General features: G+C 37.8%; 3 protein-coding genes across 3 annotated transcripts; 1 reads left to right on the forward strand and 2 right to left on the reverse strand.

The window, feature by feature from the left end:
• Positions 1-760: 760 nt before the first annotated feature.
• LOC107788384 (kinesin-like protein KIN-10A) lies at positions 761-5,236 on the reverse strand. The gene is made up of 5 exons (XM_016610066.2): positions 4,317-5,236; positions 2,811-2,966; positions 2,591-2,698; positions 2,362-2,472; positions 761-2,261 (listed from the first exon to the last, which is right to left on the reverse strand). The coding sequence occupies exons 1-5, from the start codon at positions 4,950-4,952 to the stop codon at positions 831-833; spliced, it is 2,442 nt and encodes an 813-aa protein (XP_016465552.1). The 5' UTR covers positions 4,953-5,236; the 3' UTR covers positions 761-830.
• Positions 5,237-31,419: 26,183 nt separating this feature from the next.
• Positions 31,420-33,121, forward strand: LOC107829779 (kinesin-like protein KIN-5B). The gene is made up of 7 exons (XM_075218317.1): positions 31,420-31,451; positions 31,545-31,674; positions 31,779-31,934; positions 32,022-32,359; positions 32,434-32,460; positions 32,921-33,014; positions 33,059-33,121. The coding sequence occupies exons 1-7, from the start codon at positions 31,420-31,422 to the stop codon at positions 33,119-33,121; spliced, it is 840 nt and encodes a 279-aa protein (XP_075074418.1).
• Positions 33,122-50,748: 17,627 nt separating this feature from the next.
• LOC107762961 (probable plastid-lipid-associated protein 6, chloroplastic) lies at positions 50,749-56,823 on the reverse strand. The gene is given in 4 exon segments (NM_001324778.1): positions 50,749-51,131; positions 51,245-51,371; positions 53,076-53,312; positions 56,527-56,823. Coding segments are annotated over 4 exon segments (831 nt in total). The 5' UTR covers positions 56,779-56,823; the 3' UTR covers positions 50,749-50,916.
• Between the last annotated feature and the right edge of the window lie 15,266 nt (positions 56,824-72,089).

Raw genomic sequence — 72,089 nt, forward strand, 5'->3', positions numbered from 1 at the left:
AAGTTGTTGGGTTCGGCCGAACCTGCTTCCGGAATTCTAGCTCTGCCCCTGCTTAACCCTTATCCGCTTAAAAACTATGTGATTAAACTATCTATAAATTAATATTCCTCACGAGCCTAATGCCATTTTCATGAGTTGGAATTGATTCTTGTAAACATGATTAGTTTGCTTACACTTTATCCGGGATGGTTGCTGTTGATTAAGACAACTTGAGCATCACAAAGTCTTCTGTTACCGTTTCATTAAGTCTCAGTTGTTAGTCGTTTGATCAAGTTGTGAAGTTCCATTGCTGCACGTTCAAGTATCCGCATCAAGTTTAGAACGACATATCATGCATCACTAAACTCATTTTGCTCTCTTGTTTCTCAATCTTTTTTTATTGTTTGTGTGTGCTTGTGCCTGTGCGTGTGTGAAGGGGAGCCTTGGAGCAATGACAGAGTTGTCTCCGTGTGACCTATAGGTCATGGGTCCGAACCACGGAATCAGCCACTAGGCTGTCTACATCACACGCCTTAGGGTGCAGCCATTCTCCAGCACCTACGTGAACATGAAATGCCTTGTGCACCTGGCAGTTCGGAGGGCCACAGATGCAAACTAAGCGTAAGGTCAACATTTGTTTGTTGCACCAAACAGGCAGCTGAGAGTAGGTGAAGACTGAGCAGAATTTTGACTGTAAAGATGATCGAGAAGCCAAAACTAGTTAATCAAACTCAAGTCTGAATCACTAAGTTAAACCCATACGAGTACATATGCAATGTACTTAAGAGCAAAATATCAGTGTAACGTGAGATTACATACATGATTCACACAAAATCAAACATACATATCAACTAAGAGTTATTGACATATCTTTTCACCGTTACAAACGGCGTTCTACTTAGATGTTCTCCTACTTTGGGAGAAAGTCCAATACCTACTTCTTTGATAACTGACTGTGGAGTTAATAGACCAGTAGGGTTGAAGTTCTCCTTTGAATCATAAGAGCTCTTAAACGTTTTTGTCTGATTTACTGATGACTTTTTTATAGTCTCGGGATAAACTGATGGCGAATGATCCTTGGAGAAACCTACTGATGGAGTATGAAAATCTTTTACAGCTCCGATTGTCTTATCCGTAGGTGATGAGAAATCAGTATCTTTAACATTCTTCTCTGCAGGTTTCGCTGGAATTATACTATGATGAGAAAGCTCTCTATAATTTCCACAGAGTGTGAATATGTTCTCAATAAGCACTTTTCTAGAAGGCGCTGCACCCATACAAACATCGGTGTCCTTTGATAAATCACTGAAATCATCAGGAGCTGGTCTCAAACAACTCGTACCATGATTTAGCAGACCCGAACATATTCTTTTTTCCTCAATGACCTCCTTCTGCACCTCCAATTCACCATCACCTTCTTCGTCCTCTTCAAATACAGTGCTCAGGCTAGCTTTATTGGCGAAATGTGGCAACCCAAGATTGACAGCAGGATCTTCAACTTCTCCTGAATTGCTTATGTTGGGATAGCCCAAGATTGCTTGAAAAGTGTTACCACCTTCAGGTTTATATACCAGTATATCACGTTTTCCGTTGTCCATATCAATTGATCTGTCCAAATCCATAGATTTTACCATTCCTGCAGCATCTTCAGAGTAAATATCCTGCAACCTTTTTGCGAAAGTATTTTCCTCCACTTGTACTGATGATCCACTTTCAGCCCTAGAGCGGCGAAGCTCAGCTTCCATCTCCTCCAAGCGCCTCCGTAGCATTTCAAATTCTTGTTGCTGCTGCAACACTCTTTCTTCCATCTTCCTCCTTTCCATTTCAACAATTTCATTTGCCATTTTCTGACATTCTTGTATCCTCATTTCCAACTCACTCTTCAACGTCTGAGTTCGCTCATTCACTTTAACATTGATCTCCTCAGTTATCTCTGTTCCCTTTCCTTGTACTAACTCAAGTTTGGTCCTTAGTGTAGCAATTTCCTCTTCTTTCCTCATAAGCGCTTTCTGAGCTTCGTTACGCTCTTTCTCTTTCAGCTTGTTCTCCATCTGAAGCTTGTAGATAAACTGGTCCATAACGGCAATCCTTGATCCCAAAATAACTGCCGATGAGGAAGAATCTTCTGCACCTTTCTCTTTCAATGGCGTATGAGGGCCACGGACAATACATTTCGCTTTGGCTCCATACTCTAGAGTAGAGATCGTCTTGTGTAGTTCTTTAGGATCCGGGCTCGCACACAGTATCATGAGAATTTTGGACTTGTCGTCCTCAAAAGAATCCTACATCAAATATAGTTGAATCAACGTCAGCAAGTCTATGAACAAATTCTAAAAGCAATCTGCCCATACTATATATAAATGGTATATACACAAAATCTACCTGTAGGAGCATTGTTAACTTGCTATCTCTAAACGGAACATGAGAATCGCCATTTGCAATTGATTCAACAACCCTCTTCAATGCAATGTTTCCCTGGTTTATTTTCGCAGTCTGCAATATTTAATACCAGTAAGACAGCAAATATATCAACGAGATGGTCATATATTTTGAGGTACTTTAAAAGGAAAATCAGATAATAAGCAAGCTAAAGAGAATCCAGAACTCTTACCTGCATTTTTGCTTCCAAACCAGTTTGACCAGCTTGTTCAATATTCTCAGAACCAGCCATGTCCACAAGCATCAGTCGCCCTCCCACTGTTGGAACGTCAAGGATTATCTGTACAATGACATTTTAGCCGCCTTTAGTGAAATTGAAGACGAATATGCATAGCTGAAACTAGAAATAAAACGAACTTGTTTCCATGAAAATGTGATTAAACATATACTACCATGCAGTGGCTCCGAGAGCTCCTCTCATTACACAGGGTGCTCTTTACGGTTCTTCTCTTTTCCACTTTCTGGATCTCTTTCGATATCTTTATAGCTTCAGTCCCCGAGATAAAAGTTGCATTTTTTGGTTTTTTGCAAATAACTTCCAGCTTCACCTGCAAAGGTAAAGGACAGGACCAACATTGTATAGACATAAAAATCAGAAAGCAAAATCATACCTCCTTTCTCATTTTTAAAAGTTTCACATGATAGCGAACTTAAGTTACTAACTTCTGAGTATAAACGTCTGTTAGTCATAGATCAACAATGAAAACGACACCTCATTCTCATTGACATTTTCTGTATAGGTGTTATTCTTCCATGCATGATGTTATGGATTGAGGGAAATGTATGTCGAGCGAGCTTAGGTAAAGCACTAGAAAGTTACTGACATTTCGGAATTTAACAAGACCACTACTATCCCAAGTCAGGTCGGGGGAATACTAAGTGAGGGAACATAAAGGGGATTCATGTTTTATGTGAGATAAAAATACTAAACTACATTGAGCAAATGTCACTTAAATAGCAACCAGCACATCTGTATATCACAAATTATAGAAAGTCGACTGGAATTCATATTAACATGAAAACTTAAACAATAAAAAACCTTAATAATGGCTGCTACAAGTTCAAGTACATCAGCCAGCGCATATTAAATATAAATAAACACAGCTATCATGTGAATAAATTAGCAAAACTTTTCTCAAACCACAATTATAATGCTAAGGTTCAGCAGTTCAGTAGCAGAATCAACAATACAGGACTAAACATGTTGTACTAAAAACTCAAGAAACATATAAATACAAAAACAAGCTACAGTCAAAAATATCAGATAAGATACTACTAGTCTGTGGCTACATATATCCACAACGGTGCATCAACTGTCAAAACATTGCTAGTAGAAATTCTATTTTTACCTTAGAAGCACTAACCTTGGACTAACCAAAACCAAATCTTCCACCACTATTAGTCGTCGATAACAAATCATAAATTTCCTTAGCATTTCGGTTTTTAACAAGACCGCTACTATCCCAGTCAGGTAGGGGAAATACTAAGGAGGAAACAACAAGTGGAATTATGTGAGAGAAAATATATTGAACTACATTGAGCAAATGTCACTTAAATAACAACCAGCGCATCTATTTAACACAAACTACAGAAAGCCAACTGGATTTTCTATTGACAAGAAAACTTAAACAATAACCTAATAATGGTTGCTATAAATTCAAGTATATCAGCTAGCACATTTAGAAACTGGAGCATTATAAGCATTTTCCTTGATACAAATAAACACAGCTTGCATGTGAATTTACTAGCATAACTTTTCTCAAACTCAAGAAACATATTGATAGAAAAACATGATACAGAAAAAAAAATATCAGATAAGATACTACAAGTCTATGCTACATATATCCACAACAGTGCATCAACTATCAAAAATTGCCAGAAGAAAAATCTATTTTTACCTTAGAAGCACTGGCTTTAGACCAACCAAAACCAAATCCACCACCACTATTAGTCGACGATAACAAATCATAAATTTCCTCATTATATATCTCCAAAACAGTAACCTGAACAAATGTGCCAACACCAATTTTGTCACTATTCTCATCATTCTCATCACCCAATATATTCCTCAATGACTTATACACAATACCAGGCTGCTTAACACTCCCAAACATTGTATGACTTTTACCAGCACCAGTTGGTCCATACATCATTATTGTACATTTATCACCTAATTTCACACCATCAATTCTTGACTCCACAAATTTCTTATAAAACTCATCAAGATCCTCTTCTTCAGACAATGAAACGCCATCAAGGGTAAAATCTCTATACCCTATGTCAGTCCTAACGCGTAAGGACCGATGATCTGAGTTTACTTGTAACTCTGATAAAGATTTGTCCTTTTTATTATCAGAGTAATCGCGAATACGACCTATAACCTCAACGGGATGCTCTGGTGGTGGCCCTTCTTTTACTGTTGTAGTGAAGTTTAAACGATGTTTTGATTGTGGGGTTCTTGAATTAACCACATGGGGTTGATTCAATTTTGATAATGGAGATGGGGTTATCTGATTCTTTGGTGTAGGAGCCATTGAAGAAGTAAAAGAGGAGAATAAACCCCAGAATTCAAGAAAAGATTCAAACTTTGAAATAGGGTTTCTTTTGATTACTGATTGGATTCAAATTCAGATATTTTTTGGGAGAGATAGAAGAGCTAAAAATGGAAAAATGGTTTGAAAGTTCAAATGCTTATGCTCTAAATCTGCAACCGGGTAGAGTAACGGCTAGTTTCAATTTTTTACTGGGCTTGGATCGGTATTTACCTAATTGGGCCAGCCCGAGTCGAGTACTACCATTTACCTCTCTTTTCCCTTCTAACCTTTTTTTCTTTGCAGCTTGATAAATATAGTAATTAAACAGCCTGATTCTAATATTCTTAAGGGGTATCCCCCCCCCCCCCACACACACGCATCAGAAACTATTTACATCTGGTAGCCGAAAAAGTGTATAAAACTTGTATAATTTTTGTATATAACATACATAATGTATATATATACAAATTTTATATATTTTTTCGGCTATTATTTTTACAGCGGCTATATAGTGTTATTTTTCCTACTCTTCTAAATTTTTTAGGAATTTTTACGGCGATTTGCAGCCGTACCCTATATTTATGTCACCTTTTAACGTATACCCTATTTTTAAAAACTATTGATTTCGTAACCAACTAACAAAAAATCCGTAATAATATGACCATTATACCCCTTCTAACATATAAAAGATACATCAAGCATACCAGATTCAAATTCCAGATCGTCTCCGTCTCTCTTCAGATCGCCTCTCGCAAACCAGATTTGAACTAGATTCAAATTACAAAATATATTGTAAGTATTCAAATTCATCTTCAGAATTCAAAATAGTTTTTGAATTATATGTTTTTTGATTGATTGATTGATTGAAGTTGCTTAACGAACTTCACTGATATGCTAAATTTTGCATTCTAAATCTGTTTGACTTTGAATTCTAACATTCTAATCCGACAAATATGCTGAAGTTTTCCACTGCATAATATGCTGAAATTTTTGGTTTATTTGCTAAACAAGCTGACTTTTTACATATGTTGAAGTACATGTCTTGTTTATTTGCTAAACAAGCTGAAGTTATTTAGTTTATATTTAAAAAATTCAGCAAAACGAGCTGGCAAATAACACAATGAAGAAAAAATTATATTAAAAAATATAATATTGTGAGAATGAATCACGGGAAAGATTATATGAGTGTTATCATTGTTTATTTGCTAAACAAGCTGAAGTTATTTAGTTCATATTTAAAAAATTCAGCAAAACAAAACGAAGTTTTCCTCCTACACTAGGTAAAAAATAAAACATAAATTAAAATTTAATATTGCACAAAAACTTAAGCATTAGGTGCTGAAGTTTTTTAGTTAATCTTTAAAAACTTCAACAATACGAGCAAAAGTTTTCCTCCTACACTGGGTAAAAAAAATAAAACATAAATTAAAATTTAATATTGCACAAAAAACTTCAGCAGGACGAGCTGAAGTTTTCTCCTACACTTGGTAAAAAATAAAACATAAATTAAAATTACATATTGCACAAAAAACTTCAGTATAGGTGCTGAAGTTTTTTAGTTAAACTTTAAAAACTTCAGCAAGAAGAGTTGAAGTTTTCCTCCTACACTGGGTAAAAAATAAAACATAAATTAAAATTTAATATTGCACAAAAGGTGCTGAAGTTTTTTATTTAATATATAAAAACTTCAGCAAATGGAGCTGAAGTTTTCCTCCTTCACTATGTATTTTATTATCATTTTTTGAAAAAACTTCATACCAAAAAATGCTTATGTTTTCAGGAATATGTAAAACATTTTTCATATAATTTTTTGTATGCTGAAGTTTTTTTAGTTCATCTGCTAAAAATGCTTAATATTTTGTCCTGTAATATGTAATTTTCGGATAAGTTTTTGTTAATTGCTCTGTTATTTTCTAAGTTAAAAAAAATTAGTTCATGCTTGAAAACTCACCAAAGGGAGCTGAAATTTTCATTCTGCACTGTGTATTTTATTATGATTTTTTAGAAAAACTTCATACCAAAAAATGCTTAATTTTCGTATTAGTTTTTGTTAATTCCTGCTGAAGTTATTTAGTTCATTTCCTCTGTTATTTTTCGAGTTTGAATAGAATTAATATTTAAAAAAACACACAAAAAACTTAAAACAAAAACTGAATATTTCATTAAACATTAAAAAAGATAAATTAAATTATATAAATAAAAAAATAACATTATAATCCTTTAACTAAAAGGATTATAGATAAAAAGAAAAACTAATCGTTCATATCATCATCGTCGTCATCGTCGTCACTACCAGATGGACGAGCATCTTCATCACCAAAACTATCAAATTTCACCAGCATCTCAATCCTATCAAGCTTGTTGTTGATTTCTTCCAGCTCCATGTCGTACTTGTCTATGAGCTCATCCAGTTTCAGCTCAAAAGCCTCTATAATGTCTTGCTTGATTTCGTCAACTATTTGTCTGATGACAGCATCTATTTTTCTCCGTTTTATATTTTATGTATGCTAAAATATATGTGTTTGAGTGAATAAACTCACATGGTATAGCGTGCTTATATAGGCAAAAAAAATTCTGCATGGTATATGAAAAGGCAAAGAGGAATTTTAAATGTTGTCTAATGAAAAGCATGCATGAATATGATAGGAATGTAATTATTACACTAACACTTACCCCCAACGCAATATAATTACTACTTTAATTGTGTTTGCTATGGTTACTCCTGTATACTATGCAATTAATGTTGAAACATGCTCAAGTTTGTTGAATTCATTTGCTAAAACTTCAGCCCAATGTGTTGAAGTTATTTAGTTCGTTTCTAAGGCTTCAGCACTTAATGAGCTGAAGTTTTTTTCCTGGATTCATGAATCCTGTCATACAACTTTTTCAAAAAAACTTCAGCCAATATGCTGGAGTTATTTAGTTTATTTTTAAAAACTTCAGTGCAGGATTCATTAATTATGTCATACATCTTTTTTCAAAAAACTTCAGCAGAAGATGCTTAAGTGATTTAGTTCATTTTTAAAAACTTCACCACAAACAACCTAAAATCCTTTTGTTCACTTTCCTAATACTTGCCACTAAACATGAATCTGCAGGATGAGTTCGATTTGCATTTTTATAACTTTTAATGGGAGGTGGACTCCTGATTTCAAATACTTGAATCATGATACAAAACTTGTTCTGCTTAATAAGCACATATCATTCAATACTTTCCTGAAGAAAATTAGTGAAGTTGCAAATATTGATTCAACCAGATATTCACTAAAAGTATGGTTTGATATCAAACTAAATACAAGCAAAGGAATGCTTGTAACTTTAAATGATGAACTCAGTACCTGTATACATTTGCTTACAACTGATTCAGCCTACAAGAATTGCCATTTCGTCATCGAAAAAATACAACCTTCCGAATCTGCAGCATTCAAACAATCTCTTGCATATGCGATAGATTCACAACCTTTTGTTGATTATCAACATGAAGTAGGACAGCCAATAATGGAAGTAGACAGCGAGCAACAACCTTCTAACATTACAGCTGCTTCAGAATATATAATGCTGCAACAATTACCCGCTCCTCCAATAAATTCATACCAGTTTGTCGATGACCAAGAAGAAGAAGGACAGCTAATAATGCAAATTGACAACCAACACACAATCCAACAATGTTTTTTGTTACCTTCTTCAATGATAAGCAACAACGAAGATGAAGTAAACATGGAGCTTTTACCGATAACATCAGATAGAATTGAAGAAATTGCTGAAACTTTTAGTGCTTCTCAGAAATCAAGAAAAAGAGTGAGGAGAAAGCTAAAAGAATCTCCACTATGTAAAATACTTAGGCATGATGCGTTGCCTGAGGAAGTAAGAGTCGGATCAATTTTTGAGAACAAATAAAACATGACTAAATTTTTCTGCAACTTGGAGATAAACCAGAAAGTTGAATTCACTGTTGTTAGATCATGTTCAAAGAGATACGAGCTGAAATGCATCGTGGACAAATGTGGTTAGAATGTCTGTGCTACCAGAATAAAAAATTCCACATTATTCAGGGTGATAAAATATGATAACAACCATGAATGCTCGATTGATGCAAGAAAATCAGGTCAGAAGCATGCTACATCAAATTTTATAAGTGAACAAATTATAGAACATGTTCGAGACAAAAAGATAGAGGTTACACAAGCTTTTGTAGAAAACGAAATGAAAAAGAAATTTGGGATTGACGTTGGTTATCACAAGGCATGGCGCGCTATTCAAAAAGTTGTTGCTTACATAAGGGAACACCTGAAGAGAACTACCAGATTCTTCCTTTATACCTATACATGATGGTGCGCAAAAACCCAGGAACGTACACAAGCATAAAAAAAGATGGGTAGAATAGGTAAGCAAAACAATACTAACCATCAGCATGAAGTTTCAAATGTTCCTATTTGAAAAACTTCACACCTTATGATTTATTTTTTTGTGTTTCATTGTACAGATTTTCTTACATATTCTTTGCTCCTGCTGCATCACTAGCTGGTTGGCCCTACTGTAGACCCGTTATTGCAGTAGATGCAATGTTTTTAAAGTCAAAATATCGTGGTGCTCTATTTGTTGTTGTATCAAAGGATGCAAACAATCAAATCTTTCCTCTATGTTTTGGTGTAGCAGATTCAGAAAATAATAAGGCATATATTTGGTTCTTCAGGGAAATGAGAAATGCAATTCAAGTCCGTCATGAATTGGTTTTCTTGTCAGATAGAAACCAATCAATCACAAATGGGATTAGAAAAGTTTTTCCTGAAGCTCACCATGGTATCTGCCTCTATCACTTTGAGAAAAATTTAAAGCAAAGACATGCAAAAGCCACGGTAATAAATCTTTTTCAAAGTGTTGCAAGGTCATACAAACGTGAAAATTTTAATCAGTTAATGTCCCAACTCAAAAGTGTTGACAAGAAAACATACAATTACATAATGGAAGAGCCTCCAGAGAGATTGTCACGACCCGAATTTTCCACCCTCGGGAGTCGTGATGGCGCCTACTAGTGAAAGCTACGCAAGCCAACTAACTGAACTATCTACCTTATTTCCATTTTTAATCCGATAACAGTTAAGAGCCAACAATTAGATAACAACAGAATTGAATAAGCGGAAGACTGCATTGTAGAGATTTAATAATACTGCTAATACCAAACCATAACAAATCTACCCAAGACTGGTGTCACAACTTCACAGACTGTCTAGGAGTACTACAAATAAAGGTCTGAAAGAAATAAATACAATACTGTCTCTGGAAATACATGAAAGAAACAGGAATAGTAGATAGAAGGAGACGCGCCAAGGCCTGCGGACGCCTGCAGGACTACCTCGGATCGCCTGATGAACAAGAAAACAGCAATCTCACTGCGGTCCGAAGTCTACAACACTGGGATCTGCACAAAAGAGTGCAGAGTGTAGTATCAGCACAACCGACCCCATGTGCTGGTAAGTGCCTAGCCTAACCTCGGCGAAGTAGTGACGAGGCTAGGACCAGACTACCAAATAAACCTGTGCAATATAGTGTACAAAAATAATAGGAAGCAGATAACAATGATGGCAACAATGACCAACTAGTGATGTAAATAGCAGGCCACAAGAACACCATAAATGTTTCTCAACAAATAATAGATACAAGTGCAATCAATTCATCAAGTCCTTCAAATATAAATCTTTCGCCTATAAACCCTTCAAGTAATAATCTCCAAGATAATATGCTTTTCAATGAATATATATCGAATATATTTCCTTTAAATAAAATATCTTTCAAATAAGCATCTTTCGAATATAATTCTTTCGAGTAAATGTCACCTTGTGACGCCTCATTCACTTAACATAAAGTAGAGTACAACTTCCAACCCAATTAGGAAATCAATAAGAAAATATGAAGTTATTTTTAGAAACCATTTGATAAAGAAGATACCCTTTTCAATTAAAGTACAATATCGAATGAATCCTTCACCTTTAATACGAGAAATCAATAAATCAGAACATAGTAGAAATTATTTTATTTTTTTTGTAAAGTACAACCTCAAACGGTTTAAGGAAAATTTAGTTGAGAAATCAATTGAGTTAAAAAAAATGTAACAATTGTTGAAATTTGGAGTATTGAACATATATAAAAAAAAAGTAAAAATAGAATATCAAGAGAATTATAAAGGAATCAAAATCCAATCATTAACAAGAATAAGGGAAACAAAAGCATATTTCACTTTCTTTTCACATCTTGTTGCAGGCGTGCAACCCGATCCCATTTCATGTATCTCATGGCAGGCGTGCCACCCGCTCCCGTTTCATGTATTTCGTGGTAGGCGTACCACCCGCTCCCATTTCATTATGTCTTGTGGTAGGCGTACCACCCGCTCCCATTTCATTATATCTTGTGGTAGGCGTATCACCCGCTCCCATTTCATTATATCTTGTGGTAGGCGTACCACCCGCTCCCATTTCATTATATCTTGTGGTAGGCGTACCACCCGCTCCCATTTCATTATATATCTTGTGGTAGGCGTACCACCCGCTCCCATTTCATTATATATCTTGTGGTAGGCGTACCACCCGCTCCCAGTTACAAGCCAACAATAATCACAAGGAATCCCGGCAAGGGAACAAGAGCAATATAACAACTTTCCGGCAAGGGAACAATAATATTTCAATAACATCCCGGTAAGGGAACAATACTATCAAAACAAACATCCTGGAAAGGCAACAATAATATCAAACAAACATCCTGGCAAGGCAACAATAATATCAAACAAACATCCTGGCAAGGCAACAATAATATCAAACAAACATCCTGGCAAGGCAACAATGGTGATAATAACATATGAAGCGCAATAAACTACAATGGAGTCATAACAATTATAATACAAGACTCACGGACATGCTTGACACCAACGTATAGATACTCGTCACCATGCCTATACGTCGTACTCTACAATTAACATGTAGCAATTAAGACACAACTCCTAATCCCTCAAGCTAAGGTTAGACCAAACACTTACCTCTCTTTGCAACCAATTCAAAATTCCAACAAGCCTTTGCCTCGCGAATTCGTTTGATGCTTCAAATCTGGTCATAATAATTCAATATACTCAATATAAATCGTACGAATTAATTCCATATGGAAATACTAATTTTCCAACAAAATCCGAAATTTAACTCAAAATTGCTCGTGGGGCCCATGTCTCGAATTCTGACGAAACTTACAAAATTCGATAAATCATTCAACCACGAGTTCACCCATACAAATTTTATCAAATTCCGATAACAACTCGACCTCCAAATCTAAAATTTTTATTTTTGGAAGATTTTGCAAAAATCTTGATTTCTTCCATTTAAATCCGAATTAAACGATGAGAATAACCATGGATTTATGTAATATAAACACTTTCGAGTATAGGATACTTACTTGAGTTGAAATCGTGAAGAACACCTCAAAATCGCCCAAAATCCGAGTTTGAAACTCAAAAAAATGAAAAAAAAACGTGTTGTTCATCCTTTAACTGCCCAGAATTTTCGGGGGCACTATTCATGCGTTTTTACTGTTCACGGGGTATTATTCACTGGGTACTGTTCATTGGCACTGTTCACGGGGTACTATTTCTGCAAATTTTCTGCTATTTTCGCAAGTCCGAAATTACTCCGAGACACCTCCGAAACACTCCCGAGCCCTCGGGGCTCCTAACCAAACACATGCACTAACTCAACAACATCCTACAAACTTAACCGTGCGATCAAATCGCCAAACTAACATCATATACCACGAATTAAGCTTTAAAATCCAAGAATTCTTTCAAATTTCATAAAACATCAAATTTTCCATTTTGAGTCCGAAACACGTCAAACGACGTCCGTTTTCAACCAAACTTTACAGCTTAAACCATATATAAGACCTGTACCGGACACTGGAACCAAAATACGGGCCTGATACCATCACTTTCTAATCAAATTTCATTTCCATTTTCCTTAAATATTTTCAGAAAATAATTTTACTCAAAAATTCATTTATCGGGCCTGAGACCTCGGAATTCGATTCCGGGCATACTCCCAAGTCCCATATTTTCCTACGGACCACCTGGGACTATCAAATCTTGGATCTGGGTTCGTTTGCTCAAAATATTGACCGAAGTCAACTCAGTTGAGTTTTAGAGCTCTAATTCATAATTTAATCCATTTTTCATACAAAAACCTTCCAGAAAATTATACGGACTGCGCACGCAAGTTGAGGAATTATTGATAGCTCTTTTCAAGTTCTTAAAACACTGAGATGATTATTTAGTTTAAAGATGACATTTTGGGTCATCACAGAGATGGGCTCGATCGTGGTTCCCACGTCGACGTTATGATATACTAATAACAAACATGGTAGAATCAATGAATTCCTTTTTACTAAAAGGGAGAGAAATGCCTATTTTAAAAATGTTAGATTTCATCCAAGAAAAGTTGGAAGAGTGGTTTTACGAACGGAGAAAAAAGGCAAATAAAACTTTTCACAGAATATCAATATGGGCAGAAGAAGAGATGACTAAGAAGATGGACTTGGCTTGCAAAATATTTGTGAGTTTATTTATTAACTTCAACTTTTTATATCTGTCGCAGTGATTTACTGCTTACATTTAAAAAACTTCATACTATTTCTTTTTGAAGCAACAATACACTAATATAGTTTATCTTAATTTTTTATTCCTTGTTAGGTGTTCAACCTTGATTCAATATTGTTTAGAATAAATAGTGAAGGAATTGAATTTATTGTGGACTTAAAGAAGAGAACTTGTGACTGCTTGGATTTCCAACTTAATGAATTGCCCTGTCAACATGAAATTGCTGCCATTATAAGAGATATTTGCATAAATCTGACTACTGCTCAAATTGGTATTCAAAGGAAACATGGTTGAAAACATATGAAGGACATGTGAATACCGTGGGAGATCAAAAATCATGGGATATACCACAAAATATACAATCTGAGATCACAAAACCTCCCGATGTAGAGATTTTACAAGGAAGAAGACAAAAGAAGAGGCATATCCCTGCGACTGAATCAGTATCATTGAAGTCTACCAAATGCAGTTGATGTAAACAAGTTGGGCATAATAGAACAACCTGCTTGTCTTCTCCAGCACCTCATCCATATTCCAAGAAACACACTGAAAAATACTCCAACCTTCAATAATCCTTGGTCTGAATTTAGACTTTCATTATTGTATGACATATTTGAAATGTGATTTTTTTCATAGGAATAAAAACAAATAAGCTCTTGGACTATTTTATATACTGCTAAAGTACAAATCACTCATTTTTGTTCCGCAGGCTTACAGGTTTGGTTGCATTTTAAAAAAGTACGCAATGATTTCAGTGAGAAAAAACTTCAGGTTACAGTATGTGAAATACATATCCTTAACAAATGCGCGCGCACACACACACACACACATACGTGTACAACACATAAAAGAAACGCATGTACAAACAAAAGCTTTAGCATCTATTGGCTGAAATTATAGAAAATGAACTTAATAACTTCAGCATATTCTCTAATGGATATGCTGAAGTAAACAAAAAAATATAGCATAAAAACATAAAAAAAGGATTACAAAAACTAAACATAAAAACCAGCTAATTGCATTAACTTCACCAAATACCAACAATAACAAGGATAATGCAACATAAAGCTAAGAAGAAAGAGGATGAGAATTACATTGATACAGAAAGAGATGAGGACAACAAACAAAGTACAAACAATAACTTCAACGCCTCTGGGCTGAAGTTATACAAAATGAACCTAATAACTTCAGCATATTCTCTAATGAATATGCTGAAGTAAACAAAAAAGCATAGCATTAAAACATAAAAAAAGGATTACAAACACTAAGCATCATTACCATCATCCTCATCATCATCATAGTACTCCTCAATTTCTCTAAATATCTCATCATCATCAGTATCGGAGATAACTATAGGGTACTCAGGCAAAAGACCACAAAGTCCAACGAGATCATTCTTCAACTTGTTGAATTCATCACACAGCTGACTTTGTTCAACGATTACTCTGTCCATAAGAGAAAGAAGAGTCTTCAGGTTGTTTTGCATCTTTGAATAGTCATCCCCGATGGGAAACTTAAAACTATCAAACTGCTGCACAACCTTATCAAACGAGGTTGAATAACCTCCACAGCTACGTTCCAGGTTAAGCCTGTTCTGGAATGATTGATTGGCAAAAAACTGTGGTCTGATTCTCTCCCAATCAGCCTTTATTCGATCCCACAAAAGCATAAGATTAGACATCGGTTTGTTATTGTACCACTCACACTTCAAAGTCTCCCACTTCTGCATAATTTCATCCATATTAGGCTTCCTACTTCCGCTTGCACCAGACATTCTTTCTTTAACAAAAGCTAAAACAACTAAGGATGAATATAAATTTAACGAAATATGATGGAAGTCTATGAATGACTATGAAATTTTCAAGTGAAGAGATTGTTAATATAGACAAAGAGTTCACCTAATCAATCTAATATCTATAAATGTAAAGGTAACTTTTCACGTGTTTTTACTGTTTTACGTTTAGAGAAATTGAATGAAACAAGATAAGTTGGTGTAAAACAAGTATGTGGTAAATGCAAAAAGAAATGTAACTTCAGTCCTAATAAGCCTACATTTTTCTATAGTAAAAAATAACTTCAGCCTGAAAAGTAACTTTTTGGATCATTTACTATATGGTCAAACAAATTTAAATGAAAGCTGAAGTAGGTGACAAAAGACAAATAGTAGCTAGTAAATACAAAAAAAAAATGTATCAAGTTAAAAAAAATACCAAAACATGCTGAAGTTTTTGTCATAAGCTTTTTTAAAAATTTCAGCCCAATGTGCTGAAGTTATTTAGTTCATTTATAAAAACTTCAGCACATCATAAGCTGAACTTTTTCGTCATGGATTCAATAGTTTTGTCGTAAAGCTTTTTCAAAAACTTCAGTCCAATGTGCTGAAGTTATTTAGTTCATTTCTAAAAACTTCAGCACTTGATAAGCTGAAGTTTTTGTCCCAGATTCAATAGTTTTTGTCGTAAAGCTTTTTCAAAAACTTCAGCCCAATGTGCTGAAGTTATTTTAGTACATTTGTAAAAACTCAGCACTTTATAAGCTGAAGTTTTTGTCCTGGATTTAATAGTTTTTCTCGTAAAGCTTATTCAAATAAGTTAGTAGAAACTGCTGAAGTTATTTAGTATATTTCTAAAAATTTCAGGTACTCTATAGTTTGGTGGACTCATATAAACTAACAAATTATTACATAGTAAATTAAAGTTTTATATCTCAAATCTTATTAGTTTTCACACATTCAGAAAGATATAGAAAAACATGAACACTGGAAAAGGAAAAAATTGTTGATATATAGCAAGCTAAATTAGGATATATAAAATTATCTAAATCAACATGATGAAGTTATTTAGTGTATTTCTAAAAACTTCAGCACATTATGAGCTAAAATTTTTGTCCTACAGTCGACACTTTTGTTATGACTTTTAACCAAAACTTCAGCTTAAAAAGTAGAAGTTATTTACGTAAAATTCATGAAAAAAGACACAAACATATTTGAATCAATCCAAGTCAACTAAAAAACTAACTAATGTGAATCGAACAAAAATTTAAAAGACATCACATAATTCACACAAAATAATGTATATTCACAAAATTTCAATTTTGTTTTCACTTACATCCTTGAAAAAAAAATTAGTTCTTCGTTTACAAGTTATTCTCTATTCGAAAAATTCACAGATTGTCTTCATATTCTCCATAGTCATGTCCTAGTTGCTCTTCTTGGGTTTCTTAACCACATTCCATGAGTCCAAAGATTTGCAGCCAATTCTCTGTTGAATACCAATGCATGCCTTTTGTTATAGAATTCTAAAATTCTCTTCCAACTAAACTTTACTACTATGATTTTTTTTTAGGAACTCCCGTCTTCTTTCATAACAACTTTACTACTATGATTTCATGCTTACAGATGAGACCTAGACACTAGCAAATCTCAGTGTCAAACTTAAGAGATATGCCCATGCTGAAGAGCTCCTGGCATAATAACTTTGCACCATATACACATCAACCTTCACTATGTCTTCAACTGATTCACAGAAGCGGCAATACGAGCCCCTTACTTTACAACCTTGTACGGACCTCTGAATTACATTTTCCATATTCTTGCACTTCCCACATATGTGCATGAGTGTGAAAAGGTGTTCATGCAAATTCATTGCAGCACCATGAGCTATAAGACAGTCACACTCCATTTCACCAAATTTAATTCCACCAAAGCGTTTTCTGTCAGACACAGGTTGACGAAGTTTACTACTATAATTTTTTAGCAACTCTCATCTTCTTTCATAAGAAAAAAACAAGAAAATATTAGCAAAGACATGTTTATTGGTGTGCAACTGGGAATTCGTGGGAAGCAAAGATAATGAAGGAGAAGTCCAAATTATTTCATATGTGACGGAGAGTGGCCACATCAAAAACTCGAGCTCCAGGAAATTTGCTCTTTTTTCTAAAAGTTAGATTTATCAACTAGTAAAAAGAGTAAATTGTCTTGGAGCTCGAGTTTTTGATCTGGCCACTCTCCTTCACATATGAAGTATTTCGACTTTTTCTTCATTATCTTAGCTTCCCATGAACTCCCTTCTACACCCAATAAGCATGTCTTTGCCAACATTTTCTTGTTTTTCTTTGAATATAAATTTAAAGAAATATGATAGAAGTCTATGGATGACTATGAAATTTTCAAGTGAAGAGATTGTTAATATAGCCAAAGAGTGCACCTAATCAATTTAATATCTATAAATGTAAAAGATATCAATTTAATATCTATAAATGCTGAAAAGATTGTTAACTATTTTTTGTTCAGAGAAATTGAATGTAACAAGATAAGTAAGTGGTAAAATAAGTAAGTGGTAAATGTAATAAAAAATAGTAAAAATACGGTCACAGTTTTTCTATAGTAAAAAAATAATTTCATTTACTATATGGTTAGAGAAATTTAAATGAAAGATGAAGTAGGTGATAAATGACAAAAAGTAGCTAGTAAATGCAAAAAAAAAAGTATCAAGTTAAAAAAATACCAAAACATGCTGAAGTTTTTGTCGTAAACAGCCCAATGTGCTGAAGTGTTTTAGTGTATTTCTAAAAACTTCAGCACTTGATAAGCTGAAGTTTTTGTCCTGGATTCAATAGTTTTGTCGTAAAGCTTTTTCGAAAAACTTCAGCCCAATGTGCTAAAGTTTTTTAGTGTATTTCTCTAAAAATGTTAGCACTTGATAAGCTGAAGTTTTTGTCCTGGATTCAATAGTGTTTTTCGTAGAGCTTTTTCAAAAAACTTTAGCACAAACTCCTGAAGTTTTTTAGTGTATTTCTCTAAACTTTAGCAATGATAAAGCTGAAGTTTTTGTCCTACAATCGACATTTTTGTTATGATTTTTAACCAAAACTTCAGCTTAAAAAGCAGAAGTCATTTACTTCATGCTTAAGTTTTTGTCCTGTATTCAATAGTTTTGTCGTAAAGCTTTTTCAAAAAACTTCAGCCCAATGTGCTGAAGTTTTTTAGTGTATTTCTAAAAACTTCAGCACTTGATAAGCTGAAGTTTTTGTCCTGGATTCACTAGTGTTTTTCGTAGAGCTTTTTCAAAAAACTTCAGCACAAACTGCTGAAGTTGTTTAGTGTATTTCTAAAAACTTCAGCACTTGATAAAGCTGAAGTTTTTGTCCTACGATCGACACTTTTGTTGTGACTTTTAACCAAAACTTCAGCTTAAAAAGTAGAAGTCATTTACTTCATGCTTAAGTTTTTTCAACAAAAATGTACTTAAAATTTATGATAAAAGACACAAACATATTTGTCTGAACAAAAATCAACTAAAAAAATAATTATTGTATATTCACAAAGTCCAAATTTTGTGCACCCAATCCTTTAATCAAAAAATTCACACACAGTCTCTTCAAAATCTCCATAATCATGTCCTTGTTGTTTTTTTGGAGTTTCATAGCAGCTATCTTGTTTTCACTTTCCATGAGCCCAAAGATTGGCAGCCAATTCTCTCATGAATGTCAATGTCTGACTTTGATCGAACTTGAAGACATCTTCTTTCTTCAACCACATATCCATGAACTTAAGAGCAAATACACCACAATCAACACTACAAAAAGAACATGAAAAAGAAATTGAAGAATAGTTAACACAATGGCAAAAAATAATAAACATAAGATGCATGGTAAAACATATGTGAAACACGTACTTGTTATCCTGCAATGGTGTCTCCATCCACTTAATTAGAAATTTTTTCACATGTCTTTTCCCATAAAATTTATTGTGTGCCCCAAATTCCAAGCATTTGAGACAGTGTGGGATCAACCGGACATAATTTCTGATATGTTCAAGCGCACGATCATATGTTACACTACTCATGGAATCATACACATATATAATTTTATCTTTAAAGTCCAGAATTCCAAAAAAGTAGTGTGTAGATCTCTGGCCCGTCCTTGGCTTAAGTCGAAATGGAAAGAATACTTTTCTGGAAGATGCCCATGAGATACCATAGGAAAGGTCGACGCCTTTTACGTAGTTGGCCACCTTTTCATTCGTTGATTCTTCCTCAAACCAACTAAAGTCCGTAAGTGGCTGAATAACCGCTTCTTCTTCTTCTTCAGCATGTTATTTGGATATCCTCTTTCTCTTTGATTTGCTCTTTTTTTATCCTCCATTCTCTTTTCTTTCCTTTTTCTAATTTTCTCCATCTGTTCTTCTGAAGGATGAATACCATCCAGCTTAGTCATACACTGATCAAAAATTAAATTTGTTACTGCACATCTTGATTTTGGATAACCTGGAAGGTGATAGCAATATTTTTTGCGCAAGTAATATATGCTCACATCCATATGCTTCAAATGAACAACAACAAATGATAACATGTGAAATAAAAATTTCAGCACGCATAACTATGAAGTTTAGAAAAAATGCATTACAAAACTACAAACAGCATGACAAAAACTTAAGCATATTCAGTTTGAAGTGTTAGAAAATAATCTAAAAAACTTCAGCATATTTGATTTAAAAGTTTTGAAAAAAACTAGAGAATGCATGTCAAAAACTTCAGCACGGTTAGGCTAAAGCAAATAAGCTAAAAAACTTCAGCAGTTTACTATGAATAAAGCTGAAGTTTTCCAAATTACAGTACAAAAACTTTACTATAAAAAATAAGCTGAAGTTTTTGGAAATACAGTTGAAAACCAATTCAAAAAACAAACTTAATAACTTACTTCATCCGCAAGATCACAGTTAAGATCCATAAGCTCGGTAAAGAATGATTTTGCAATATCAACTCCAGCTAATCTGAATGGATTGGAATCATATTCACTGGCATCCATCTCCAACCACTCTGTAAATCTTTGCATCAATCCACTATCGTGATTAACATAATGGAAGGGACACCTTCATGTATTCTTTCCTATTTTCCAATTTTGTCCCCATTGATTTTGTTTAGGAATAATGTAAGGAGATCTCAACCAAATACTCTCCATACGAATCATTTTTCCTTTTTTATCTGGTTTTCCTTTTGCTTGCTCTTCCTGGTGTTCTGTCACAACTAACTGTTGTTGTTCAGCAGCAAGGAGAAAAACCACAGCCATCATGGTAGATACTTGACCAACTCCCTGTTGTTCATGACGTTCTTGTCTCTCTTCACGAACAACAACAGCAACAGAATTACCTTCTCAATCAGTCCTTTATGTACTACCAAGTGAAAATGAACATAGATTGAAATTGGGGATATCACTGGTGTCACACATAGGAGAACTGGAAATCTTCCTTATCTTAGGATTTGGAAGAAGTTACGATGCATCAGATGAGATCTGCAAAAGCAAGGAAAATATAAACATAAATAAAACTGATACAAAAACACATTAGGCAAAAATATAGCTCGTAATCGAATTGCAGAAAATAACTACCTAGTCTAAGTGTTTGTCTTCTGTTGTGGTTTCCCCAGGTTGCATGCCTTTGTCGATATCAGCAGTTCCAGCTTCATTCAATTATGCACCAACGTCAAGGACCATTAGAGTATTCTCTGGAAGGTTTTTCTCAACACTACCTTCATTCAATTCAGCATCATCAGAGAGTTTTTGAGTATGTCAATTGAAGCACAACTAGTTTCAACTTCCACTGCATATTCATAAATAGGGGGAATAGATCAACTAGTTTTTCTATATATATAACATAGAAAAAATTTATACCTGTACTGAAAATTTCACTACAGGATATTATCAAATAAATCAGTTAAAACTTCAACTCTAATAAGGCTGAAGTTCGCCACTCACAAACAAAAACTTCAGCTCTAGAGCTGAAGTTCAACAGTTACAAAACAAAATCTTCAGCTCTAGAGCTGAAGTTCGACAGTTACAAAACAAAAACTTCATCTCTAGAGCTGAAGTTCGCCAGTTACAAAAACAAAAACTTCAGCTCTAGAGCTGAAGTTCCCCAGTTACAAAACAAAACATTCAGCAAAAAACATGTTGTACTTTTTTACAAAAAACAAAACACAAATTCAAATCCAAAAATAATGTTGAAGATCATAAAAAATATAACAAAAAAACATAAAACATGAAACAAAACTTCAGCTCCTATCTAAGGTATCATTGAACTATTATAAACTTCACACTTTATACCTGTATTGACAATTTCCTGTGTATCACCTCCTACAATTTCATTGCAAATAGCTAGTACTTCTGCAAACCGATCGTCTTTCCCAATAGTGCTAGACACATCACTCGCTTTCAATTCTAAAGTACCAACAGGTGCTTGATATCCGTCGCCAAACAAATTACCTTTTGCAATATCACTTTCCAAAGCACAACTCGGTGCATGTTTTTCAGTACCAACAACTTGATCATCTGCACCTTTCTCAGTTGTTAACTCTGCATCATTTCTATCTTTACTCAGTCTATAAACACTAGATGGTTCCTCTCCACCTTGTTGTTGAACATGTTCATCGCCTTCAACACCCGTTTCCTTACGTGTAGCATTATCATCTGCGACTTTATGCGATGCATCATGAGCAGCATGTTCTTCAGTATAAACAACTTGATTATTTGTACCTTGCTTGCTTCCAACATTCTCAGTTGATAACTGTTCTTCATCATTTCCATCTTTACTCAATCTATCAGCACTGGAACGTTCCTCTTCAACTTGTTCATGAACATGTTGATCGCCTTCAAAAGCTGCTTCCTCATGTGTAGCATTTACATCTACGACTTTATGTGATGCATCATCAACAACATTAATATCCGATAGATGTTCGTAACAGTCATTCATCCTATCATATTCTTGATGGTTACTCAAATCAAAATTGTCATCGTCCATTCCATTTGATTTGTTGACAATCTTAAACAACTGATCAAACTTCTCATCGAAATATTCCTAGAAAAAAAAGTACTAACAATGATTAATCTGAATAACATTAGCATAAATAAAAAGACTTCTCTATAAATTAGCTTACCTTCACTTTTACAAAACCGCATCCACAATAGCAGATCGCTCATCCTTTTGAAACTTATCGAAAACTTCCTTCACGATCGTGCTTCTTTCTTTTTCTGCATACCTTTGAACCTTCATCGTTACCCTCTAGTATAGACACACAACAAAAATTCAGATATAGAAGAAAACTTCAGCTCAAAAATATGTCGTACTTTTAAAAAACAAAACCAAAAAACTTCAGATCAAAACTTACAGAACATATTGTGTCGAGTAATTCATTCTCATCAAACTCAGTTGTAGAACTGTCACGACTCTAACCCCGAACCCGGTCGTGATGGCGCCTCTCATGAAGACAAGGCCATCCAATTAAACCCAATTCACTTTCTAAAACAGTTAAACAAATATAAAAGTAGTCTAATCATGAATTAATGATAATGAGTAGCGGATATACAACCCAACACAGCCCTAATCGGGGTGTCACAAGTCATGAGCATCTACGAGTCATAATACAAGTTTGCTAGATCCAATAACTAGTACAGTGTTCGATAGGAATAGAAATGACAAGATAATGGAGACACGGGGCTGCGGACGCCAATAGCTACCTCGTAATCCCTGAAACCCGCCTGGAACTGGAGGAATCAACACTTAGGAGCGGAACCAGCAATGCCTGAATCTGCACACACGGTGCAGGGAGTAATGTGAGTACTCTGACCCAGTGAGTAAAAAATATAAATAATAACTGAAAGTGAGAAATCACGTAAAACATAAGGCATTCCATACTAAAGTAGTAAAATCACTTAAAACGGTAAAACAGTGAAAATTCAAGTGAAAATCCCTTTCTCAACAAGTAAAACAAGTAATTGACATGTAAGTAAACAAATAGAAATTTGCCCCTAGGGCACAGTATCAACAAATCTGCCCCTCGGGTAATATCTCATAATAGTATCAGACCCTCACTAGGGGTGTACAGACTCTAGGAGGGGCCCCTAATGGCCCAAGCGCAATATCAACCCATCTCGTGGCATCAAATCTAGGCCCTCGACCTCATATCAGTCAAGCCACCTCGTGGCATATATATCTCAGGCCCTCGGCCTCATAAACAATATCAACAAGCCACCTCGTGGCGTACATATCTCAGGCCCTCGGCCTCAATCAGTATCAGTGTTTCCTCACAACTAGGCTCTCAGCCTTACTCTGTCAAAAATACTCACAAGCCCCTCGGGCAATAGTAAAACAGTATTTCTTAGCCCAAAACATCATTTAAAATATCATTTAAGTCTCAAAATTGAGTAAAATTGGCTGAGTAGTAAAATAATGAAAAATAACGGGACTGAGTTCAAGTAATAAGTCAAATAGTGAGGAAATGGTAATAAAAATCCCCGAAGGGTTCAAATAGTTGACACGAAGCCCAAATATGGCAATTAGCCCAAAGCATAATGAAAGCAAACAAGTTTCAGTCAAATACACGGTAAAACCATCAATCGGGACGGACCAAGTCACAATCCCCAATAGTACATGACCCCACGCTCGTCATCAAGTGTGTGCCTTACCTCAATATAGCACTACGATGTGAAAATCCGGGGTTTCAAACCCTCAGAGCATCATTTACAATCATTACTCACCTCGAATCGGCTAAATCTCTAACTTGAGACGCCTTTGCCCCTCGAATCGGCCTTCACGCGCATCGAATTTATCCAAAATCAGAACGAATACGTCACAATATGCTAAAGGAACAAAGCCCAAGCGAAAAAATCAACAAAGGGCACGATTCCGAAATTACCAAAACCCGAGCTCCGGGCCCACGTCTCAGAATCGAGTAAAATTTACATTTTCAGAATCCTCATACCCTCACAAGTTTAACCATACCAAAATTATCCAATTCTAATATTATTTGGTCCTTGAAATCATCATTTTATATTTTTGGAAGATTCCACAAATTTTCTTCCCAAATCACGAATTAAATGATGAATTTAATGATAGATTCATGTACTCTAGCCAAATCAGAGTTAGAATCACTTACCCCGATGAATTTCTTGAAAAACCTTCGAAAAATTGCCAAAATCCGAGCTCTCTAGGTCAAAATATTAAATAAAATCCAAAACCTCGTATTTATAGAGTACCCCACAGATTTCCACCTTTGCGGACCGCACAAAAACGACAGCGGTCCGCACAAAAACGACTGCAGCCGCACAGGTTTTCATTTACAGTGATAGGCTTTAGCATTTTGGCCATATCTTTCCCTACATACGTCGAAATTGAGATATCTTTGTCGTTCTGGAAACTAGACACGAAGGACTACAACTTTTGTTTTTGAATCATCTCAAAATTCCTTGTAGATCAAAAGATATGGGCTTCCGAAGTAGGACCAGTAAAATATTACCCACCGCGGCCGCACTGCATTTTGTGCGGTCCACACAGCACCTACCGCGGACGCACTTCTTTTTGTGCGGTCCGCACAGCACATACCGCGGACACACTTCATTTTGTGTGGACCGCGCGGGTGGGTTTTGAGGCCTGCAACCCTTCTGGACCTGCTACAGCTATGATTTTCGGCCTAAAATATCTCGGAACTCCCGGAACTTCAAACCAATTGTACCAACACATCCCATGACATCGTTCAAACCTGTTCAAAACTTCGGAACGATCACAACAACATCAAATCACCAATTTAACATAGAATTCAAGCCTAAGAACTCCAAGAACTCTTAAATTATGCTTTCGATCAAAAAGTCTATCAAATCTCGTCCGAATGACCTGAAATTTTGCACACACATCCCAAATGACACAACGAAGCTACTGCAACTCTCAGAATTTCATTCCGACCTCTATATCCAAATCTCACCTATCAACCGGAAAATGCCGAAATCTCAATTTCGCCAATTCAAGTCTAAACCTTCCCTGGACTTCCAACATGCATTCCGATCACGCTCCTAAGTTCCAAATCACCTAACGGAGCTAACCAAACCATACAAATTTCAATCCGTGATCAAATACAAAAAAGTCAAATCTTGGTCAAACCTTTCAAATTTTAAACTTTCAACTGAGACCGTTCTTCTACATTCATTCTGATTAACCTGAAACCCAACACCAACGATTTACATAAGTCATAATACACCACACGGGGCAAGTCATGCCCGAGAACTGGTGAGCAAAGTGTAAAAGCTCAAAACGACCGGTCGGGTCATTACATCCTCCCCCACTTAAACATACGTAACGTGCCCAGAGTTGTTCCAAAAGCCAACCAATCGCTGAATAACCTTACCATGCATATACCCCGGGGTGAGACCACATCACCCTATCTCATATAGGTCTGATAACACAATGAAACTACATTTCCACATTCCAACCCAGCCCATAAGCCTTAGAACCACATTCCCACTTCTGAAATCATTCACAAGATCAGAATCTCACATCTATTTTCAGAATAAGCCCGAACAAGCTGTAATCACCCATACTTGCAATCTCAGGTGCAATCACTTGATATACCACATAACTCAAACACTCACAGTGATAACTTTTAATTACAGCAGTTGCACATGACACCCGAATACCAATAGAAAAACTCTTATCAACTAAAGTTTTGCCCCAACACTTTCATATACTGCCAATGATCACTAAAACACACGGTAAGCCATAACCATTTCCCAGATCAACCATTCAAGAAGTCACTTCTCCTTTGGCAAATACCACAGAAAATTTCTAAGCTGAAGCTCAATATTATCCTTCCAATATGCTAGAATCAAAACCGTTCGTATTCATTAATGATCCCAACGATCTTCTTTAATCCAACATACTACTCGGGTGACATGACACATCAGTACAGGCTTAAGACACCACTTGCATAATACGCGCACCAATAAGCAACAGTCCGAACATACCTCCAATCATGAAAATGACTCTGCACCTCAAGCTCACCAGTACCACCACAACACAAGACTGAGGACCCGTCTCACATCGTAGGAACAGAACACACGAATCTAACCCGCAAGGTCATACCTCCACATAACTTTGCTGCGATGTACGATCCTATCCGACACTGCTCTACATGAACCACCTCAAGTCACTATGCTCGAAATCGACAACCACACACTGATGTCTGGAACCAAAGAAAATCATCATACCCACGGTAGAGCAAATAACCTACACCACACAAACTCGAAAGGACATAACCCATACACCATTCACCGAGTAACACCCAATTTCTCTTCCCCCTCAACTTCCACTATGAAACCCCAATAGAACCGCACCCTAGGTGCCTATAACCGACAAATCACAACACCTCTCTCAGTAATACAATTCGGAGTCAACCAAGCCAATTCAAGTTAGAACACACATCCATATTGGCCTGCCAATGAACTCCTCATCAAGGAAATCCTAAGTCTATTCCTTCAACTCCTCTAACTCTGTCGATGCCATACGATACGGTATCTGGCATCATATCAATACCGAAATCAATAACATTGCCCGGCGACATGCCCGGTCACAAGAAACACATCCAAAAAGTCCTTCACCATCGGAACCGAATCAATGGTAGGAGCCTCTGCACTGACATTTATCACGAAAGCCCACATAAGAAAGACAATTCTTCCCAGCCGTCCGCTGGGTCTTCGAAATATAAAACCACTTCAATAGGACATAATTCGTCGAACCTCGCCACTCAATCCATGGCATTTTTGGCATAGCCAACAGCGCTGCCTTAGCGCAATAGTCCAAAATGACACAACACAGAGATAACCAGTCTGAACCCAATATCACATCCAAAATCTAACATACCAAGCAACGAAAGATCCACTCGGGTCACCAAACCCCCAATAATCATTAAAAAGTGTCGATACACATGACTCACAATTATAATATAGCCTAAATGTGAGAACTTCCCTGACTCTAAGTTCATACGGCACATGACTCAACACACATGATCCTAATTCCGCCGTCCGAATGCATATCGCACCTCGAATACCCAATCATTCCACGAAAGATACTCTAAAATTCCCCTTGTGTCACCAAGCAAATTTGAATATCAATGGTCGATCTAACAATAAAGTGACGCAATTCCATCGAAGTACCATCAACTTAATCACATTGCCTTTTCTGAAACATATACCCTCGTCAATCCCATTTAGCAATACCATTTCCTTAATCATCTGGAGATCATCCCCCTAATCATCTGAAATTGCCCGTGCTGCCTAAGAATTTTATAACTTTCCGTTCAAAACTAAACTGTAACCTTACACATGCAAATCTCAATTCTCCACAACATACTGCATATACCATACCATCCTAGGATAACATCAGAACTTCATCTCCCTTCCGAACCACAAAAATCTACGTAATCAACTAGTCAAAAACTTTCCATTGATCTCATCTAGAAGAAATTCACTATGCATCCCATTCTCCTCATGCCCATAGAAAATATACATCTCCAATCGAGGTAGAAACCATCAAGAACTCTCCGAGTTCCCCTTGCACAAACCAGACCTGCCAAGACTGAATCCTTCTAATTCGGCCAGGCTACGCAAGCCATCAAAACCTAAGATCATTGCCGCGAAATACCTGTAGGAACTCATTACCCCATACACACCCAAGGAACTAATCATATCCTTACCGTACCAATCCGGCCTACTACCCAGCTATCCCATCTATCCGAGTTTCCTTCTGATTTACCTTCAACTTGATATCCCCTCTTGCTATAGCACCATAATTCTTCAACCCAGACTTACCACATGAGACCCAAGCATAAAACTACACTGTCTAAGGATCATAAGCCATTGAGTACTCTCTTAAATGTTTCCAAAAGCACCACATTCAAAATACCTACCGCGAAGGGACTTCCTGCGAATCTGGAACCATTAACTTCCTAATACTGATATATAGAATCCCATAGTTAATGTAGAAAGTACCATAAGTCTTGACATCTTCCAAATGAAAACTCAGTTCTTAACCATATATATGACTTTAAAATACCCCATTGTTACATGTAGAATCTTGAACATATTGGAACCATTCTCGAGAGTCATTCACTCTATTCAAAATGCAATTAACCTGATCAAGCGAACCAAACAACCCGTGCCTCGTTGGCACTCTGACATCGTAGAATGTGACATCATTCAATTACAACCAAGCAATTTACTACTCTATGCACTGAGCATCCTTTACCAATAACAACTCAAGACATTTTGTGATTCTCACACGCCTGTGAAGCATCTTATAACCTTTGTTAAAAAAATTCCTTTACTCGAGCCATCCTCGATCTCAATTTCTGCAAGCCATAATTGATTCACCAACATGCCTCAAACTGGAATCAACATAGCACATAATCGTGCAATCAACTAATCAACAGCAGACTCCCCCACTTGGCTCGAAGCCATAGATCATCACATATTAAATAACTCATAACGCATATACTCTCTTGCTGCCATAATACTATAGTGAGATTAAACCCAAACCCTTTTGTAAGCTTGTGAAAACACAGACCATCTAATACTTTAAATCTTCAGCAAATCTCGCATTCACTCTCGCAACAATTAAACCCACTCTCTTAAGCGATCCAATTTAAATTTGCAACATATATCTTTCACTTGCCAATGAGATCTCCTAACAGACCCATAAGGATCTATCAACCTCAGAACACTTCGCAGGAGATAACCCGCCTACCTTGTCTTCAACTAACATTTCTGTATACCTTCCACCGTCACAAATATTACGCAGTCACTTAGCCTTCCTGAGTATGAACTCATATCGCAACATGAAAATTACTTTACTCCCAACTAAGACATATGAAAAGACTCTTCGCACACCCATAACTCGGGGCTATACCTTAAATCAAGATGAAAATCAAGCATCTAATAGTTCTTCTATCCTCCAGCAGACCCTCCTAGTTTCTTCCAATTCATAAGAATACATCTCGCAGTCACAACATACTCATCACATAGCCATGCAACGTCACTTCCACTAATAGGGACACCATCGAACATATCAGTTCGAAGACACTTGCTCACACAATCAGCACCTCGGTGCTCAAGCTATAGGCAAAAATCTGGCCTCAAGTCCTCCAGACTGGCCCAATATCAACTCACAGAGATCACATCTCGCCCCTCGATCGGGGAATCACAAGCCATAGATGAACATCTGATACTAAGCATTCATGTGCGCACACGAACGCGTGGAAGGAATTCAAAGAGTTACATTTCAAGCTGAATCAAAGGACGCGCGATAAGAATTCAAGAATGTGAAGTTTTCCTAAAGGTTTTGCAGCCTCTCGTGGATAAATACAGACGTCTATGTACCGATCCACGAGACTCTACTAAACCTGCTCATGACTCGTGAGACCTATGTAACCTAGGCTATGATATTAAAATTGTCACGACCCTAACCTCGAACCCGGTCGTGATGACGCCTCTCATGAAGACAAGGCCAGCCAATTAAACCCAATTCACTTTTTAAAACAGTTAAACAAATATAAAAGCAGTCTAATCATGAATTAATGATAATGAGTAGCGGATATACAACCCAACACAGCCCTAACCGGGGTGTCACAAGTCATGAGCATCTATGAGTCATAATATAAGTCTGCTAGATCTAATAACTAGCACAGTGTTCGATAGGAAATGAAATGACAAGATAATGGAGATACGGGGCTGCGAACGTCAACAGCTACCTCATATTCCTTGAAAGCCGCCTGGAACTGGAGGAATCAGCACTCAGGAGTAGGGGTGGGCAAAAAATCCGAAAAACCAAATTCCTAACTGAACCAAATTAATTTGGTATTTCGGTTTCAGTTTTTTCAGTTTTTCGATCTAATTCGGTAATGAATTTTCGGTATTTCGGTTCGGTTTTCGGTTTTATAATTTTACAAATTTGGTAAACTGAAATACCGAAAATATCTAAGCGACTAAGCCCAATTACCTATTTTATAGGCCCATGCGGCCAGGCCAGGCCCCATCCCCAGCGTCCCACTCCCACCCAGGCCCAGCTCCCCCAACTCCCAACCCAAGCCCAAGCCCAATCAATACCCAAGACCCAAGTCGAGAATCAAATTAGGCATTTCATTAAGGCTTGCTTACTGCTTCAGAGTCTTCACTCTTCAGTGCTTAGCCATTTCATCGAGAAGAAGGAGACGAGAATCGACTGCGAGTCTAGGATATCACTTATCAGTCTGCAATTCTAGATGAGAATCGACTGCTTAGGATATCAGTCTACGTCTCTACGAGTTACGACTAGTCGACATTCGAGCTCGAGTCTCATCTCATCTTCACCAGTTAACTTCACTACTTTTGTAAGTTTTGTAAGTCTCATCTCATTCTCGTGATCTCATCCCAGTACTCGACTACTCTCTGAGGTTTTGTTTGAGTTTTTACATTTTTAAGTTTTGAACTTTTTGAGTTCAGAGTTCAAACGCATAAATTTTTTAATTTCTGATTTTCTGCATCAAACTAGTTTAGGGTTATAGGAGGCGATTTCCAGCTCGATTCGATTCCTCACTCCTCAATTTCAGAGGTTTGTTGTTTCGCTTTCTTTTGGTTGTACTACTGATTGAATGAACTGTTATTCCGAGCTTTTCCCTTTAGTAGGAAAATATCATCTGTATTCTGTATCACGTTCATGGCTTCATGCTGTTTAATTCATTTGCTTGTATAATAACAGTTGTGAGTACACGACTATGTGTTAGGCTTACCATATGATTACTTTGTTTATGTCGGATTTTTAGATCTTTACCATATGAGCAGAGCAACTAACAATAGCAGAATGCTCTCTTTGGTTGAACACTCTATTCTTTTAGTCGCCCCGGTTGAAATTTGCCTAACAACAGACACTTGGACTCTATTCTTTTGGTTGAAATCATATTTCAGGACATGATTTATATGCTGTAAACCTGCCTTTTTTTATTATCGTTATGTGCTTATAAAATTGAATGTGGAAAAACACACCTCAATATGGACATCAATGGCTTAGGATTGGATGCATTGTTGCTGATTGATGTTCTTACACATTGGCTTCAAGAAAAACAAATGCTACAAATTTCATTTGACAAATCATAGTGTTGTTGTTGTTGTTTCAGGCCATTGAATGATGATGAGCAAAGGATAAATGTTCCAAAGGCCATAACATGTAATGAAAGTAAAAGAGAAGTTTCTGTTTTACAAAATGTAGCTAACAAGCAAGTAGACAAAGTATTCACTTTTGACAAGGTATAATTCTTTGTTTTATAGTAGCATTTTGTTCATTAAATGGATGGATAGCATGTTAAGAATGTTAGCATTAGGATATGTCTTAAAGATATGCTATTTACCAGGTTTTTGGCCCAAAAGCACAACAGAGATCGATATATGATCAAGCCATTTCGCCCATTATTAAGGAAGTTCTTGACGGATTTAATTGCACTGTATTTGCATATGGGCAAACTGGTACAGGTAAAACATACACAATGGAAGGAGGAATGAGGAATAAGGTATTAACTGGTTCACACTATACACCATATCATCGTTCACATTGATCTACTCTTGTCCATAAGACTTGTTCTTTCCTTATGTTATAGGCTGGTGAATTACCAGCTGAAGCAGGTATTATTCCAAGGGCAATTCGCCAAATTTTTGATACGCTTGAAGGTCAAAATACAGATTATAGCATGAAAGTGACTTTTTTTGAACTATACAACGAAGAAATCACTGACTTGATAGCTTTAGAAGAGCCCTCAAAGTCTTCAGAAGAGAGACAAAAGAAGCCTTTATCTCTCATGGAGGATGGAAAAGGTTGTGTTGTAGTGAGGGGTCTTGAGGAAGAAGCTGTGTACAGTGCAAACGACATTTATAACCTCCTAGAGCGAGGAGCAGCCAGGAGGCGCACAGCAGACACTCTACTGAACAAACGCAGCAGGTAGGACCTGTTAGCTTTAATCGATTTAAAAAGTAAATGTTAAGCGACAAGTTAATGATACTCTTCTTCTGCAGTCGTTCTCACTCTGTTTTTAGCGACAAGTTAACTATATATGTTTGAATTCAGGCTCGTGCAAGAGAAGCGGGGGAAATCAATAAGAGTTTGCTTACTCTTGGTCGTGTTATAACAGCTTTGGTTGAACACTCTATTCACATAGCTTAGGTTCAAGTGCAATCATGCCTCGTGCTACTGCTCAACGCCCCGTGAGGCCGTGCTACTGCTCAAGACTGTTTGTTGAGGGATGCCCTCTCTGTTTTTTGTTGCACTATGTTTAACTGTTTAAGTGTTAAGACTGTGCAGACTTGCAGTTGGCCAGTTGCAGTGTTGCACTGTGTTTAAGTGTTAATACTTAAGGGTTAAGACTGTTTTTGTTGGACTGTGTTTAACTTGTTTAACTGTGTTTAAGTTGTTGGACTTGTTGGACTGTGTTAAGTGTTTAACTGTGTTTAAGACTTTAAGTTGTTTAATATAGTTGTGTAATCAGTAATGTGCATTGTGCAGTTGGCCAGCTTTTGCCAACTACAGTATACGCCAAAATTTGCAAGTTTGTATGACATACAATATTGACATTGAGTTCAGTATACTGGCGTGCAAGGTTGCCTTTGCAAGTTGCAACTGCAGATGTTATTCTTGTTTCAGGCTTTCAGCCATGTGCACATTGTGGTTGTGCAGTTGTGCACTGTTAGTGTTAATATGTTATAGTGTTATATATCGAAAAACATATTCTTTTAGAGTGAAAATTTCAATTGTCCATGTGCACTGTTAGCACTTAGCATTGATTATTCATTGATTGTTAAACTGAAACCGTACCGAACCAAAATAAGAAATACCGAACCATACCGAAATAATTTGGTACGGTATTTGGTATACATAATCGATAAACCGAATACCGAAATACCGAACCAAAATTCTTAAATACCAAACCGAAATACCGAACGCCCACCCCTACTCAGGAGCGGAACCAGCAATGCCTGAATCTTCACACACAGTGCAAGGAGTAATATGAGTACTCCGACCCAGTAAGTAACAAATATAAATAGTGACTAAAAGTGAGAAATCATGTAAAACATAAGGCATTCCATACTGAAGCAGTAAAATCACTTAAAATAGTAAAACAGTGAAAATTCAAGTGAAAATCCCTTTCTCAACAAGCAAAACAAGTAATTGACATGTAAGTAAACAAATAGAAATTTGCCCTTGGGGCGTAGTATCAACTAATCCACCCCTCGGGCAACATTTCAGAATAGTACTAGCCCCTCGATCTCAAATCTCAAAATAATACTAGCTCCTCGGGATAAATCTCACATCACAATGGGTACCCGCACTCACTTGGGTGTACAGACTCCGGGAGGGGCCCCTTACGGCCCAAGTGCAATATCAAGCCATCTTGTGGCATCAAATCTAGGCACTCGACCTCATATCAGTCAAGTCACCTCGTGGCATATATATCTCAGGCCCTCGGCCTCATAAACAATATCAACAAGCCACCTCATGGCGTACATATCTCAGGCCCTCGGACTCAATCAGTATCAGTGTTTCCTCACAACTAGGCTCTCGTCCTTACTCAGTCAAAAATACTCACAAGCCCTAGAGCAATAGTAAAATAGTATTTCTCATCCCAAAACATCATTTAAAATATCATTTAAGTTTCAAAATTGAGTAAAATTGGCTGAGTAGTAAAATAGTGGAAAATAACGGGACTAAGTTCAAGTAATAAATCAAACAGTGAGGAAATTGTAATGAAAATCCCCGAAGGGTTCAAATAGTTGACACGAAGCCCAAATATGGCAATCAGCCCAAAGCATGATGAAAGCAAACAAGTTTCAGTCAAATACGCGGTAAAATCATCAATCGGGACGGACCAAGTCACAATCCCTAATAGTGCACGACCTCACGCTCGTCATCAAGCATGTGCCTTACCTTAATATAGCACTACGATGTGCAAATTCGGGATTTCAAACCCTCAGAGCATCATTCACAATCATTACTCACCTCGAACCGGCTAAATCTCTAACTCGCGACGCCTTTGCCCCTCGAATCAGCCTCCACACCCGTCGAATCTATCTAAAATTAGAATGAATACGTCACAATATGCTAAGAGAACAAAGCCCAAGCGAAAATAATCATCAAAGGGCACAATTCCCGAAATTACCAAAACCCGAGTCTTGGGCCCATATCTTGGAATCGGGTAAAATTTACATTTTCAGAATCCTCATACCCTCACGAGTCTAACCATACCAAAATTATCCAATTCCAATACCATTTGGTCCTTCAAATCATCATTTTATATTTTTGAAAATTCCACAAATTTTCTTCCCAAATTTCATCCCAAATCACGAATTAAATGATGAATTTAAGGATAGATTCATGTACTCTAGCCAAATCAGAGTTAGAATCACTTACCCCGATGAATTTCTTGAAAAATCTTCAAAAAATCGCCAAAATCCGAGCTCTCTAGGTCAAAATATTAAATAAAACCCAAAACCTCGTATTTATAGAGTACCCCACAGATTTCCTCCTCTGGGGACCGCACAAAAAGGACCGCGGTCCGCACAAAAACGACTGCGACCGCACAGGTTTTCATTTACAGTGACAGACTTTAGTATTTTGGCCATAGCTTTTACTACATATGTCCAAATTGCGATATCTTTATCTTTATGGAAACTATACATGAAGGGCTACAACTTTCGTTTTTGAATCATCTCAAACTTCCTTGTAAATCAAAAGATATGAGCTTCCAAAGTAGGACCAGTGAAATATTCCCCACCGCAGTCGCACTGCATTTTGTGCGGTCAGTACAGCACCTACCGTGGACGCACTTCTTTTTGTGCGGTCCGCACAGCACATACTGCAGACGCACTTCATTTTGTGCGGACCGCGCGGGTGGGTTCTGAGGCCTGCAACCCTTCAGCCTAAAACATCCCGGAACCTACCCGGAACTCCCGGAACTTCAAACCAATTATACCAACACATCCCATGATATCGTTCAAACTTGTTCAAAACTTTGGAATGCTCACAACAACATCAAATCACCAATTTAATATAGGATTCAAGCCTAAGAACTCCAAGAACTCTTAAATTATGCTTTCGATCAAAAAGTCTATCAAATCTCGTCCGAATGACCTGAAATTTTGCACACACATCCCAAATGACAAAACTAAGCTACTGCAACTCTCGGAATTTCATTCCGACCTCTATATCAAAATCTCACCTATCAACCGGAAAACGCCAAAATCTCAATTTCGTCAATTCAAGCCTAAACCTTCCCCGGACTTCCAACATGTATTCCGATCATGCTCCTAAGTCCCAAATATCCTAACGGAGCTAACCAAACCATAAAAATTCCAATCCAAGATCAAATACAAACAAGTCAAATCTTGGTCAAACCTTTCAAATTTTAAACTTTCAACTAAGACTGGTCTTCTAAATTCATTCTGATTAACCTGAAACCTAACACCAACAATTTACCTAAGTAATAATACACCACATGTGGCAAGTCATGCCCGAGAACTGGCGAGCAAAGTGCAAAATCTCAAAACGACCGGTCGGGTCATTATAAGAACGGTTAGAACGACTCTGTGTACGAGATGATTCGCCAATAAAAGGAGTTCAATTCGCTTCTTTTGATCGACTTCGACTACGTGGTGATTAGACAATAATAGGAGTTTGATTCGCTTCTTTTGATCGACTCAGACTACGTGGTGATTCACCCGTTGAAGGAACCGCATTAAGTACCTTTGAACGAATCCGGCTGCATGGTAATTGTAATTCCTCTTCTGTAGGAATTATATCCAATACCCTAAAGTTGCAATAATTTTGTTTAATACAAAAAAGTATATTATGAGGGGTAAAAAACTATTACGTCAACATATAAACACAAAGACAAAAAAAAGTAACTTACTTCATGACTACTGAAGAAATCAAAAAGTTCGGGATATTTAGGCTCTCCCACACAAACATAACGTAACATCCTGGGAACCTGAGGGGTATCAAGGTACTCATCCTCTCTTATATACTTCTCCCGAATATCTGGGAAGCGCTCATAGAACCAAACACATAATGGATATGGAAATCCACCAACTTTATACTCAGTTGAACCTACTTTGTTCTGCTTGTCCAATGCATGTTTCATTGAGTAAATGAGCTTCCCATAAGCCACATTACTCCAAGGATATTCAGCACAAACCTTATCATCTTCAACAATAGATGCATACTCCTCCATCACAGATGACTCGGTCTTTTTCCCAAACAAAATAGACTCTACAACAAGAATTTCTATAAGCTTCACAGCATCATCATCGCTCTCATATACGTGACGGTGATTCACAACATTCGTTGGAATTTCATTCCGAGTCATAAAATCTCGAATATCCTTCAAAGTCACACCCTTGGACTTACCTAAATAGCGTTTCAGAATATTGCTCTCTCGATTAATTGGTTTTTCAACATTATATGTTGTGATCCGCAAACCGCACATAATGTGAAAGTCTTCAGGGGTGAAGGAAACATCATGGACAAAAATCTTGAAACTAATGGAGTCTCGATCATTGGTGAATATTCGAGAAAGATATAGACAATGAACCAACTTCATGCTGCATTTGAAATTCTCCATAGCCATAATGTATCGAAATGTACCATTATTAAGCTTATCCCATTGTATAGGAGTCAAGAAATTTGCAATTAAACTCTTCAAATCGTGGTTCCCCTTCCAGTAACCCTTACAGTTAAACCAATCTCGAAACTCAAAATATCTTTGCCTTAGTCTTGTAGGTGGAGGAGGAGAGACATAAGGACCTGTGGTATTATAGGTTGTCTAGGTGCATTAGCTGCTTTGCGTACTTTAGCGGCATTAGGATCTTTAGGTGCTTTAGGTGCCATCTGTTCAAAAAAAAAGTAAAATATACAAAAAATAACATCAGGACATTATCAAAAAGATCAATTAAAACTTCAATATCTAAGAAGGCTGAAGTTCCACAGTTACAAAACAAAAACTTCAGCTCTACAGCTGAAGTTCGACAGTTACAAAACAAAAACTTCACCTCTAGAGCTGAAGTTCGACAGTTACAAAACAAAAACTTCAGCTCTAGAGCTGAAGTTCACCAGTTACAAAAAAAAAACTCCAACTCCTAAAGCTGAATGTTCACCAGTTACAAAACAAAACATTCAGCAAAAAAACATGTTGTAGTTTTTACAAAAGATAGAACACAAATTCAAATCCAAAAATAATGCCAAAACATAGAAAAAAACTCCAACTCCTATCTAAGGTATCATTGAACTATTATAAACTTCACACTTTAATAGTATCATCTATTTAACTCTCAAAATTATAAAAATTTTGACGTCTAATCACTGAAGAATTCATAGAATTTTCATCAACAACACAAATACTCGTTCAAAAAACCTAAAAACACAATCGTAAAAGTAAAACTAATGCACTTATCAAACTAAACCCTAAGAAACCATTTTATCATAAATACTTGACTATCAAAACCAAAACCAGAAATTAAATCGTAAAAATTAATACTAAAATAAAACCCAGAAAGTTAATGCAATGTACCTGTGATTAAATCGTAATGTGGGAACAACGACGACTAGCAGTTGAAAAATCAAAAACAACGATGAAAATCATTTAATTTCAGAGAAGAACAAATCAAAATATGCGAATAACGGGAGAGAAAGACAGAGACAGTAGAGGACTAACGTATACTTGGAGAGAAAATAGTCTTTTAATAAAGAAGGGCAAAATAGTCTTTTTAAAAGGCTTTTAAAAAAATGGGTACGGGTGCAAACAGAAAAACAAAGCGGCTACAAGTTAAAAAGGGGCCCTATGCAATTTTTACAATTTTTACCTCCTATAGCAAAGGTTAACACCTTATTTATTTTAAATAAATATCATTTAAAAAATTATATTCTATAGATACCTTTTAATGTTTATAGCAAAATATCTAATTTTGGTTACCTCCTACCCCTAATCCACTAAATACGCTATTCAGTTACACTATTTTCTTTCTTTCTCTACTTTGATACATGCCATTCTCTTCCACCAATTCCTGAAAACACGATGCTCACATCACGGCATGGACTCGAAAACGATATGCTAGTTCTATCCACAGAGAACTTCCCCTATCTCATACTATCCACCCCTAAACTATTCCTCTCTAGGCTCGTCGTGCTAACAGCTATTGGAATTATGATGGGCACTATGTTTCTGCATCCTAAAGACAAAATTCAAGGGATCACAAGTCGCCTCAGTTTCTTCATCTTTACATGTACACTCTTTTTCTTCTCGTCCAATGATGTTGTTCCTGCTTTCATTCAAGAATGATTTGTCTTCATTCGCGAGGTTTTTGCTCGATGGTGGATTCGCCAGAAATTAGGGTTTGTTCTTGAACAAAGACGACAGAGTTTGGGGCTGAGCAACTTGATTTTCTGTTAATATATTTCAATGTATTTTCAACGTATCACGTTGTATTTTCATGTATTTTATTGTATTCATTTTTTTTCATTGTAATTCAATGTATCCCGTTGTATTCTATGCATTTAATTGTATTCATATAGGGGATCGGGGCGTTAATTCTTAAGACGACCGGCCGGGTCGTCACATCCTCCTACACTTAAACATTCATTCGCCCTCGAACGAGCATAAAGACATACCTGAAGTAGTAAAAAGATGAGGGTAATGGATGCACATATCCTGCTTGGTCTCCCAGGTCGCCTCCTCGGCCGGCTGGTCCCGCCGCTAAACCTTTACTGATGCAATATTCTTTGACCTCAGCTTTTTAACCTGCCTGTCCAATATTGCCACTAGCTCCTCAACATAAGATAGATCCTTGTCCAACTGGACTGGACAGAAATCCAACACGTGCGACGGATCACCGTGATACCTCCGGAGCATCGAAACATGGAACACAGGATGAACCCCTTCCAATCTGGGAGGTAAGGCAAGCTCATAAGAAACCTCCCCAACACGCCTCAATATATCAAAAGGGCCAATAAATCTCGGACTCAACTTTCCTTCCTTCCCAAATCTCATAATGCCCTTCATAGGCGAAACCCGAAGCAGAACCCGCTCTCCAACCATATAGGAAACATCACGAACCTTCCGGTCCGCATAACTCTTCTGGACTGGGATGTACGGAGTCTATCCTGAATCACCTTAACCTTCTTCAAAGCATCCTGAACCAAGTCTGTGCCAACAATCTAGCCTCACCGGCTCAAACCAACCCACCGGGGATCTATACCGTCTCCCATATAAAGCGTTATACGGTGCCATCTGTATGTTGGACTGATAGCTGTTGTTGTAAGAAAACTCCGCCAATGGCAAGAACTGATCCCAAGACCCTCCAAACTCAATCACGCATGCACAGAGCATATCCTCAAGAATCTAAATAGTGCGCTTGGACTATCTATCTGTCTGAGGGTGAAATGTTGTACTCAACTCCACCCGAGTACCGGACTCATGTTGAACATCCCTCCAGAACCGTGATGTGAAATGAGTACCTCTATATGAGATGATGGATACTGGAATACCATGCAGACGAACAATCTCCCAGATATAAATCTCTGCCAACCGCTCCGAAGAATAAGTAGTACACACAGGAATGAAATAAGCGGACTTGGTAAGCCGATCCACAATCACCCAAATAGCATCGAACTTTCTCAAAGTCCGTGGGAGCCCAACTACAAAGTCCATGGTGATCTGCTCCCACTTCCACTCCGGAATCTCTATCTGCTGAAGCAACCCACCCGGCCTCTAGTGCTCATACTTCACCTTCTCACAGTTGAGGCACTGAGCTACAAATCCAACTATATCCTTCTTCATTCGCCTCCACCAGTAGTGCTACCTCAAATCCTGATACATCCTCGCGGCACTCGGATGAATGGAATACCGCAAGCTATGGGCCTCCTCTAGAATCAACTCTCGAAGCCCATCAACATTGGGTATACAAATACGACCCTGCATCCTCAATACCCCATCATCACCAATAGTCACATCTCTGGCATCACCATGCTGAACCTTATCCTTGAGGACAAGAAAATGAGGTTCATCATACTGTCGCTCCCTGATACGATCAAATAAGGAAGACCGGAAATCACGCAAGCTAGAATCTGACTGGGCTCCGAAAGATCCAATCTCACAAACTGGTTCGCTAAGGCCTGAACATCCATTGCCATAGGCCTCTCTGATGCTGGTAAATAAGCCAAACTCCCCAAACTCTTCGCCCGGTGACTCAAAGCATCGGCCACCATATTGGCCTTGCCCGGGTGATACAGAATAGTGATATCATAGTCCTTTAGTAACTCTAACCACCCCCTCTGGCGCAAATTTAGATCCTTTTGCTTGAACAGGTGCTGCAAGCTTCGATGGTCAGTATAAATCTCACAGGGAACCCCGTTTAAATAATGGCGCCAAATCTTCAGGGCGTGAACAATGGCAGCTAACTCAAGGTCGTGAACAGGGTAGTTCTTCTCATGTATCTTCAACTGTCTGGACACGTAGGTAACTACCCTACCGTCTTGCATCAACACCGCTCTGAGGCCAATCCTCGAAGCATCACAATAGACCGTATAAGACCCTGAACCTATAGGCAATATCAAATTTGGGGTTGTAGTCAAAGTTGTCTTGAGCTTCTGAAAGCTCGCCTCATACTCATCTGTCCACTGGAACGGAGCACCTTTCTAGGTCAGTCTGGTCATAGGGGCTGCAATCGATGAAAACCCCTCAACAAAACGACGGTAGTTGCCCGCCAATCCAAGGAAACTACAGATCTCGGTAGCTGAGGATGGTCTGGCCAACTCTGCACGGCCTCTATCTTTTTCGGATCCACCTGAATACCCTCACTCGACACTATATGGCCTAAGAATGCCACTAAATCCAACCAAAACTCACATTTCGTGAACTTAGAATATAACTTCTTCTCTCTCAGAGTCTGAAGCACATTCCTCAGGTGTTGCTCATGATCTTCCCGACTCCGGGAATACACCAGAATATCATCAATAAAGACAATGACAAACGAGTCGAGATACGGCCGGAACACACTGTGCATCAAATGCATAAAGGTTGCTGGGGCATTGGTCAGCCCAAATGACATAACAAGGAACTCGTAATGACCACACCGAGTCCTGAAACTAGTCTTCGAGATATCTGGCTCCCGAATCTTCAACTAATGGTAACCTGACCGCAAATCAATCTTAGAAAACACTAGTGCGCCCTGAAACTGGTCAAACAGATCATCAATACGAGGCAAAGGATAACGGTTCTTCATTGTAACCTTGTTTAACTGGTGATAATCAATACACATATGCATACAATCGTCCTTTTTCTTCACAAACAAGACAGGAGCACCCCAAGGTGATACACTGGGCCGAATAAAACCCTTGTCAAGCAATTCCTGTAACTGATCCTTAAACTCCTTCAACTTAGGAGGAGCCATATGATACGGAGAAATAGAAATGGGCTGAGTGCCCGGTAACAGATCAATGCCAAAATCAATATCTCTATCAGGCGGCATGCCCGGAAGGTCTACTGGAACACATCAGGAAAATCTCGTACTACTGGAACTGAATCTACTGAAGGGGTATCAATACTGATATCTCTCACATAAGCTAAATACGCGCCACACCCCTTCTCAACCATACGCTGAGCTTTAAGAAAAGAAATAACTCTACTAGGAGTGTGATCTAAAGTACCCCTCCACTCAACACGCGGTACACCTGGCATAGCCAGCGTCACGGTTTTGGAGTGACAATCAAGAATAGCATAATGGGGTGACAACCAGTCCATGCCCAAGATAATGTCAAAATCTACCATACTGAGCAACAATAGATCGGCTCTGGACTCAAAACCACTAAGAGCAACCAAATACGACCGATAGATACGGTCCACCATAAGAGAATCTCCCACAGGAGTGGAAACATAAACAAGGGAACTCAAAGAATCCCGAGATACACCCAAATGTGGAGCAAAATAAGAAGACACATAAGAATAAGTGGAGCCTGGATCGAATAGAACCGATGTATCTCTATGACAAACCAGTATAATACCTGTGATGATAGAATCGGAGGCAACAACCTCGGTACGGGAAAGAAGGGCATAGTATCTGGCCTGGCCTCCCCCTTTAGGGCAACCTCTACCTCCCCGACCTCCACCTCTAGCTGGCTGAGCAAGTGGGGTAGCAACTGGAGCTGTGACTATATCCTGAGAACTATGCGAGGCACGCTTTAGTTGAGAAGCCTGTAGAGGTGCACCCCTCCCAAGTCTGGGGCAATCCCTCACCATATGACGGGTGTCACCACACTCAAAACAAGCTTTGGGAGGATGTGGCAGTGGAGACTGGCTTGGGTCAGGTCTGCTGGACTGACCTCTAAAAGCACCCCACGCAGGAGGCGCGCTAGATACCGGAGGTGCCTAATAAGGCTCCTGAGGTCTAGGAGGAGTTGGAATACCACTGGCTGCTGGAAGAGATTAATGAACATGGCGACTCATATAACACCTACTATGATGACCTGCTGTTGGGGCACGGGCACCAGAGAAATGGCCCGACTCTCGAGACCTCTTGGCCTCCCTCTCCTCTCTCTCCCTAGCATGCATACCCTCAATCCTCCTAGCAATTCTCACCACCTGCTAATAAGAAATATCCATCTCCAACTCACGAGCCATGCTAGACCTGATACTGGGAATAAGGCCCTCAATAAATCGGCAAACCCCCTCACGAACAGTAGAAACTAAGGCTGGTGCATGCCTAGCCAAACTGGTGTAACGGACAGCATACTCTGAGACAGTCATAGTACCCTGGCGCAAATGCTCAAACTCTGTGCGCCATATGTCTCTAAGGCTCTGAGAGACATACTCTCTCAGGAACAGATCTGAAAACTGAGTCCAAGTCAGCGAAGTAGCCTCATCCGGACTGTCTAACTCATAGGTGTGCCACCACTCATAGGCGGTTCCTCGAAGCTGGAAGGTAGTGAAGGAAACCCCGTTCGATCCTGATATACCCATGGTACGGAGAATGCAGTAACTCTCATCTAGAAATCCCAAAGCATCTTCCGATGCTAGACCGTTGATACAGGTGGCTTGTACCTATTAAACCTCTCAAGCCTCAGCTGCTCCTCCTCGAAAGTCGATGGCCTATCCTCGGGCACTGCAGGCGGTATAGGAATAATCTCAGAGACCTGTTTAGCATGCACTCACTGCTCAGGAGTGCGGTCGGGGGGGTCTGTACTCCTCCCCCAGCCTGAGATGTGGTTGCAGCAAGGGGAAGCAACCCTGCCTGAGCTAGAGTGGTGTACATGCTCATGAACTGTGCCAGAGTCTCCTGAAGAGCTGGAGTAGCAGTGGCAGTAGGCGTGTCAGGTGCCTGGACTCCGACTGGGACTGCTGGTGGTACCTCGGCGGCAGCTCGCGTAGGTGCTCTGGCTGCACCGCGTGCGCGTCCTCGGCCTCTACCCCGGCCCTGGCCTCTGACGGCTGCAGTAGGGGCGCGGGTGCCTGATCATCTCGAGTAGTACGTGTCCTCACCATCCGTGAGAGAATAGAAGACAGAAGTTTAGAATTGTGATGTCAAAATATCGCACGACAAAGAAATCAAATAAAGTGGAATTTTCCTAACAGTTACATAGCCTCTCATAGATAAGTACAGATGTCTCCGTACCGATCAGTGAGACTCTAATAAACCGGCTTGTGATCCATGACTCCTATGAACCTAGAGCTCTGATATCAACTTGTCACGACCCCGGTTTGCCCTCCGTGAACCATCATGACGGCACCTAATCTCTACGACTAGGTAAGCCTAACAAATGCGGAAAAATAAATGAAACTTGCGGAAGAAATAATCAAAAGCCAAAAAATAACCGAATAAAAAAATATTTAAAATGTCGCTTGGCATATACAACACAACTTCTCAGAATCTAATGCAATATCCCAAAACCCGAAAACTCACGGAAACACAAGCCTTTGGAATATCTAACAGTCTAACTCCAGAATATCTAACAAGAAAGAAAAATACAAAAGGGCAATGTTTAACAGCTAGAATAGAAAGGGACTCCTCGGTCTGCGGACACGGCAGATGTATCTCAAAGTCTCTAGAGCAGTCGCCTCCCTCAAGGATGGTAGGCCTGAGTAGCGGTACCTGGATCTGCACATGAAAAACATGCACAGAAAGGGCATGAGTACACCACAACGGTACTTAGTAAGTGCCAAGCCTAACCTCGGTCGGGTAATGACAAGGAAGGTCAGGGCCCTACTGAGGTTGAATAAAATATAAAGATCAACAGTATAGAACATAACCGTATAAATAATTATAACAGTAGAATAACACATAATGTACAGGACAGCAACAAATATATAGAAACAAGGTAAACACGGAAAGAAAATACAGCTTAGCACCAATAATAACAATCGGGGATCTCCCAGGATACCGTCCTATAGTCCCATATGTACATATTCAATGTATCTCCCGGGATCCCGTCCCGTAGTTCAACTCATAATGCGCGGGGATCTACCAGAATCCCGTTCTGTAGTCCCAAATGTAAATACCCAGTACTGGGGGAATCTATCGGGTGCATTCCCATAGTTCCATATAACTGTGTAGGGGGATCTACCGGAATCCCACATACGTAGTCCCAAAATAAACAGACAAGGGGGAGCTACCGGAATCCCACATCCGTAGTCCCAAAATAAATACATGGCAGCAACAAGAAAATACACAGAATGGCAAAATTTCATATTTAGGCAACAAGTGATTCTAGCCTAGCATGTTGCTCAGAATTCAGGTAAGGCAGGTTGAGCAAGTAAAGCAATTAAGTCACTTAGACATGTTTTCCTAAGTTAACAACAGGCTTAATAGTGCAAGTAATAGAAATAGGAAAGGAAACATACTAGTAATTACTTAAAGAAAACCGGCTTTCCAACAATTAGCACAAGTACGCAATCGTCACCTCACGTACAAGGCATTTCAATTACCAAATATATCAATCCTAAGGGAAAAGTCCCCCACACAAGGTTAGACAAGCCACTTACCTCGAACCCGCTCAAAAATCAATCTGAAATCACGCTCTTGCCACGAGTAATCGACTACAAATAGCCCAAATCTATTCAATTCAATTTCATAATGTAAATAACACTTCAAGTAACTGATTCTACAATTAAATTCTAAGCTCATACGCGAAATTAAGTAAAATGACCAAAATGCCCCTCGGGACCACGTCTCGGAATCGGATAAAATTTATATTTCTAGAACCCTCTCACTCTCACGGGTTCAGTAATATCAAAAGTACCAAATCTGACCTCAATTTGTCCCTCAAATCATCACTCAAAGGTCTCCAATTATACAAACCCTAACCCCCCCAATTACCACTGATTTTCCTAAATTTTTCATGCTTAAATTGATAAGAGTCATTCTAATAACGAGTTTAAGGACCAAAGACCTTACCCCAATGGACTCCTCTGAAAATCCCTCTTGAAAAGTGCTCCCCAAGCTTCTTCCCGTTTTGAAAAAGATGAAAAATGGCTAAATTTCGCGAAGGCAAGAATTTATATGTTCTGCCCAGCAATTTCCGCATTTGCAGCCCAGATGCAGTCCCACTTTTGCGGAGCCAAGGTCGCACCTGCGACATTTCATTAAAGAGGGACTTTCCGCACCTGCAACTACCCTACCGCAGATGCGGGGCCGCTTCTGCGGTTACCTGACCGCATCTGCAGTCGACTCCCTCTTTGCCTCAAACCGCTTTTGCGACCTCTGAGCCACTTCTGCGGCACCACACTTGCGGAACCCAAACCACAGGTGCGGTTATGACAGAACCAGCAGCTGAAGTTGCAACTCTAACTCCAAAAATCTTTCCGTCAATCATCCGAATTCATCCCGAGGCCTCCGGGACCTCAACCAAGGGCACCAACAAGTCACAAACCACTATCCAAACTTGTACCAATCCTTAAAACACCTAAAACAACCTCGAAACCTCGAATTAATCATCCATTTAAGCCTAAAAACTCCAAAATTCTCACATACGCTTTCGATCAAAAAGCCTATCAAACATCGTCCGAATGACCTAAAATTTTGCACACACATCACATTCAACACTACGGAGCTACTCCAACTTTCAGAATTCCATTCCGACCCTTGGATCAAAATCTCTCTATCGGACCGGAAACTTCAAAAATTCAACTTTCCGCATTTCAAGCCTAAATTAGCTACGGACCTCCAAAACACAATCCGAACACGCCCCTAAGCTCGAAATCACCTAGCGGAGTTAACGGAACCATCGGATTTCCATTCTGAGGCCGTCTTCACACTGTTCCGACTACGGCCAGTTTTCCAACACTTAAGCTCTCATTTAGGGACTAAGTGTCCCAAAACTCTCCGAAACTCAAAACCAAACATCCCGACAAATCGAAATAGCAGAAATAAACTTGGGAAAAGCAGTTAATAGGGGATCGGGCATTAATTCTTAAGACTACCAGTCGGGTCGTCACATTATAACAACAGAAAACGTATCTACAATCCGTAATATAGCAAATGGTATCTATAGATAGTTAATTACCACTAAAAGACAGTGTTTTATGAAAAATTCTCAATTTTTTATTTTTCTCTTTTGTGTCTTTCGATTTTAAGTTTTACACAAAGATGAAGAGGAGAAGGAGAAAAGACGGTAGAGAAAAAAAAGGGAAAAGGAGAAAGAAGGTTGTATTTATACATGCATTAAATTAATGAGGAATAGTTTAGTAAATAATAAAGCTGAACAAATACATAAGATTTATATAATCAATTTCATCAGACTTAATTGAGGTGTAGATCAAATATTTCTTTTGATTTTAAAAAAGGATGCTTTGTGCACATGAGTTTTCTAAACTAGGAGAGCTAGAGGCGGATTCAGAATTTGAATTTTATAGGTTTTTATCGCGATAATATTTATAAATATTATGAATTTCTTAATATATAATAGTATATAAGGTCTAAGATAAAGTTACTCAATTCCGTAAACCTGTGGCTTATGCTCTAAATTTGGTGAAAATAGCACGGGCTAGCCAGTTTTTAGAATGGTAATTGAAAAATAGCCAACATTTGCAAAGTCATTGAAAGATAGCCACTATTTTACTGCAACACGGAAAGTTTCAGCACATATAATAGAGATTGGTGCACTTGTGTATGAACTTCCAGCATATTATGCTGGAAGTTCACATGTAAAAAAAATCGAACTCCAGTATATTATGCTGGAATATTTTTCTGAATTTTGAATAGTATTTTCGTTCATATTTATCTTTACATGATAACTGATAAGTGACAAAATTTAAATTCCTTTTGAAATTGTAGCTATTTTTCAATTACTACTTGTAAATCTGCCTATTTTTCAATTTCACCCGTAAATTCGCAACCGGTTAGAGTTCTGATTTGAAATTGATTTTTGACAAGTGGGTGTGGGATTTGGGTCACTTAAATGCGACCTGCTTTAAAATATTTTGAGGCTCTTTTAACATAGACAGTAGGTGAAACTAAGGGTGTCTAACGGGTCGGGTTTAACCGTAACCGGACCGACCCAGACCGGTTAAAACTGGAACCGGACCAAACGGGTACAAGGGGGTCGGGTGGGGCTGGATTAAAGGGGTAAGGGGGTTGGTCCATTCACCTATTTTTAACCGATTACCCGGACCGGTCAGACTCGGTCAACAGAAATATTGTAGAACCGGTTAAACCTGCCCGGACCGGACTGGCCCAGATCGGTTAAAGGCTAGTTTCTTTTTTTATTTTTTTATTTTTATTATTTATTGGCTTATTTGGGCCTACCGTTGGCAACGGTCACCTGCCAAGGAGTCGTTGCCCAACGGCTGATTTGTACAATTAGCCCTTTTTGGGTTTTTTTTAAAAATTAACACTTTTTGTAATTATAAATTTAACCCTTTGTAAAACTATAAATACACCCTCCCCTTTCTTCATTTCTTCACTTTTTTCACTCATTTCTCATTTCTCAATCTCAATTCTCAATTCAAGTTAAATCATGCCCCGTACTTCTAGAGTGCGCACATATGTTTGGGAACACTTTGAGGTAGTAGAAGAAAATGAAGAAGTTCAGAAAGTAAAGTGCAAGAACTGTGGTCTAGTCTTAAATCTCCGTCCAAAGTGTGGCGCATGCAGTTTAAGGAGACATATGAAGAGTTGTCTTGAGCGTCCTCCAGAAATTCGTATTTAAGTTGATTTGAGACAATTTGTGTTATTTTAAAATTATTAGACGTATTTATGCTTAATGTTTTAGTTTGCTAGATTAATTTGAAGTATTATTATGCATGAAAATTTAATTTTACTCTTTTTCGTTAATTTACTTGTTAAATGCAAATTTGTAAGTTTGAATTTTGAAATAAATGTAGCACTTGCAATTTATAAGTGCAATTTTTTCTCATCTTCATTGTATTCTTTATATTTTTACTTTATATTAATATAACTTACAATAGATATACAAAATACAAAATACAAAAAAAAAATACACTAACCCGGCCCGGCTCCTTGTACCCGTAACCCGTACGGTTCATTTTTTATCCGGATGAACCCGAACCCGGTAAGCCCCAACCCGTAACCGGCCCAGACCCCAACCCGTACGGTTACTAATTTTTTCTGCCCAACTCGGCCCCGCCCACCCGTTAGACACCCTTAGGTGAAACATAAAACGGAAAAATTTTAATTTCACCTGAAATAAAGAGAGTGTGAAGCAATAAACAGCCACAATGTTACAACATTTATCCTCCCGTAAAGAAAGGTACACTGGGAAATTAATAAATCAGGAGATAGGAGTACTTTTTTTTCAAATAACTTACATTTTATGCCTTCTTTAGTTAAGGTTTAGTATTCTTTTAGACAATATTTAGTTGAAGTTGTTAAATAAAGTATTTGAAAGTTTTTTTTTTTTTTTTTTTTTTTTTTTGCATTACATAAGAGTAACACTGGCAAAGAGAAAGTTATGGTCCTCTAATGAAGTTTTTTATAAGAACTTCAAAACATTGCTAAATGATCCACACAACAGAAAGAAAGAAAAAAAGTGAAGATAATTACATGCTTCTCCATCTCTTATATAGAACTTCCAAAGATTTTGAGATGTCATATCACTGAAATCTATTTTCTTTTAACCAAAACGACAAAATTAGAAATGTGTAGCGTCACATATAAATAATGGGCAAGTCTCACTTTGATTCATGAATCATTACACATGTTTTCTAATTGCTCTAGAATTAAGATGATACATGTGACAAATGACACATCCATATATTTTACAATAATGAGCTCCTTATTATTCTATGGGAAAAGCCCAAGTACTTTCTTAGGTTTAAGCCGGATTTTCAGTTGCACATTCGACATGTACGGAGATTTTATTACTCCCTAAACTATTTCAAAAGCGAATAAATACACCTTTGAACATGTGCTCACTTTCTTAGAGGTATGTGAGCGGCAAAAATAGCCATATTAACAATCTAAAAAAAAATTAGAAGTTGACTAATTTGTACACGTGCATTTTTTAATTGAACAACTATACAACGAATTAGATTTAATTAATTACCATCATTCTCTCTAACCAGAAATGATGTTAATAACAAATGCCTTAGTTGGATTGCAGACTCTTAGTGGGCGTTTGGACATAAGAATTGTAAAATTTCAAGAAAAAGTGAAAAAAAAATTCAAAGTGAATATGGTATTTGAAAATTAGAGTTGTGTTTGGACATGGATATAATATTGGGTTGTTTTAGAAGTTTTATGAGTGATCTAAGTGAAAATTTTGAAAAACAGCTATTTGAAGCTTTTCAAATTTTTGCAAAATTCCAAAATGGATCTTCAAGTCAAAATTGAAAATTTTATAAACAAACAATGATTTCAAAAAAAAAGTGAAAATTTTTTTTAAAAAAAGGAAAAAATTTCTTATGTCCAAACGGGCTAAATAAAATTACACGTTCTATGGTTAGCATGCCATAACAAGTTGCCAAATACCACATCTCTCTTGGATAAGATTATTGACAGTTCCATTCACTACACAATTGTTGAATAATTAGTCAATTGTATTTTATTTTCATTACAGTGAAATACTGTATTCATCTTCAACAGAGTGAATTCTCTTTTTCCCGTATCAAAATCTTGGCATGATACCTTTTACTATTCCATATTTTTCTGTTGATTATTATTGCCTTGGCACAACAGTAAAAGTTATCGCCCTCTGAGCACGAGCTCAACTTACGGAAACAACCTCTTCTTGAAATGTAAGGTAAGGCTACAACATCGACATGTAGTCCGGCTGCCTTTCTTTAATCTCGTGTATCCTAGAGATAACACTGCTAAATTTCTTGCACCATCTATTAGTCGCAAAATCGAGTTTACTGTATACAGATTCAAATTTGCAGTAACATTACAACTTTGCTAGATATGGACCAGCAGAATAATGTTGAGCATATCTATACATTTGATATATTGTACATGAAATTGTAGCAACAAAATATTGTAGGAAAACTATATCTATTGCAGCCCATCTTATGAGATAACGAAAACTCTAAGCTCTCCTCTGTCTCCCCTTGTTACGCGTGTATCAGAATCAATATAGGTAACTTCAAACTCACCACTTCCTGTATTAGATGGTGGCCTGAGTTGATCTGGTATCCGAGGCACCTCAAATGGTGGGAGCTGTGATAAGATTCCGGTTGTCTTCACAGTAGTTTTCTCGAATGTAATCTTAATCGTGGATGATCCTATTTGTGGAAATATATAAACATGACATGAATCAGGAAACTGCAATAAGGGAAGCAATAATACCAAAGAAATGTTGTTGGTCCAAAAGACTATGAGAATACACAGAACCAACCTATCAGTTCAAATTTGTGGGCTAAAGTGGCAGTCAACTCAGCAGGTGGTAAAGGCCAAGGAGCACCTAATTCAAGCTCCACTATGTTGTCAAAATCCTTGCTTAGTACATCAATTCTTTGAAATACCTGATCAAACCAAATCAGTATGTTATGCGATGGTGTATCAATAAATTAAGCTTGACATATGCAGTAATTAGAACACTCTACATTGCTCTGCAGTAAGCTAAAAGTAATGGATATAATGATCCTTATAACTGCAACAGAAAAACTAGCGTGAAATGTTCGAAAGCAAATCTTGGATATGAGGACTCCAAGAACGCAACTTCTCATCCAGAATATAATCAAGGGCTGATCTTGTTGAGGTTCTTGGTTCGTGCCACACACACGCGCGCATGTAGAGTGAGAGAGTTGAAAATTCTTTTAAGAAATATATTTACACTTAAGTCTGAACTCATTATAATGACATAGTGGGTGCACTTGTACTCCGAAATCACTAACTTTATCCACCTCAGAATATAATGCCAGTCTCTGTTCTCTCTTCATAACATGGCGAAATACATAAACGGCCCCTTTAAGTTGTCCACAACAACCAAACAAACACCTCAATTGACACCTTTATCATTTAGACACTTCAAGTTTCTATTATTCAGATCAAGTAAACACATGTCGCTGATGTGGCATATGCGTGATTGCTAACCAAATTTTGAGCGCGTGATACATTTTTACAGCCTATTTTTTTTTTAAAGAAAAAACATGAAATACCTAAGCTTAGCCTCTCTGCTTCTTTCAAGTGCAACCCACCATGAAACCACCATAGCTTCCATGAAAATCAGCCACTAAAGCTCCAACTAAGCCACCTTAAATCACTAAAACATGTCACCTTTCATCAAAAAACTTACTGCCCATAACCTCCAGAGCTTCACCTATATCCGTCGAGCCAAAACTAATCCCCAGCTAGCCGAAAAAAGCAGCAAAATTGCAGCAACAATAGCTGCGAAAAACCACCAAATCTCCACTAGATAAACACCTTCTTTCATCTAACAATACCTTCATTCCAACAGAAACACACAAACAACAACCAATTATTTGAATCGGCCGATAATTTTACACCAAAATAATAAATTAGAGAAACAAAAGTGAAATAAGCCCAAATTCGTGACCAAGAAAATGACGGAGAAAGAAGACTGAACATTCTAGTAGAATCGTTTCTTTCGGCTTTGCTTGGAGGTCAATTTTCCGGTGAAAGAGATGAGCTTTTTCCGGCGAGGTCGGTCAATGATTCCATAGTGGATTCTCTGCTTTGGCTATTCTCTTTTGTTTCATATTTGTATTAGTTTTATGGAAAGATTTAAATTTTAATTTCAAGTATGGATGGATAAATTTTGAGTATAGGGCATGTTGGAGAAGAAGGTGGGAAGGGGAAGGGGTCTAATGGAAAGATCTGTGTTTAATTAGTTGTTTTCTTTTTTTTGTTAATTATAAGTGTTAAGTTTTAATTATAAATTACACGTGTCGTTCACTGATTGGTTCATTTGACACATCATGGGCAAGTGTAACTCACGTATTTGCTCTATTGTACTCGGGTGTCTATTTGATTTACTTAACAGTCACTTGAAGTGTCTAAATGATAAAGGGTTCAATTGAGGTGTTTGTTTGGTCGTTGTGGACAACTTAAAGGGACGGTTTATGTATTTCGCCTATAATAAATGTTGCACGACCTCCTTTTGTTCTCTTTAATTCATGGTTAACCACTGTATGCATGTTTGTAACTGAAGACAGACAGATGCGTGGAAATGACAAAATGAAAGGGATCCTTCTTTTTTAGTTTACCTGACCAAGAGTAATGGGAAGAAGTCTTCCGGTGGGGGGTCCAGGACGACTTCCTCCAAGAGTGCGACCTGAGAATGCACTGCTGTATATCAATTTCCACCTCCCTTGAAGTTTATCGAGATCAGCTGAGAGATCTACAGCTCCTGCACAGGATTCTAGCTCCTTGGCAGCAGCATCCGCCTTCTTTAGGTCTTCTTCGCTCGCAGCAAGACCTCTGTTTAGCCCAGAAACAGCACTCTGCAAGTGACCAACACATTTGTCAAGAGGAACCTGACTTGCTGTAATTAAAAAGATTAACTTCCATGGAAAAGAGGAAAAAACTTCAAACAGTATGAAGAGATGGAAAATACTCGCAATTCCTCGCAGGGACAGTTATACTTTCATGATTACGGTTCAGCCAAATATTGGACCTAGCTAAGAAAGTGCTACATCATAGAGATAGGCATAAGCTCATAGTGACGGCAACATCAGGTGCATACATCTTTGACACCAGATCAACAATCATTCCATTGTACTTAGATGTGCTAAACCATGACATTCTTAGCATGTAAAGCTAGTTGATTGGCAATTGAAGGGGGATAATAGGATTTTCTAGCAAAATCCACATCTTTTATTTGTCCTTAGACATTGCCATTCCAGTAGTGATTGCTGTAATCATGCCAATCCAAGATCCAAATAAAGTAGAACAAAATACGTTCTAATATTCGAAACCATATCAGCTCTCCATTCATCTCAGTCTCTCTCCCTCAAAGTCTAAACAGATCCTTCAATGGTACAATGGTTGTACAATAGGCAGTAACTTCTATAATTATTACTTTTAGTTTAATTGCAAGGATGGTGCTGGATAATTTAAATGGAGAAACATGGTCAATGAGGATTAATATAGTAGTTGTTTGGGTTTGAGGCTTAGTAGTAGATGTTATTGTTGTTGCATGGGTGGTCCAACGGGACAGAGTTAATAACAGTAATCCCACCTGAATGATCATTCCTAATTGATTCATTAGCCTCCTCTGGGACTTGATTGAGCAGCATTAGTTCCTCCCCATTTGCATGTTCCATGTTTGCCAGTAAATCAACTACTTTGTTAGCACTCGACGTGCTGCACCTTGCATTCCCATACTCTTTCTACACGGTTACAACTTACGATCCTCAACTAAGGCTAAACCTTCAGCATTTCATAGAGTGACTAATACTCATGTACATTAGTAAAAATATTTTGATAAGAATTTTTCATTTAGGAAACACATACTGATATATCATGAATTAGGGTAGAAGGTTAGTAGGTAGCATATTCATTTCCTCTTTATGTTTGGAGAAAAAATTGTCGATTTGGAGTTTCTTCTTCATTTGTACTCTTCCTTTAATTTTTGTGCTCAAAGAATTTACTGGCACAATGTATTCTCTGATTCTCAAACTCAAGCATCGGTAATCACTTGGATCCTCATTCAGTTGCAAAAAGACACTAATTTATGGTTCTTTTTTGCCTAAACATGTCCAAACCTTCACCTAAAAGTTATCTGCTTCTCCTGTATACAGCAATCTACCAACATTGGATGTACGGTCATCAGCACCATTGACAAATATCTCTTCAGTAAGGAGAGGTATCTGTCATAATAGTGCTGATGATCATATCATGTTGTCACTGTTACAACAGATGTCTCTGCAACCATAATACTCTCTAGTCTCCTAATTCATCCAGATCAAGAAGAAAGGTCAACTAGAAAGAAATTGTTGTCAAATAGAAAAATAGATATGGATGCAGGTTACGAGAAACCCAATTTCTACACGTCTTTTATATGACCTCATCTCAATTCTCAGGTATTAAGCATGTCTCTTCAAGGCACTTCAATTAAAAGGTAATGTTTGTGCAAGGAATTAACGCATTCAATCCGTCCTCAGTATCTTTGAAGGAAAAGCGAAAGGTGCGAGTCTACTAGAATGCAAAATATGTCATGTGGTCAAATTCCAAATTCTGAATCACAAACTAAGTTTCAGCTTTTATGTATGAATTCAGAGGGCAGCAATAGAGGTAGATTTAGCCTTGATCTATCATTTACCTCATCACATTTAATTCCTCGGTGATTCGAGTTGTTTAGGTGGTAACAAACAAGTTGAGTATCACTTGCATATCAATACACTCATATAACAGACATGCCAGAAAAGAAAAACAGATATCTAGCCAAGAAATTCAATTCAAGCCAACTACTCAACCCCAAACTATTGGGGTCAGCTATGTGCACACACTACCCTCGAATTTAGGCTAACGACTGACTATTTCTATATACCTGTCAATCTACCACAATATTACTCAGCTCTTTTTTGGGATCGGCTATATTTTAACAAACTAACATGGGCGGAGTTCAACAACAACAACAAACACAGTGTAATTCCACAAGTGGGTCTGGGAAGGGTAGTATCAAGTGCGTACGCAAACCTTACCCCTACCTTTAAAAAGGCAGAGAGGTTGTTTCCGGTAGACCCTCGGAAGAAATTAATGTTTAGAAGAGTTTAACTTATATGCATCATTTTTTACTTAAATAAAGGTAACTATGTTTAATCACCATTAATTGATACCTAGAATGGTAAACAAACTGCTATAATGGGTTAAATTACACAGATGTTATAAAATCCTATGTACAACAACAACAACAACAATAAACCCAGCTTAATCCTATACGTGGGGTTTGGGGAGGGTAATGTGTACGCAGCCTTACTCCCACCCTATAAAGGCAGAAAGGTTGTTTCCGATAGACTCTCGGCTTAAGAAACAGTAAATATAAAGCAACAAGCAATAACAACAATAATATAATAAGGTAATGAAGTAATAAAGAAATAGGAATAAAAGAATACAAGAATATTACTAGTACTACAGTAAACCTAGGAGAAACTCACAACTACCTGTCAACCCACCACCTTAATCCTCGACCTCCACACCTTCCTATCGCTCACCGACATGCCATGCCTAATCACCTCTCCCAAATACTTCTTTGGCCTACCCTTCCTCAAGCCCGCCATGGTCAACCTCTCACACCTCCTGACCGGGGCATCAATGTCTGTCCTCTTCACATGCCCAAATCATTGCAGTCTCGACTCCCACAACTTGTCTTCCACAGATGTCACTCCCATCTTGTCCCTAATAACTTCGTTCCTAATCTTATCTTTCATGGTATGTCCACACATACACCTCAACATCTTCATTTCAGCTACTTTCATCTTCTGGTATAAAATCCTATAGTACCGCAAGAGAAAATGAAAGTGACTAAAAGGGGACCAATAGAGCAAATAGTCTAGCCTATGTACCACAAAAAAATAAGATAATTACCAAAAATCAGGACAAACAATCTAATATACACCCATTAAATCCAATATAAGAAAATGAAAAAGGGAAGTTAAAACAAAAAAGAGTAAATCAAGAAATAGAAGGGTCTAGAAGATTAGAGTTGTTAAGTACCAATAACTTGAGTTTGAGAGACCCAATAAGTTCAGCTTTAGCTTCTTTAGTACCAGGTAACTCAATGAATGCGAGCTCATCAATACCCGACTGGCAAATTAAGCTTTTCTTGATATGATACTTCTTTTTCTCTAATAATTTTTGAGTATTTCTATTGCTTCTTTTTGAGAGATGACAAGTTAAAGATGGTAACGAAGATGAACAATGATTATTAGAAAGAGGAAGTGTAGAGTACTGAAGTAGAGAAGCCATTGTTGAGCTTTAATTTCAGCTCAATATTTGGAAAGGTTTGTGAATAGAAAAAGGAGCGATCTTTGATTGGTGGTAGGTAACAATAGTCTAGTTTTCTGTAGAATCCAATATCTGTGGGACCCAGTTTCCCATAGCGTTGGTGGTCTAATACGTGCCTTGTGATACTAGTAGGGCTCTTTTGTACGAGTGATAATAATAATTAATTTTGGGATTAAATTTGAGATAGTTTTATCTTATATTTAGTCATAATGTAATTAATCACGAGATTAGTTATTCCAAAATTATGGTATTTTTTTATCCTTATAAAAAGATCGGATAAAAATCTCCGAATAACGTAAAAATAGTATGGGTTAGCGAATTTTCGGATTGGTAATTGAAAAATAGTCAACGTTTGTAAGGTCATTAAAAAACAGTCATTGTTTTACTTCAACACGAAAAGTTCAGCATAATGTACTGGAGATTGGGTGGACCTGTGTATGAACTTCTAGCATATTATGTTGAAACTCCAACACATGAAAAGTTCTAGCATAATATACTGGAGATTGGAGCACATGTATATGAACTTTTAGTATATTATGCTGGAATATTTTCCAAAATTTTGAACAGCGTTTTCGTTCACATTTATCTTTACATAAAAAGTGACTAAATTTCGATTACTTTAGAAATTGTGGCTAAATTTCGATTACAAATCTAACTATTTTTGAATTTTATCTCGAAATAACTAATCCCGAAATAATTAATCTTGGGTAATTTATTTCCCAGCCAAACGACCCCTCGTAGTATACAGTAGCAATGTGGGCACAATGAAATGTGGAGATGCTTGTAGTCTCCCGTTTATATTTTCTTTTTCTCTTTTCTTTTTGGGGTTTTAATTGATTTTGCTGGAATTTTATTTTCTTTTGAGGGAAAAAAAAAACTTTGGGACGGAAAGTTGCATGAAAAGAAATGGCTAAATACCTAGATAGTCCCTTAAACTTGACACACTTTGTAAGATAGATATAGGGAAATTTTCATAAAGCACTATCTTTTAGTAGTAATTGGCCATCTACAGATACCATTTGTTATATTACGGATTATAGGTACATTTTCTGTGGTTATAAGAAGTATTTGATGTATTTAAGCTATTGTATTCATGAATACAGTAGCAAAAATAGGCGTGAATTAGGGAAGTCCAACTAATCAGTTGTTGTATTCGAGTGTATTCGATTGTATTCATGGAGTGAAACATGGGATTACAACTAGACAGATTATTGTATTCGACTGTATTCACGGCGTGAAATAGGGGATTAGACTATTTTTAAAACAGAAAGTGAATCAATTAACATAATAGACTCCTAATATAACTCAACAAACTCAATTATAATACACAAATTTTGTATTTTCAGTTATAAAAGAGATTCTCAACCGAAAAATACCCCAAAAATATAGCAATCTTTAGAGAAATTATATAATACATCTGAATACATAAATTATATCAATTAAAAAAATATATGAATACATTCATGGCATATAGCGAAACAGTGAATACAATGAAATATATAGAATACAGCGGGATATATTGAAATACAATGAAAAAAAAGACAGTGAATACAATGAAATACATGGAATACAACAAGATACGTTGAATTACAATGAAAAAAAAGACAATGAAATACATGAAAATTCCTTGAAATATATTAACAGAAAATCAAGTTGCTCAGCCCAAAACTCCGTCGTCTTTGTTTCGAAACAAATCCTAATTTTCTTCACCATTGATGACATATTCTTTTCGAATTGCTTTACTAGACTCATCATCGTCACTAGCAAAAACAGTGAGGAAAGCTAAGTTACTCAAGAGGGCATAATGATTAGCAGTGATTGAGAAAATAGATTCAGATTTGTTGAATCCAGAGTAGTTGGTCGGATAAAAATAGAGACAGAGGAATTTAGTGTTAGGGGAAACGATGAAATTGTAGGTGAATTGAGATTGGAAAATATGGGCACTCATATAATAAACTCTAGTGAACAACCCTAATGAGAGAGAGGGTATAGAGAAAAATCTAAAAGAATGAGAGAGAAAAATAATACAAAGAATATTTTATGGCTTAAGGGTAGGAGATAACCATAAATAAATATTTGGCTATAAAAAGCAAAAGGTAACTATGGAATATAATTTTTTAAAAGGGTATTTATTTAAAATAAATAAGGTATCAACATTTGCTATAGGAGGTAAAAATTCCATATATCCAAATGTTATGAATCAGCCCAAATAATATATTGGACTGAGAAGAGTTATTGGGCTAAGAAGAATCCAGAGGACTAGAAGGCCTTTAAAAAGATTAATTTAGGATCCATGCCCCACAAGTGCAATCAGAAATTGGTTAAAATCATTAGGGGTTAGCTAGATGGATTATGGGAATTGTTATCTGGAAAACTCCCCTCTCGTGGTCTCTCTTGTATATTTCTCTCTGTGGCTATGTCTCCTCGTCTCCATTCTTTCTGTTGCTATTTACTTAGTTTATGACTATATACTTTGCATTTTCTATTGTAATCAATTTATTTGGAAGTTTAATCAAGGCATCGTCCTGATGAGTTCATATGCTTTCATTGTCTCGGATTCCATGCCTCCCTGCTCTTTGAAAGGAACTGTAGATTTCTGCTTTGTATATTTGATGAATAATTGTATGTTATTAAGTGTACAATCCCAACTTATATACAGAAGGAATGTTTTAGGGCAACATTCTATATTGCCAAGTGGCAATGTCCTATTTGCTAGGATAAAGTTGCACATAAAAGAAATACAAGGATGGAGCAAATAATTAAATACAAAAGATATGGGAAAAATAACTAAAATATAGTGTAGCATGTGCTATACACTATATTCTGGACAGGGCAGACCCATAAGTGGGCCGGGTGACCAGGCCCAATTGTGTAGACCACAATTAGGCCCAAATTATCAAACCCTCACGTCCAAATACCAAACATTCCTCAAACCAAATTGTCTGCCTCAAACCCATCGACTCCAACACCCCCCTTCAAGCTGGAGGGGGTAGATAACACACCCAGCTTGCCCAAATGATCACGATGAAGAGGTCCGGCGAGTGGTTTGGTGAAGAGATCTGCCAACTGGGCAGAAGATCGAACAAAGGTTAACGAAATCAGCCCAGCTAGGTATTGGTCGCGTACAAAATGACAATCGATTTCAACGTGCTTCGTCCGTTCGTGAAAAACAAGGTTTTTTGCTATGTGAATTGTTGCTTGTCTATCGGAGTGAAGAGGGACTGGAAGAGAGATAGGAATTGACAAATCCTCAAAAAGATGAACCAACCATGTGAGCTCTGCAACCACTCGCCGCATAGATCTGTATTCTGCTTCGGCGGAACTAAGCGAGATGAAAGTTTGCTTCTTGGACTTCCAAGAGATCGGAGAGGTACCAAGGGAAATATAAAAGCCCCTGACCGACTTCCTCGAATCCGGGCAGGTGGCCCAATCGGAGTCACAAAAAGCTAGGAGCTTGAAGGAGGAGGAAGCAGACATAAAAAGCCCTAGCCCAGGATCTTTGAGCAGATAGCGAAGAACACGGAGTGCTGCATCTAGGTGTGGTTGTCGAGGGTTCTGCATGTACTGACTGAGGTGCTGGACAGTGAAGGATAAGTCTGGGCGGGTGTGAGTGAGGTAGTTAAGTTTGCCAAGGAGATGACGATACAAGGTGGGATCCTTCACTGGTTCCCCTATGTGAGTAGACAAACGAGTAGACGAATCGAGTGGAGAAGAAACATGTGACAAGTGCAGAGAGTCAAATTCTCGGAGAAGGTCTAAAGTGAATTTGCGCTGAGAAAGGAGAAGTCCATCTGTTTCTCGGACAACTTCCATGCCTAGAAAAAAATGTAAGTCCCCGAGATCTTTAATTTTGAACTCTTGATTGAGAAATTCTTTCAAAGCATGTAGTTCTGTAGTGTCATTTCCTGTCAAAAGTATATCATCCACGTAGATAGCCACTATAGAAATGGAAGAATTTGACCTTTTAAAGAACAAAGAATAGTCGTTGAATGAGTGAGTGAATCCCTTAAAATTCAAAGCAGTTGTAAGTTTAGCATACCACTGACGAGATGCTTGTCGTAGCCCATAAATTGATTTCTTTAGCTTGCATGCATGAGTAGGTAAAGTAGGTACAACTCTGGGTGGGAATTTCATGTACACTTCTTCATTTAGATCTCCATGTAGGAAAGCGTTATTCACATCTAGCTGGTATAGACCCCATCCTTTCTTTACGGCAGTGGCTAGTATGCATTTGATTGTGGTCATCTTCACCACCGGTGAAAAAGTTTCATTGAAGTCTATTCCCTCTTTTTGTATGTCTCCTCTAATGACCAATCTTGCCTTTAGTCTTTCTACACTCCCATCTGAATGGTGTTTAACATTATACACCTATTTGCATGGTAAAGCTTTCCTCCCGGGTGGTAATTCAACCACTTCCCAAGTCATATTAAGTTCAAGTTCCTCAATCTCTTTATTCATTGCTTCTTGCCACCCTGGGTGATGTGTTGCCTGTAAATAGTCAGTAGGTTCTTGTATATTGGACAATGTGTTTAGCATATGTTGATTGGTAGAAGATAGTCCACTAAAAGATATATAAGTAGGTTTAACTGGTGTGAGAAAGCAAGAGTTGCTAACATCTGTGAGTTGGAGTGCATTACAGATAAAATCTTTGAGATAAGATGGAGCTGTGTGTGGTCGGGTAGACTTCCTAATAAGAACATCCATCGTAGAATCAGAATCCAAGAAGAAAAAACTGGTGCAGATGTATGTGGTTGATTAGATGTTACTGGAGAATCTGGAGAGAAACTAGAAGGAGAGATACAGGGAATAGGTGAACTAGGATGATTTGAACAAATGGGGGAAGAACAGAAGTCACTTGATGATGTAGTAGCCTCTTTGGAGGCTTTAGTGTGAGGTCTGATAGGAAAAGGTAAAGGTTCAGGAGTCTGATGACTTGCAGAAACTGGAGCAGTGGGTAAAGAAATCTCAGAAGAAGAATTAGACTTAATAGAAGCAAATGGAAAGAATTCTTCATGAAATACAACATCTCTAGAAATGAAAGGCTTCAAATTCTTGAGGTTCAACACTTTGTAACCCTTCTTTCCATGAGGATAACCTAAGAACACACAAGGTATAGCTCTTGGTTCAAACTTAGTTCTTTGATTGAGACAGTAGAAGTAAAACATAAACACCCAAAGCATCTAAGGTTAGAGTAATTTGGCTTGCTTGAAAAAAGAACTTCATAAGGAGTCTTAAGCTTTAAGACACTTGAAGGAAATTTGTTGATCAAATAGGTTGCTGTAAGAAGGCAGTCACCCCAGTATGATGTAGGCAGATATGATTGGTATAACAAGGCTCTAGATGTCTCTAAAAGATGCCTGTACTTTCTCTCCACCACTCCATTTTGTTGTGGTGTGGACACACAAGTGGTTTGAGGAATAATACCTAGTGACTCAAAAAATTCTGATTGAATTTTACCACTTCCCAATTCAAAAGCATTATCCGACCTTATGATTTTCACCTTGCTGTTAAACTGTCTTTCTACCATAGCTATAAAACCTCTTAGAATAGTGAATGCATTGGATTTGTTGGTTAGTAGGTAGGTCCATGTGCCTCTACTGAAGTCATCAACAATTGTAAGGAAGTATTTAAAACCATCATATGTAGCACTATTGTATGGTCCCCAGGTATCCACATGAATTAATTCAAACACTTTCTTAGTAGAAATAGAACTAGAGGGAAAAGGAAGTTTGGACTGCCTTGCCATAGGACAAATAACACATGGAGTGGAGAATTTGGAACACTTGGATATAGAAACTGATGAAACATTTTTCATATTGCTAAGGGGAATATGGCCTAATCTGTAGTGCCATAGCTTCTCTTTTACAACTGAATCAGAAAAACTAAAACATGAATGCAAACTAAGATTGGAAACAGAATTCCTTCTTGGAATAAAAACACTTCTAAATTTAGGTGAACTCTTAGACACTGGTGTTGTATGTCTGGATCTGAGAATGTAGAGTCCCCCTTCCTCTTTACCAATCTCCAGTGGGCTCTTCACTGAAGGGCCCTGTAGAAGAAAACATGAAAAAAGGTGTGAATAAAACATATTGCTTGAGTTGTCTGCACAACTTGTGCACAGACAACGGATTATATTTGAAGGATGGAATGTAAAGAACATTTCGAAGAATCAGATTAGGCAAAAGAGAAATAGTTCCTGAATGAGTGACCTGAACTCTGTAAGAGTTTGGGAGTTTTACCATGAGAGGTTTAGCCAAAGTTTTTAAATCTGTAAAAAAATCTTTGTTGAAAGACATATGTTCTGTTGCTCTACTATCCAATATCCAAGACTCATCATTGATTTGAATTAAACAGGCTAAATCTTCACATAAATTGGTCATACCAGCATAGCTCACATTTGTTGCAACATCAGAGGTCTCTGCACTGGAATGTCCCACTTTCACTTGTTGAAGAAGCTGCAGCAGCTCAGCCACATTTTCCTTGGTGAGATTCTGAACTCCTGATGCACTTCCCTGTTCATTTTCTTCATTTGAGAAGGAAGCTTTGTTTGCCTGGGCACCTCCTTGAAATCTTTTCTCCCTTGTGAACTTGAAATCAGCTGGAAACCCATGAATTCTATAGCATTTCTGGATGCTATGTCCAGGTTTTTTGCAATAGGAACAAATTCCTAAATATTTCTTAGATTCAAAACTTGTTTTCTGCATCATGTTCTCATTAAATTTTCTGAAATTTCCTGGTTGGTTTGTAGCAATGAATGAGACAGATTCCCCTGAGTATGCAGGGGTAGCATGTATCTCCCTCTGTTTCTCATCTTGAATCACAAGAGAGTATGCCTGTCCAATGGAAGGTAAAGGTGATGACAATAGAATGTTACTCCTTGCCCCAATAAATATATCATTAGTCCCATTAGGAACTGCAATAGTCTCTCATCTTGGTGTGCTTTCAAGCTTTTGACTTTTGCACCACACTCACACTCACAAACACAAGCAGAAAATGTATTGAGTGCATCTAGTTCATCCCATAGGCTTTTGATTTTGGTGAAGTAAGTTGATACACTTGAATTACCTTGCACTACTGAACTTAATTCCTTTTGTAATTGGAACAGCTTTGCTCCATTTGCCTGTCCAAATCTGTCTACCAGGTCACTCCACAAATCCTTTGCACTCTGTGAATAGAGCACACTTTCAGCTATCTCTTTGGACAAGGAGTTAAGAAGCCATGAAAGTACCATATCATTACATCTACCCCAGGCCTGCTGGATTGCAGGATCAGTCTTAGGGATAATAAGAGTACCATCCATAAATCCCAGCTTGTTCTTTGCAGACAAGGCAATGATAATTGCCCTTCTCCAACCTCCATATCCTTTGCCATCAAAAGTTGAGGATACAAGGTTCATCCCTGGATAGTCAGAAGGATGAAAGTAATAAGGGTGAGTAGAGTCAATTACTCCTGAAGCAATGGTAACTGTAGATGCAGGAACATTAGTGGTGACAGCAGAAGCAGAAGCTAGAGTATCAGCTGACTCTGGTGAAGTACCCATATCAGATAAGATTAAGAGAAAAAGAAAAAAAACTGATTTATGACTGAGAAAGCAGAAAAAAATAGCAGAATTAAACCTGCTCTGATACCATGAAAGGAACTGTAGATTTCTGCTTTGTATATTTGATGAATAATTGTATGTTATTAAGTGTACAATCCCAACTTATATACAAAAGGAATGTTTTAGGGCAACATCCTATATTGCCAAGTGGCAATGTCCTATTTGCTAGGATAAAGTTGCACATAAAAGAAATACAAGGATGGAGCAAATAATTAAATACAAAAGATATGGGAAAAATAACTAAAATATAGTGTAGCATGTGCTATACACTATATTCTGGACAGGGCAGACCCATAAGTGGGCCGGGTGACCAGGCCCAATTGTGTAGACCACAATTAGGCCCAAATTATCAAACCCTCACGTCCAAATACCAAACATTCCTCAAAACAAATTGTCTGCCTCATGTGCTATACACTATATTCTGGACAGGGCAGACCCATAAGTGGGCCGGGTGACCAGGCCCAATTGTGTAGACCACAATTAGGCCCAAATTATCAAACCCTCACGTCCAAATACCAAACATTCCTCAAACCAAATTGTCTACCTCAAACCCATCGACTCCAACACTCTTCTACTATTATCAATTATCACCTCGATGCCATCCGGGGGCTGATGATGGCGATGATGGACAATAACAAGCATATGCTGAGAATTCTCAGCAACATTGAGAACAAGTTGTCTGCCTCGTCCAAGACGATTCCCGAAGCTTCTGCGAATCCGGATGTGGTTGTGTCTTTGGACAATAAGTGCGAACCAGAGGAGATATCAGCAACAGAGGTTGACTCTGATTTGGATAGTGAATGCTACAGTCCTGCAGATGAGTCCGAAGTACTTATTGAGATGGTGGAAACTATAATCGCGAGGAGGAACTTTTAAAAAGCTATGGCTGCCAGATATTCGCTGAAATACCCAATAGGAAACTTGACATGAAAGTGGAAGATTCAATGAAGAATCATACAGTCAAGCATGAAACCTAGGTGTTTGATGAAATGATTCATACATTTTCTGCAATTAAGTGTGACTATGTCATGGTTGATAAGCAACTAGCACTGCCTTGTGTGCTTCCTTCTTGCAGTCACAGCCAATGTCTACGTCTTGACATAGGGATATTCGATTATTTAAGTGGTTTTAATCATGTTAAAATTGGTTTATCCTTGCATCAAGTTACATTTGATCAATTTGGATGTGAGTTTCCATTTGATCCTCGCTCTAGTTTGTTTATCACACTCCTTAAAGTTACAAGAAGTTGTGTATTCTGTTCTGCTTCAAGTGACTTGGCGCATGATAAGTTCATAACGTCAACCTGGTGGAATTCAAGAATTATACCTCTAAAACATCAGCTGCGAAATGTTGCTGATGCATACGAATTGGTAACAATGAACTATTTGGGTAAAACTGTTCTCATAAGAACTGTTATGGGTGGTCTTTCTAATAATTATGCCATTAGTGTTGGAATTCTTAGAAAACTTATAAAGATACGTGAAAGAAGTGGAGCAAGTGACCTTAATCTTGTTGTAGATAAACTGATTGGAATTGGTTACAAAATTATTGAAGTAATAGGTGGAGTTCCAACAATGGGAGGGTGGCAATTGCTTGTGGATATGATTGTCTCTAAGAATATAGATCAAGTTAGTCAATCTGGGCAGAAAACAAAGTTGCGGACACTTTTGGCTTGTCAGCCAGCCGATGCGGGAGGCGAAGCAAAGAAAATGCTTGATTTCGGGATGCTTAAGAATAGTGATGCACTTGAGGTCACTGTTTACTGTGCAATGGCTGCTCCGAATGACACTAAAATTGATTGTTATGATGACTATATCAGGCAGACCATCAAAGGGCGAATCTACTGGTCTTGATGCTACTTTAGACAACATCCACACTTACACCAACAATCTGATAAATCATGTGTTACTCAACATGAAACATCCTATGCATCCCGAGCAGGTTATAAGTGTGCTCGATTTACTAATGCTAACGATGTCCATTGGGAGCCAAACAAAACAAGGTTGCAAGTTGTTGATAGCATGTGCAGTACTCCATTCAAGCTCATTCACAGATATCTTTGATTGCAGCGGTCGTGAGGAATACAAAGACATACCATTTGGTACCTATGTAACAGACTCTATCTTCGACCTTTGCCCCTATGATCTAGGACCACATGCTAAAGTTTTGCTGGACATTGTGGACATAAGGACATTACAACTGAGATGGTTGTGGTATCAAATTGGTCTTGTGCACCTAGAACTTGCATTAGCTTCTACTACCTTACTTGAGAACATACTGTATGGAAGGCTTGAGGTAACATGGATTGAAGTTAAGATAGCTGTATCTGCTGCCATTGTGTTGGGAAAAAAAATGTTTTTCTTCGGGTGCTTCAATGAAGGACAATGCCTAATTAATGTTTACATGCTTGTTGATGCAACAACTATATTGTGTGACATATATCTTTTTGTTGCTATTTACTTAGTTTATGACTATATTCTTTGCATTATTGTAATCAGTTTATTTGGAAATTTAATCAAGGCATAGTTTTGTTGAGTTCATAACACCAAACTTAGCCAATGATCAAATAGAAATGGCTATCTTACGAAACATCTCAAGTTTAAGGGATATTTAGCCAAAAGAAAATGTCACCAAGTTATGCAACTTTTTCTCTTTCCTGGTAATTTCTCCTAGATATTATTTTTCTAAATAGAATTTACTACTTTTCCTATTAAAAAAGTTTTACGGACTAGGGTCTTATTCTTAGCTAATGAGTTTAATAGTTACTCTCTCCGGTCCACAATAAATGTCCAATTTGCTTTTTTATTTTGGTCCAAAATAAGTATCAATTTATATAATCAAGAAAAAATTCAACTTGTTTTTCCAAAATTACCCTTATGTACGTATTCCTAAAAAATCATTTACTCCTCACATTTGAGAAGAGAAGTAAATGCTACTATAACTATGTTGCAACATTTAATTAAGGGTAATTTAGTCACACTAACTATTTTTGTCTAGAATTTAGTATTTTCTCAATGAGTGTACCTAAAGCAAACTGGCTACTTATTGTGGATCGGAGGGAGTAATTAGCACCCGTATAGATTGACACAATAAAGTATCAATTAACACTTATCCTTGCTTTACAATAAAACTATGAAAAAGGCTATATGACGATGCTATCACCTCCTCTTAAAATTTTTAAGATGCACTACAGGAAAAAATATATGACTATATTTATAATTGTATAAGAGAGACAATCATAATATACACGAACTTTTTCCTTGATTTGAATGATTGTCTTTAATCGATAAACTGATCAAATTTAATTTGTGACAATCTGTATTTGATTGGTCGGAATATGAATATTTAAAAGACTTCAAGTGGTCTTCAATTTGATTGCTAGCAGTACCACATCAAACACCTAACATGATCTCATACCTCTTAATTAAATGTGACTTAACAAGCACTATTACTTGACATATTGCACGCTTGAGTCTTGCGATAAAAGTGGTTTTTAAATGGATCTTGTGCTTAAGTCATTAAATGGACTTATTTTGTGCTCAATCCAAATGGAGTGGGATTTTACTTAGGCCATAAAACTAGACGTGAAGAATAAATCTAATTTTATTGAACCATAATTTTAATTTGGACCAATACATTTTGAATGTAAGATGTATCCCTAATTTTGTATGAATTTATTCGAATAACGAATAAATGTTTAATGTGAATGACGATGAATAATATTAGCCTAGCTATAATTTCGAAAATGCTACTACATAATATAGGCTTTTAAACTTTTGTTTGCATTCATTCGATTTCTGTGTGTAGTTTTTCTTGTGTTGGTTTTCCTATTGCTTTGTTATTTTACTATTGTTAATGTTCCCGTCTTCATTATTTTCAATATGACTTCTTCATTATTGTTTTTATTTTTTGAACCTGCTAAGAATTACTTTTTTTTTAGACGGTCTACCGAAAATAACCTTTCTACTTCCACAAGGTAAGGGTAAAGTTTGAGTATACATTAACCTTTCCAAACCCCACATTGTGATAATATATTGGGTATGTTATTATTATTGTTGTTGTAAACTTTTTTTGTATCTGTATTGGTCAAAATCTGACCGTCACGATCGAAACATATTGAAGGCAAGAGGGTGTCGGCCCAAGTAAGGATAAGGGTGACTCGACTATATATAGTAAGGAAGAACCTTCGATGAAAGGGGTTGCTCCCTCCTTTCTCTCCCCCAAGCTCTCTTCTTGCATCCTAGATAGGAAAGAAGTAATCTATAGAAGATGTAAATCTATCTCCCCGTCGATCGATGGGAGACACAATATTGGATTTCAATAAGATCATTTACATTTCTTTTATTTTATATGCGATCCACACTACTAGCTCTTTGATCTGGAATTAATTATGTCTGACTAAAATTTGCCCCTTCATCTTCTTTGATTGATTTGTTCAAAAAAGTTTCGATATTTTTTGAGTCAAACAATTTGGCACCATCTGTGGGGATTTCTTACTCAAATTTCCTAGTCTCTCCCAGATCAAAGACAAGAAATACGATCACCCACCAAAAGAAGCGCGAAGGAAAAACCCAACCCACGCGAGACAAAGGCACAATGCGGTAGGGGGAGGTGAGACGAGCAAAATTACCAAACTTAGAAATCTTCGCCCCATCAACCATCGATATGATAAACGAGACGAATAACATTACCAACCTGTTCTCCTCCATCGAACCATCGGACGGGGGCAAGGAAAGTATCATTCTAATTCACCTTATGCTCTTTGCTCAAGTAGGGACACAAAGGTCGTGCAGGCGAACGAATAAAGAAACACCTCAGTTAAAGGACGAAAAACTACTGCAAAACAACTATAATACTACCCGTCGGTGATACCTCCAAGCCGGAAGGTGAGAGTCAGACAATGAAACTACAATATGTGCACAGAACGAACCTAAGCGAAATAGCAACATTTCACATTCTCCCATGTTGCACCTTCCGTTGCGAGCAATATCAAATAGACTGGATTCTCCCGGAAGATATCTGGCTCTCCAAAAATTGGGACTGACAACGAGTAGTTATTTCGATAAGTTCGAAATAACACCCTAAGGCCAATGGCCTTCGCCAAAAGAAGAGTTCGACCTCGATCAAACGATAAGGGGTTACTATTTCGATAAGTTCGAAATAACACCCTTTAACGCCAAGGGCCTTCGCCAAAAAGAGAAGAGTTCGACCTCGATCGAACGACGACGAGTTCTTATTTCGATAAGTTCGAAATAACACCCTAAGGCTAAGGGCCTTCGTCAACAAGAGGAGTTCGACCTTGATCGAACGACGACGGGTTGTTATTTCGATAAGTTTGAAATAACACCCTAAGGCCAAGGGCCTTCGTCAAAAAGAGAAGAGTTCGACCTCGATCGAACGACGACGAGCTGTAATTTCGATAAGTTTGAAATAACACCCTAAGTCCAACGACCTTCGCCAAAAAGGGAAGAGTTCGACCTCGATCGAACGACGACGGATTACTATTTCGATAAGTTCGAAATAACACCCTAAGGACAGGGGCCTTAGCCTAAAGAAGAGTTCGACCTCGATCGAACGATGATGGGTTACTATTTCGATAAGTTCGAAATAACACCCTAAGGCCAAGAGCCTTTGCCAAAAGAATAGTCCGACCTCGATCGAACGACGACGAGTTGTTATTTCGATAAGTTCAAAATAACACCCTAAGGCCAAGGGCCTTCGCCAACAAGAAGAGTTTGACCTCGATCGAACGACGATAAGTAGTTATTTCAATAAGTTCGAACTAACACCCTAAGGCCAAGGGCCTTCGCTAAAAAGAGAAGAGTTCGACCTCGATCGAACGACGACGAGTTGTTATTTCGATAAGTTTGAAATAACACCCTAAGGCCAAGGGCCTTCGCCAAAAGAAGAGTTCGACCTCGATCGAACGACAATGGGTTACTATTTCGATACGTTTGAAATAACACCCTTTAAGGCCAAGGGTCTTCACCAAAAAGAGAAGAGTTCGACGTCGATCGAACGACGACGAGTTGTTATTTCGATAAGTTCAAAATAACACCCTAGGGCCAAGGGCCTTCGCCAAAAGAAGAGTTCAACCTTGATCGAACGACAAGGGGTTACTATTTCGATAAGTTTGAAATAACACCCTTTAAAGCCAAGGGCCTTCACCAAAAAAAGAAGAGTTCGACCTCGATCGAACGACGACGAGTTTTTATTTCGATAAGTTTGAAATAACACCCTAAGGCCAAGGGCCTTCGCCAACAAGAATAGTTCGACCTCGATCGAACGATGACGGGTTGTTATTTTGATAAGTTCGAAATAACACCCTAAGACCAAGGGTCTTCGCCAAAAAGAGAAGAGTTCGACCTCAATCGAACGACGACGAGCTGTTATTTCAATAAGTTCAAAATAACACCCTAAGGCCAAGGGCCTTCGCCAAAAAAAGAAGAGTTTGACCTCGATCGAATAATGACGGGTTACTATTTTGATAAGTTCGAAATAACACCCTAAGGCCAAGGGCCTTCGCCAAAAGAATAGTTTGACCTCGATCGAACGACGACAAGTTGTTATTTCGATAAGTTCAAAATAACACCCTAATGCTAAGGGCCTTCGCCAACAAGAAGAGTTCGACCTCGATTGAACAATGACTAGTTGTTATTTCGATAAGTTCGAAATAACTCCCTAAGGCCAAGGGCCTTCGCCAAAAAGAGAAGAGTTCGACCTCGATCGAACAACAGCGGGTTGTTATTTCGATAAGTTTGAAATAACACCTTAAGGCCAAGGGCTTTCGCCAAAAAGAGAAGAGTTTGACCTTGATCTAACGACGACAAGTTGTTATTTCGATAAGTTCGAAATAACACCTTAAGGCCAAGGGCCTTCACCAAAATAATAGTTCGGCGTCGATCAAACGATGACGAGTTATTATTTTGATAAGTTCAAAATAACACCCTAAGGCCAAGGGCCTTCGCCAAAAATGAAGAGTTCGACCTCGATCGAACAACGGCGAGTTGTTATTTCGATAAGTTCGAAATAACACCCTAAGGCCAAGGGCCTTTGCCAAAAGAAGAGTTCAAACTCGATCGAACGACGACATATTATTATTATTTTGATAAGTTCGAAATACACCATAAGGCCGAGGACCTTCGCCAAAAAGAGAAGAGTTCGACCTCGATCGAATGACGACGAATTGTTATTTTGATAAGTTCGAAATAACACCCTAAGGACAAGGGCCTTTGCCAAAAAGAGAAGAGTTCAACCTCGATTGAACTAAGACGAGTTGTTATTTCGATAAGTTCGAAATAACACCCTAAGGCCAAGGGCTTTCGCCAAAAAGAGAAGAGTTCGACCTCGATCGAACGACAACGAGTTGTTATTTCAATAAGTTCGAGATAACACCCTGAGGCCAAGGTCCTTTGCCAACAAGAAGAGTTCGACCTTGATCAAACGACGATGGGTTGTTATTTTGATAAGTTCGAAATAACACCCTAAGTCCAAGGGCCTTCGCCAAAAGAAGAGTTCGACCTCGATCGAACGACGACAAATTATTATTTCAATAAGTTTGAAATAACACCCTAAGGCCAAGGGCCTTCGCCAAAATAAGAGTTCGACCTCGATCGAATGACGATAGATTATTATTTTGATAAGTTCAAAATAACACCCTTTAAGGCCAAGG

Source organism: Nicotiana tabacum, chromosome 7 (assembly GCF_000715075.1).
Source record: "Nicotiana tabacum cultivar K326 chromosome 7, ASM71507v2, whole genome shotgun sequence".
NCBI lineage: Eukaryota > Viridiplantae > Streptophyta > Magnoliopsida > Solanales > Solanaceae > Nicotiana > Nicotiana tabacum.

Bases quoted from the DNA above. Each gene is read 5' to 3' on its own strand.
- LOC107788384 (XM_016610066.2), bottom strand. From the start codon at position 4,952: ATGGCTCCTACACCAAAGAATCAGATAACCCCATCTCCATTATCAAAA. The intron at 2,699-2,810 runs GTAGTATATGTT...GTCATTGTACAG, and splicing joins GCTCTCGGAGCCACTGCATG to ATAATCCTTGACGTTCCAAC. The intron at 2,473-2,590 runs GTAAGAGTTCTG...TAAATATTGCAG, and splicing joins GTTTGGAAGCAAAAATGCAG to ACTGCGAAAATAAACCAGGG.
- LOC107829779 (XM_075218317.1), top strand. From the start codon at position 31,420: ATGGACATCAATGGCTTAGGATTGGATGCATT. The intron at 32,360-32,433 runs GTAGGACCTGTT...CTTCTTCTGCAG, and splicing joins CTACTGAACAAACGCAGCAG to TCGTTCTCACTCTGTTTTTA. The intron at 33,015-33,058 runs GTTGCCTTTGCA...TTCTTGTTTCAG, and splicing joins TCAGTATACTGGCGTGCAAG to GCTTTCAGCCATGTGCACAT.